The 72,089-nt window shown below is 37.0% G+C and overlaps 2 protein-coding genes across 4 annotated transcripts; both read left to right on the top strand.

Moving 5' to 3' along the window:
• Positions 1–23,185: 23,185 nt before the first annotated feature.
• LOC103963065 (protein mago nashi homolog) lies at positions 23,186–25,976 on the top strand. Its single transcript, XM_009375841.3, has 3 exons — positions 23,186–23,462; positions 24,872–25,048; positions 25,603–25,976. Exons 1-3 carry the CDS (start codon positions 23,244–23,246, stop codon positions 25,660–25,662), a joined length of 456 nt encoding a protein of 151 aa, XP_009374116.1. The 5' UTR covers positions 23,186–23,243; the 3' UTR covers positions 25,663–25,976.
• Positions 25,977–46,084: 20,108 nt separating this feature from the next.
• Positions 46,085–52,435, top strand: LOC103963066 (ELMO domain-containing protein A). Of its 3 annotated transcripts, none has more exons than XR_001954512.2 (10): positions 46,085–46,705; positions 47,496–47,605; positions 47,889–47,957; positions 48,096–48,211; positions 48,325–48,379; positions 49,011–49,131; positions 49,649–49,696; positions 49,771–49,865; positions 50,198–50,605; positions 51,999–52,435. XR_001954512.2 is itself a non-coding variant. In XM_009375842.3 (9 exons), the coding sequence occupies exons 1-9, from the start codon at positions 46,606–46,608 to the stop codon at positions 50,297–50,299; spliced, it is 816 nt and encodes a 271-aa protein (XP_009374117.1). In that variant the 5' UTR covers positions 46,085–46,605; the 3' UTR covers positions 50,300–50,680. The 3 variants fall into 3 exon arrangements, 1 of the variants encoding a protein (XP_009374117.1); XR_007261007.1 differs by lacking the exon at positions 51,999–52,435 and adding an exon at positions 50,749–51,310; XM_009375842.3 differs by lacking the exon at positions 51,999–52,435 and having other exon boundaries at positions 50,198–50,680.
• The last annotated feature ends 19,654 nt before the right edge of the window (positions 52,436–72,089 follow it).

Genomic DNA, 72,089 nt, shown 5'->3' with positions numbered 1-72,089 from the left:
AAACAGTAATGTAAAAGTACGAATAATTTAAAACTAGCAAAAGTAAGACGCTGAAATCAGAGCTTTAAGCCTACAGCAGTCCAAAAGAAACAATACAACAATAGTGCACCCGAAGGTGACCCTACGTAGGTGAGTGTCTGTCAGAATGCCGGGACGTCCTCCGGGAAACCACCAAACCCGCTAAGCTACTAGAACCTGGAGGGGCGCAAAACAAAAGCGTGAGTGGGCAAAAACAAATTCTTTAAAAACCAATTCATAAAATACATTCTAACCCCTCGCCGTAAAACCTGTATACTTCCCAGAAAATAAACACATATACGTAAATATGCCAAGTCATGCTCAAGGGTATGCCAATCATGCTCACAAGTATGCCATCACAAAACCTCATAATATCATGCATGTGCTCAGGTATAAGTCACATCAATAGCATAATAAACTGGCAGCCGGAGTCCCCTAAGTGACCTGTACGGCTGATCGAGAGCTCAAATCTCCACTAAATCACTAAACCTGCCCACGAGTCGGAACCACCTATAGTGGTCTGTACGACAGGCCTGAGTGTAATACATATGAACGCTCTAGTGCTACGATCACGTGAAGGCTGTGCGAATAATCGCGGGTCACCTACGAGTCGGAACCACCGATAGTGGTCTGTACGACAGGATTGTGCACCTAACTTGGATTCAAGCTGAGCGTGTGGTGCGGGAGGTGAACAACACGTGAAGGACTGTGCCCTACTCTGGGCGGGAGCACTAACACCGGGGGTGCAGGTTATGAGCTCTCTACGCACCTCTAACCACTATTTAATGCGAATATTAAATAACGCTTACCTGGCACTTACCTATGTCTCCACAGCACCAACAAATATACATATGACATATGCATAATCGAATATATAATTAAACGTATATGCCACTAATCATGCATAACCATCAATCATATAAAAAGAATGGCATAAAGCGAAGCATTTATACTAATTTCTGGGAAATAATATGTATATACGGAAAACAAAGCCCACTCACTGGTATGTGGAAGGGTCGTAGCCCCCCTGCCTCGAGTGTGCACGCTCGTCTTCGGGATACGTGTCACCTATATGCGAATTAACTATAAAAACGTTAACTTTAAAGCACATAACCGTCCATTCAAAATAACTTCTCATACATTGCTCAAAATGGATAAATGAATATACCAACGTGATCTACACAACCTCACGATCACACCCATATTTTTAAAATAATTTTTGGACTTCCCACGCGCCCTCACGCGCCAAGACAGGCACGGACCCACGCGCCCCCACACGCGGCCACATGCCAGGCACACTGACGGCGTCAAGTGACGCCGTCAGGAATATTCCGTTGAACTGACGGAATATTCCGTTAACCCTAAACTGACGCCGTCAACGTCCGTTAGGAATATTCTGTTAAACTCAACGGAATATTCCCCTTTCTTCTCCGGCCAGTCTCCCTCGCCAGCGCCGTCGCCGTCGCCGGAAAACCTGCAACTCACCATATCTCGCTCGTTTTTCCACCTTTTTTCACGTTTCTTGCACCAAAATCAACCTTAAAGCTAGTAGAACACGATCCTACAAGTTTTAAGGCCTAAAACTACAAGATTATACCTGTCCAAAACTCCAAAACTCAGCCAACTTCGAACCAAGCTTTCCCGACGTCCAAATTTGTCCAACGAAGCACTCCCAAGCTCCTGGGAACCTCACAAACACAATTATAAGCTTCAAATGTCCAAAAACTCATTAAATTACTCTTGCATGAACAGTGACCAAAACGGACCTTGTGAAATCGACGTGAAAACGTCGAGGTTCTTACCTGAAAATGGCACCACTGGACTCCTCTCAGCCTCAGGAACTTGATGGTGCACTTGGTTCCCTCGATCTGCACAGATTTGAAGGGTTTTGGGTTTGTCCGTACATTCGGAGGGAGAAGAAGAAAGAAGGAAGGGAGCTCAGGGGGAGAGAAAGAGAAATGTCAGAGGGAGAGGGAGAGTAAGTCAGTGTGGGTGTGTGTGTGTGGCCCAACACATGTCCACACCACACACAAAACAACCAAAAACATAACAAGACAAACTAGGGGTAAAACGGTCAAATCACATGTACGTTTCGATATTTCCGGGACGGGATGTCACATTATCCAACCTTATCTTATCCAAACCTTATCCTATCTTATCCTAACCTAATCTTGTTCCACCTTAATCCTAGCTACAAGGGGACCCAAAAACCTAATTTCTAGAAGGCCCAATTTTGGACGAAAATTCTTAAGCCTATTTCTGATTGGATTCTGATTTTATTTGGCCCTTTTTTTCTTGGATTTGGATTGTATAAGTCCATATCTGAGATTGATTGGGCTAGGACTTAATTCCCAAACCCATGCCGCAACTTAGGGGCCCAAAAACACTTGTATCAGCTAGGTTAACCCTAAATCTGATTGCTAGGGTTTCGGCCATGCTATATATATATATATATATATATATATATATATATCTATTAGTGTGCCGCACCCCCTTACACACACAACCTAGGCAACCATTCATCATTCACCACAGAAATTCGTCCATTCAGATCCTAGGCAGAAAAACACCCCAAAACACCATTCTAGAGCCCAGAAATACAAGCAGCCGCTCCACCTTCTTCCACCCTCTTTACCGAGTTCTCCACCACCTTCCAACCATCAAACACTCATCCACACTCAACCTACACCCCTTGCCGTGCCTCTACACAACCCAAAATCCATTCTACATCATCAATGAAGGAAAATTTGTGAAAAACATGTTCATTTAAGCAACATCAATAGCATGCAATTAACAATTAAAGGCGGAATCATGCTTGTATGCACTTAAAAACAAAACATTTACCCATGAAATTCAAAGCCTAGTAGATAGGTGAACCAAGACTCAACTCAAAACAAAGTGAGTTGAGAAATTAATACCTTTGTAGATTCCTCTTTGCATAAGCAAAGGCTAATCACCCAAAGAGAGGGCCTTCATTCCTTGCATCTTAGATCCATGGATTTGGATGGATGAAAAGGTTTCTCCAAGTTCCCAAAATTGAGAACCTCTAATGATTCATCACCAAGGCATAATGAAGAAGAAAATGAGTGACCTTGGAGGAGTTTGATTGCTAGATGATCCCTCCAAGGTGGCCTAAATTTTAGAGAGAAATGAGAGCTTGTGTTCTCATCTTTTCCCCAAAAATTACCATATGTAAATTTTTAGGCTATAAAGTCCTTTATATAGTCCCTTCAAATAAGTGACCTAATGGACCAAAAGCCCTATTCTTCTAACATGGCAAGCCTATAGGGTTTATTGGGCTTTCAAGCCCTTTGTTTATTCAAGTTGTCATACAACTTGAGTTAATGGGCTTGTGATGCGAGAATTATACGCGCACAAATTAAACCCTCTTTTCGTCAATTGTAGTAAGTATGTAAGTAGGGATCGTTCTGGACCGGGGATTAGGAGGGATTGTTAATCTCTTGGAAACTGACTCAAAAACGTAAAAACAAGATAAAACACTAAACTAGACTCAAGGAATGTGAAACTAAACGTTAAAACACTAAGACAAACCAAAAGACTCAAAATGCTTTAAAAACACAAACTAAATTGATTTCTAACTAAATTGAACAATTAAGTAAAGGGGGATTGGATTTGGACGAATTTAAACTAAAAATGGAAACTTGGAAATAAAACAAATTGTAAATATGGATTTGACGGAAATGAATGGATGGGAAGCTAGCTAAGGGGTTCATCTCCACATATGTTATACTTGCATACAAAACGATGTCTAATTGCTTTTCAATAAATTATGAATTCTCAACGCCCCGGGTTAATTAGGTCCGCTTAAATTAACCGTCAAGTTTTCCTTAAGTTAATGAATTGGATGATTGCATACGACAATCCAAAGCATTCCTCACAAGTTCCCTACATGAATTGCATAATAGAGATACAAGCAAGAATCATTAAGCATCATGAAAACTATAAGTGTTGACGAGGCATTCGTTACTATGATTGCATGAAACTTATGCCAAGAATATGTTTAACGCGATTGTTTATAAGCAACCTCCACTACTTGTGAATATAAGTTCATAACTATTACGTGAAACTCACTTATATTCTAGCGTCAAATTCATGCATGAAAATTAAGCGTTCATTCTTAATAAACATACATAAATAGGTTATCAATCAAACAGTTAAACAAATTGATTTCACAACTTATGAAACGTAATTAAAAGTAATCAAATCATATTACAAACATAAACATAGTTTCGAATCACCCCCTAGCTAAAGGGGGTTTATTTCCTCATACGTACAAAACAAAGAGAATTGAAATTAAACATTGAAATCAAAGAAACGCCTAAACATTCCAACAACTCAATCTTGAATTGTATGAACGTTTAGGCCCTCTTATCTTCCTCTTTATTGTAGCATAAGGTCTAGGGATAGTTGGTTGGGGGGATGGAAGTGTTGGGAAATTATGGAAATGGATGAGGAGTGGTGGAAATGGAAGATGGTTTTTGGATTCTAAGGGAGAGAAACTCACGGCTAGGGAAGTGTTTGTGGTGTGTTGTGTTGTGAATGAGATGAGATTTGAATGAATGAATGCAAGGGTATTTATAGGAGGAGTGGAGATGTATATGACTATTTGTTTAAGGTGTTTGTGGTTGCAATGATGAAGAATTGCATGTGGAAATAAAAGGGAAAATGTGGTGAAATGATGAAGTAGGAAGGTGGAAATGCATGTGAGATGTTGGAAAGGAAATGGGAATATGAGTAGGCCATGGCATGGGAGTTGTTTTGTTGGTGTAAATGTGCCATGGTTGCAATGATGAAGAATAAAGGGTGCATGTGGGGTGGAATTGAATGAATGCAAAGTGAATGAATAATGAAATGAGTTAAAGAGGGAGAATGTGGTGAAATGATGAAGTAGGAAGGTGGAAATGCATGTGACTTGTTTGTGGAATAAAGAATGAATGGTGGAATGATGAAGAGTTGCATAAAGAATGCATGTAGGGTTAGCTAGGTTGGCTTTGTTTGGGTGCATGTGTGTTAATGGTGGTTTTGCATGTGAATTGATGGATTGTTTTTGATGGAATGGATGGTTCTTTGCATGGCTTTTGAAGTGATTGTGGGCTTTGGAATTGGAAGGAAATGCATGGCCTTGGGGTTGGTTTAAGAGAGAATGGGCTAGGCCCTTTGTTTTATGTCCAAAATGAATACAAGGCCTTCAAATTCGTCCAACACTTTGGCTCCAATCATATGCTATCCATTCCAAGCCCAATTTTGCTCCAAAATGCTCCAAAATGCATCTTTTTGCTTCCTTAGCCATATGAACCTAAAAACACACGAAAATGGCTTAAACTACTAAAACAACTATGAATTAACAACATAGATGCACGAAAACAAGCTAAGTAAGTCGCCTAAATATGCTCCTATCAAACTCCCCCACACTTATCTTTTGCTAGTCCTCGAGCAAAACAGAATAAAAACAAATAAACAAAACGACACTAAACACGTAAAACACAACCTACACCTTCCAACAATCGTTTCAGGGATTTCCAATGCACATGACAAGTTAAAAATTATTATTCCCACAGAATTTAGCCATCTTTACCCTTAAGTACATTCTTAATCATAGTCACCACATACTAGTTCACAATTAAGCATTTAAAACCATGTTTTGAATGTAGTAACATGCCTTAGAGAATTTGCTCAATTCCTTACAAGATATGCACTCAATTTTCACTCAGATTTTCTAACTACACATCCTAATCTAGTCATATGTGAGAAGATTGATGTAAACATGAAAACGAACACTCACATATATGTATCACAAAGAACGTAATTTTTGGAGTTAATAAGCATGTTTAGATTATGATCTCATGAATGGAATGCTACTACTTAGACGCGAGAACCAGTGACACCATATGCTCATACCAAATTCAAACTCCACAATTGAAATACATAACACTCAAGATTGAAGTCACGGGTTGTAATGGGGCTTGGGGCGTGTGGATAACAAAGAAGGGATATGGAAAACAAAGGTTCTTAAAGAAATAGTGAGCAAGGCAATTGAATCAACTTAGAATTTTCTTTTGAATGAAAACTCAACTTTGGAACAAAAAGGGAGACAATTTAGGGCCAGAATTGGTGTTTTGAGCCCTTACTTCAATCACTCATTCTTTCATTTTTTTTCAAGCTCTTTTTTTCTTTCTTTCTTTCTTTTCTTTTCTGTTTTTCTTTTCTTTTGAAACTCAAAACATACTTAAGAACAAGCATTCCTTCTCCCACACTCATTTTCTTGCATAATGTAACTCAAAAAGAATTCATTTAAGTCATGCTCACTATCTTCTAAGAACAAAGGTGTGGATTAAGGTGTGGATTGTCCTAAACTAGGCTAGGTGAGGATAATGTGGGTTGACAAAGAATAAAGGCTAAACAAAGCTCAACGGGGGTAAAACTTACAACATATACGAAATATGGGAAGTGAGGCTATTTGGCTATGGTGGCAACTACACAACTTCATCTTGGTATATGTTATGCAAATCAATAACATGCTTTGAATGAAATGGGCATGAGTTCTAGCATTTGGAACTATATGATGAAACGCCTTCTAAGTAGTAACCAAGCAAAGAATAATGAGATCATGCAACGACTTTAGAAAACAAGAAATCACAGATTATACTCTCCAAAGAACGTTATAGGCTCAAGTCTCTCAGGGTTGTAGCGTTTGTTTGAGTTCCTTCCTTCAAGCATGTTACATAACTAATTTTTTCTTTTATAATTGCATGTGAAGTCATACATTATAACCATAACCAAGCATATACCAAGAGTAAATCAAACTTTTCTCCATGTTTATAACTCTTTTCAACAGTCATGCAATTAGAAACCAAATCCTTATCATTGTGTTGGAAGGTGACCTACGACACAAAAACGACTCAAAACACTCTTTTTAGGCTTTTCAAAACATGTTTTTCAAATTTTTAAGTGATTTTCAAATTTTTAAGTCAAAACACACTAAACACACTTAAAAACAGCAAGAAACAACATTTGAAGTTATGGTGGATAAAACCCTACGAATTTGCATCAAAACACTTTAGTAACTCCCCCACACTTAAAACAAACATTGTCCTCAATGTTAAAAACCACACTAAACACAAACAAACATATAAACAGCAATTAAACATACTAAACATGGCAGAATGTATCTAACAAAGAGAAGAGTTTAGAGATGCAAATCTGGTTATGGAGTTTTCGTTCCATCTTCTCCTTGGTGATTGCAGTGAGGCTTCATCTTGAGTTTCCATAGGCTTACTCTTGAACTGCGCTGCTCCCATCGTTGATTTTCCTTTGTGCTACTCTTGAACTGGGCAGCAGGCTTCCTTTGGTCTCCCCCGAAGGTCTGAGCTTCCTCCTCTTATCTGTTTCTTTGTTCAATCTCTCCAATTCGTATTGAAGAGGGTTAGAGGATAGCTCAGCAAAGCTAGGTAAGCAACCAGGGAATAGAGTCCATATAGACTCCAAGTGCCGGCTGATTGCTTCTTTCACTTTGCCATGCAAGTAATATCAAGGACAAAGGAAAAGACAGGGAAAGAGCATGATATGAGATACCTTTGCTTTCGCCCTTGATGATATGAGATACCTTTGCTTTCGAAGAGGCAGCGAATGAATCCACATGTTTCGATCCACCGTTTCCTCTTCCTCATTCGTACTGTAGGCATTTGGTATCTTTTTTGGGGGATACATCCATGTTTGAAAGTGTGATCTCAAGAGAAGGAGAAATCTGAGCATGTTTGAGAGGGTTGGTTGCAGCTTACATTTTCAGCTGAGAAGGAAAATTATGCATTTGTGGGTGTATGCCTTGCCATGAAGGTTGATGTATATAGGAATTGTAATGGCAAATGGCAGTGCGGATGCGGCAATGTCCTCCACGCGTCTTCTGAAAAGTTGGGAGCTTTTGACAAAGTGGCACGCGTCTTCTGAAAAGCCGGGAGCTTTTGACAAAGTTGCATTCGCTTTCTGGAAAGCCGGGAGCTTTCGGCTTTGTCACCCACATTTGTCGGCTAAAGTGTGCAGCTGATTTCTCGCCTTCCACGCGTCTTCTGAAAAGCTGGGAGCTTTTGACAAATTTGCACACGCTTTCTGAAAAGCCTGGATTGCGTCTGAAGAGCTGGCGATCTTTACGCCGGGAAATCCGGTTTTGAAGAGTGGTGTCTCTTCATTTCTAAATCGGTGAACGCATCTCCTTTAATAGAGGTGATCGATCACCTCTATCTGCACACTTTGAAGACTTCCCAAAAATCATCTTCGGCCCGTCGAGATTTTCCTCCATCCAACCCTTTTCTTTTAACTTCTGAACAATGGCTAGCTCATCCAACCCATCAAACATTTGCTTAGATTTGAGTCTAAGCAGTGACCCCGTCGCGCCTCGTCAGGGTAAGGTATGGTGCCCGTCTTTCTTATCTTCTCATGGCCCTTTTACAGATGAGGACTCTGTGATGACGGATCCCACAACGGCTACGATAGTGGCTCGGAACCTCCTCACTCCCAAAGACAGTCAGCTGCTTTCAGGACGGTCCGATGAGTTGGCCGTTCAAGAATCCCTGGCTCTGAGTGTTCAGTGCGCTGGCTCTGTGTCCAACATGGGCCAACGCCTTCTTGCTCGCTCCCGTCAGGTTGAATCCTTGATGGCGGAGGTGGAGAGTCTTAAGCAGGAGATCAAACAGCTTAAGTACGAGAACCGAAGTTTGCACGTGCTTGCCAACAATTATTCGACAAGCATGAAGAGGAAGCTTGATGAGCTTGATGACCGTCAACGGTTTGCAGCTTTCTTCCAGAGGCACCTTTTTCCTGGGTCATCCAGCGTTCCACCAAGGCTTGGGGCCTTGAATGATATATCTTCGGTGCTTCCCGCTCCTATGCCTCTCGCTCCGATACCTTCTGTTCCGATGCCTCCTGCTCTGATGCCTCTTGCTCCGAGAGTGTTGCCACGTAGTGGGGCCTCACGTACACAACCTTTGTACAGGGTCCATCTTTCTACCATGTTTTTTTTTTTTTTTTTTTTTGTAATCAATCGGAAATCAATGAACAAGCGTTATTCACTGTAATGGGTTGCCTCCCACGAAGCGCTTTGTTTTACGTCTTGCAGCCGGACGAAGAACCCAATCACTCCAGGATATGTTCACGAATCGGATGAGAACTCCGAGTCATGAACTAGTACCTAAAACAAGAAACAAAACAAATTTAAGAATCTGGAAAAATAAAGACAAACGAAAATAAAACAATCCAAGGGATTAGCAAAGTTGCTAATCCCCGGCAACGGCGCCAAAATTTGATGCGAGAATTATACGCGCACAAATTAAACCCTCTTTTCGTCAATTGTAGTAAGTATGTAAGTAGGGATCGTTCTGGACCGGGGATTAGGAGGGATTGTTAATCTCTTGGAAACTGACTCAAAAACGTAAAAACAAGATAAAACACTAAACTAGACTCAAGGAATGTGAAACTAAACGTTAAAACACTAAGACAAACCAAAAGACTCAAAATGCTTTAAAAACACAAACTAAATTGATTTCTAACTAAATTGAACAATTAAGTAAAGGGGGATTGGATTTGGACGAATTTAAACTAAAAATGGAAACTTGGAAATAAAACAAATTGTAAATATGGATTTGACGGAAATGAATGGATGGGAAGCTAGCTAAGGGGTTCATCTCCACATATGTTATACTTGCATACAAAACGATGTCTAATTGCTTTTCAATAAATTATGAATTCTCAACGCCCCGGGTTAATTAGGTCCGCTTAAATTAACCGTCAAGTTTTCCTTAAGTTAATGAATTGGATGATTGCATACGACAATCCAAAGCATTCCTCACAAGTTCCCTACATGAATTGCATAATAGAGATACAAGCAAGAATCATTAAGCATCATGAAAACTATAAGTGTTGACGAGGCATTCGTTACTATGATTGCATGAAACTTATGCCAAGAATATGTTTAACGCGATTGTTTATAAGCAACCTCCACTACTTGTGAATATAAGTTCATAACTATTACGTGAAACTCACTTATATTCTAGCGTCAAATTCATGCATGAAAATTAAGCGTTCATTCTTAATAAACATACATAAATAGGTTATCAATCAAACAGTTAAACAAATTGATTTCACAACTTATGAAACGTAATTAAAAGTAATCAAATCATATTACAAACATAAACATAGTTTCGAATCACCCCCTAGCTAAAGGGGGTTTATTTCCTCATACGTACAAAACAAAGAGAATTGAAATTAAACATTGAAATCAAAGAAACGCCTAAACATTCCAACAACTCAATCTTGAATTGTATGAACGTTTAGGCCCTCTTATCTTCCTCTTTATTGTAGCATAAGGTCTAGGGATAGTTGGTTGGGGGGATGGAAGTGTTGGGAAATTATGGAAATGGATGAGGAGTGGTGGAAATGGAAGATGGTTTTTGGATTCTAAGGGAGAGAAACTCACGGCTAGGGAAGTGTTTGTGGTGTGTTGTGTTGTGAATGAGATGAGATTTGAATGAATGAATGCAAGGGTATTTATAGGAGGAGTGGAGATGTATATGACTATTTGTTTAAGGTGTTTGTGGTTGCAATGATGAAGAATTGCATGTGGAAATAAAAGGGAAAATGTGGTGAAATGATGAAGTAGGAAGGTGGAAATGCATGTGAGATGTTGGAAAGGAAATGGGAATATGAGTAGGCCATGGCATGGGAGTTGTTTTGTTGGTGTAAATGTGCCATGGTTGCAATGATGAAGAATAAATGGTGCATGTGGGGTGGAATTGAATGAATGCAAAGTGAATGAATAATGAAATGAGTTAAAGAGGGAGAATGTGGTGAAATGATGAAGTAGGAAGGTGGAAATGCATGTGACTTGTTTGTGGAATAAAGAATGAATGGTGGAATGATGAAGAGTTGCATAAAGAATGCATGTAGGGTTAGCTAGGTTGGCTTTGTTTGGGTGCATGTGTGTTAATGGTGGTTTTGCATGTGAATTGATGGATTGTTTTTGATGGAATGGATGGTTCTTTGCATGGCTTTTGAAGTGATTGTGGGCTTTGGAATTGGAAGGAAATGCATGGCCTTGGGGTTGGTTTAAGAGATAATGGGCTAGGCCCTTTGTTTTATGTCCAAAATGAATACAAGGCCTTCAAATTCGTCCAACACTTTGGCATCAATCATATGCTATCCATTCCAAGCCCAATTTTGCTCCAAAATGCTCCAAAATGCATCTTTTTGCTTCCTTAGCCATATGAACCTAAAAACACACGAAAATGGCTTAAACTACTAAAACAACTATGAATTAACAACATAGATGCACGAAAACAAGCTAAGTAAGTCGCCTAAATATGCTCCTATCAGCTTGACATTCAAATCCCATTGGGCCTTGCGGCCCAAAACTAACCCGAGGTCTTTAACGAACTTATTCGTTTGATTAATTAACATATTAATTAATCCTAGCCTTAGATAAACAATTAAACCATTTAATTATTCTTACTCATCTCCGTTGTTTCTTCAAACTCTACCTTACTCGGTGAACGATCCATTAGGTTCCTTTTAGCGAGGCAGTGGGCGATTAAAACTCTTTCTAATCGATTGTGAATTGAAACTTACTTTCAATTCTCCCGTTAGTGATAATACACTTTTAGGGCTTCCACAAACCATGGTTGACGCCTAGCAGCATGTCATGGTTACCCAAGCTAATCAGAAGAGGTGGAGAACCTATTCAGTTTTAGGATTACAAATGCAATACGGTCTTTCTCTAATACAATACTCTTGACCACATTGTTTGGTTTGATAGTTTATTCATGTCTACTATCCAATGTGAGTCTTGTGCTTATATGATTACCTTGAATGTGATTTGGAACACATTCCTAAATCTCATTCATACTTTGGCCAAAGATTCTTAATCATATCATAGAGTATTCTCCCTCAAACAGTTTGAAGGTTAGAGATCCCTTGTTGCGCATTCACTTGCCTCCATGGCTAAGTGGCTTAACCCCAACGATGCCATGGACACCCTCCTGATGGAGTGACTTTGACATAATCAAAGATTAAGGACCTAACCACAAGACAACTGTGATGCCTCAGGTCAAAAGACTAATTTGCATTATCCCAACCATGAATTCTCATGTGACATGAATATGAGAACTCTTCGTTGATCGTGTTCAGTGAACTCATTCTCTATTGAGCACCTACGTACTTGTCTTGATGTCACACACACCAATGACTCGAGACTAGTCACTCTCCCTGAGAGAAGACATAGCACGTACTGATCTTAACGGACTGTCAATGCCCAATTGACAATCCTATGATCAGGAACGTTTAGGATGTGTCAACGAAAGAATGGTCTCATGAATCTAACTTCTTTAGATCGCATTCTTCCAATCACATATTCCTTGGACTTATCGTTTAAGCATATAACATTTATATGAGACGGCTCAAACAATAATGTTTGCCCTTAATATTAAACTAGATTAGTTTAACATGTGAAATGTCCATAAAGTATCATCATATGATTGATTTTAGGGCACATTTCCAACAATCTCCCACTTGCACTAGAGCCAATCAGCTTAGTCATCAGTGATGATACCTCTTCTGTAGTCATTTCATAAATGGCTGAGTAGTAGGCCTAAACAATGGATATCTATATGTTATCCATAGAAGCAACCTTGAGAATAACGACGTCACCATTATACATGATTCTCAATCATGTGGTTCAGTCTCTCATTTGAGTTCGGACCTTGATGAGACCTTGATTCCCTGGCTTGAGCTATCGCCCCATTAGTGTTATACACTTTCTGGTTGGAACCGAATGGAGAGTTCATGAATGAACTTTCCCATCCAAACAACAATGTTGTAAGCTTCTATATGGCAATATATTTTGCATACATGATGGAACACATTAAAGTCATTTACTTTTAACGTTTCCACCCAAATATCTCTTTAGTCATAATAAAGAGATATCTCATTATCACTTCATTCATAATGAAGAGATATTCTATGATGGATTAGATTCATAATCTAATACATTTACGCTTCCATTACGTTACTCTAATTCTTCCTCATTCTTGAGGAATCCATCCTTAGTATTTCTTAAATACCTAAGGATTCACTTGACAGTTGCCATGGTTCTGATCCTGGGCTTGCACTGATATCATCTTGTACCGTTCTAGGTACAACTTATATCAATGTTTTCATACAATATGAAATACATAAATCACCTTTCTGCGTATGCATAAAGGATTCTATTTACGCATTATTTCTTTGGGAGTCAAAGGGTACATTCCCTTTGAGAAGAACAACTTCCTAGTCTCACTAGAATTGTCATTCTAATTGAAGTTTATCATCATATGAGAAACTTCCTAGCATCTCATTGTCTATTTTAGGGATTGATATAATCCAATTATATCTTGAAATCTATCATTATAGATTTCCATCCCATGTATATAGACTATGTCTCCCATATACATTCTATCATTATAGAATGTTTAAAGTCATAACTTTAACGATGAAGAATTCCTTTCATTTTCAAAATTAATATATATCATGTATATATATTCAAATTTAGGAATATGATCAACTCCCACTAATCTTTTGTAAACCTAGTAAACAAAAGATTCATTTACATCTTTATGAGAAATCAAACAATTGATCTTTTCTCATAAGACGCTTATAGCTCCCACTAGCTTGCTAAGATCCATGATGGATGGATCTCTACAACTAACCTGTCTTGTGATTTATTGTTTTAGACATATATTATCAAGACTATCTTAATAATGGTTTCGGAAACCCATATTATGTCCAAACCATTCAACTGAGACGGTTTATAAACCTTGGAGCTTGTGGTATAGGAACTAGGTTGTCTTAGAAGTATATATCATATATATATGGGTAATTGATAATGTCCAACGAACTAAATCTTATTCATGTTCATTCTTCTCCTAATGGAGAAATTCATTATCTTACGATGCTACTTTCCTTGATATTTTTCAAGGAAATTAATCTAAAGTGTTACTTTTACCTTGGATCAAATCTAAGGAGGTAAATACTTTAGACGTCTTACTCATCTACTTACATTTCTTGAATTCTTTGAAACCTTTTGCAAAGTATTCGGACTTGTGTTTATTCAAAATAAACTATAGTCCAACCGAGAGTGATCTTCGGTGAATGTCATACAACATGAGTAGTATTATGTTGTGGATAAGTGCCACTAACATCTAAGTGAATTAACCTCAACAACTTTGTGATTCTTTCTTCTTTCCAAAAGAATAAAGATTCGAACATTTCGCCTCTATACAATTTTAACAAGAAGGTATTGGATCCGGATCTAACGATCCAAAGCATCCATCTATGACCAACTCGTAACTTATGTTTTAGAGGTGTCACAACTCAGTTGGGATTAGTCACTCCCTTGCAACCTTTTGGGTTTTAAACATCATCGTATTCTAAACAGTTAAACTACCACATCATCTCTACTATAGAGACAACCAATTAAATTACAATAATCTAATTATTGATTAATAAAGAACAATGCTTTGTCAAACAAAACATTCATCCATCTCTACTATAGTGACGGATTTAAGTTCCTTAAAATTGGAATGTAAAGACAATCTTTAGTATTTTCCAATTTCTTTGGTAGTTCATATGAGGAAGTAAGTGCAATCCGCTTTCGTAGAGATCTATATTCGATTCACGTTTGGATTGTGAAGTACTTTCTCTTCTCTCATTAATCTTCTACTTCTTATTAGCACACTTTTACAACAATTGTAAAACATAGTTACTAATACAGAATCATGCATTCAAGTAGAAGAACCAACTGTTATGAACTTTTCAAGAACATTTTACAATACCTTCGAAAGGTGTGTTCTTGACACTTGCAAGACATTTCTTGCAAATACCCCTTCCAATGTCCATCCTTTCATAAAGAAAGTTTGTTCCCTTGGAGTTATTTTGCCTTCTTCATTTGACTTCTCCTTTGACTACAATAGTCATGGTCCCCAAACTCCCACTATCTCTCTTGAAACTTATTTCAATTGTGTTATACACATCAAACAATTTGGAGAGTGTGCGGTTATTGTTCATTATATAGTTTACAATAAACTTAGTGAACCATTAGGATAGGGACACAAAGGTGAAGTCCTTGCCTAGTTTCCGTCTCGTTAAGTGGTTTAACACTTCAACACTCAATGATTCAAAATCATCATAGGTCCATATAAATGGACTATTTTTGTCAACCAACCATTATGTTCTAAACATAACAACAAACTCTCAAGAGTTGTTCAAGTCAACTCTCATTTCTTCATACAACAATTTGTAAGTGAAGAATCATGGCACATAAAGTGTCCATGCCCTTGTGCTTACTTCTCAAGTTCCTTGTTCGTGTAACAAAGAGACAAGCACTAAAGTTTGTGTTGATTAAGGGTTGTTCAAAGCAACTCTTATTTCTTCATACAACAATTTGTATTTGAAGAATTATGACATTAAAAGTGTTGTCCTTCTCATGTTAGACTTATCTAACATATTCTTCCAATGATACATTATCAATAGGAAGATTGTGAGGATGAGACTACTTAGTTACATTTACAAGCCATTAAAGACAATCTATGGGATTGTAGAACTAAGTCCGGAAATTAAAGCGTTTGGTTTTTCTTTGTCAAGTTTTGGATAGCGTTTGCAAATATATTGGTAAACAAATACATAACGAATATAAATTGATTGATTTTAAGCCATTTGATTCGGGTCTTTAAATCAAATAGCACCACCCACTATTTTTGGCAAATTCCATATCCCTCATCGGAATTCGAGAGTTTTGGAGGAAACTCTTAGTAGGGTATGGGAGGCTCACTATTACCAAGCCCACCTCACGATGATACGATATCGGCTAGCATTAATAATAATGAGAGAGTACGCTTACTCATTTGCATCTCTTGCAAGTACCCATCTTATTTGGCCTCTAGAGAATGTTGCCTCACAATGATATGATATCGGCGCCATTGCACTTAGTTAAGTTATTCCCACCATGCTTAGTTCATGAAGGGGTTCAAGAATAGCCTCACAATGATATGATATTGGCCATCCTCGTTGCCTACACTCACCTCATCATATGCGTATAGACTCCTCCTGAGTGTAAGCATGCACTTTGTACTCCCCCATGATAGGGTGAAGCCGGTGTACAAGTCACAAACGATTGGAGCTTACCACGGTGGAAGGCCACGAAGAGATATTCAAAGCATCTCTCGCTTATCAACTTAATATTGATTTGGTTGAGGGTTTTTAGGTCTCATCACATATAAACATACATTTTAATCCAATTAAAACATTTTGGTCCTATTACAACTATTGGTCCATATGATTGATTTAGTAGTATATAATACTCCCACTAAGCTTTTAAAACGGTTTTTAAAGCAAGAGTATATGATACTACTAACATAAGGTTTGCATTCATTGATGGACTATATAGTTGCCTTAGGGCCTTAGGATGACTATGAACCTTTGATTCGATTCAACACGAGCCTAGTGTTGAATCTCGGTCTAGGGATGGTGATTGATTTTAGTTACGCGTTTAATCACATTAAGGCGTGTTGTCTTATTGGGCGTTGGACCCAACTACTCCAATTTCATGCATATCGAATAAAACAAGAAAGGAGTACTTCAAAGTAAATAAGAGCTTATGCTCTTTTACAACAATTGATCAAATCAAATTACTTTAAAGTAAAGAAGAGCTTATACTCTTTTACAACAATTGATCATATCAAATTACAACCAAAATTTAATCTACACATTCCCATGGTTCAAACAAATTTGAAACGGCCTTTCACATAGCTCAATTATAGTAGGCTTAGGTCCATAATCACCCTTTCTTTAATTAATTAACGCTTTAACTAATTAAACTTGAATGCAACATTTTCATTTGGTTTTTGTATCCATAGAATTGATTTAAATGGAGCTAAATGAAATGAAAATCCAATTCTCATTTAAAGAGACAAAACAATTTTGTTCTCTACCTAATTTGGGCCAAAATGCTATGACCTCAACTTGTTTGGGCCATAGTGCAATTAACCTCAACTTTTTGGCTATTTTGCAAAAACTTAAACTTTTGGGGTCACTTTGTAAAAACACAAAAGTCCACTACTTCATGTAATTACAACTAGAACCCAAAAATTTCCACAAAAAATAAAACTTCATTAAAGGAGCAAAACAATTTGTCCTTTTAGTGATTTTGGACCTTTACGTAAAAACGTAAACTTTTGGGTCAAAATGCAAATACACAAAAGTATCAAAACTTTATATAATTGCACAAAAGCCCCACAAGGACCCTAATTGAGTAGGGTGGCTGATTTTGAAGCAAAGTAATAAAAAAAATTTCAAAGTTTTTTGTAAGTGGGGTGTGTGTAATGGAATAAATCATTACATACCTACCCACTAAAATTTCTTTAATTTTTCAAAACAAATATCTAATATATTTAAACATTAGAAATATTTCAAAACAAAAACTTTATGAAATAAATCAAAACTTTGAATCAAAACACCAAACCTTTTGTTCTTGGCAAGAACATATCAAGAACAATGAAGAACATCCATGAAAACCCATAAGAGCTCCATGAACATTCTTCACCCAAAAACATACCAAAACCACTCAAACTTAAGGGAAATAACATACAACCATACTAGGGTACATAGGGGTTCCAAAAGTCACTTTAAAACACTTTTAACAAGTCAAACAAGAACCCAAAAATCCACCCTTTGGATTTGGCCGAATTTCCCCAAAAACATGGCACCAAATTTTAGCTCCAAAATTCATGCTCATATGAACTACATCTACAACATTTGAGATGGCAAATTTTCTAACAAAATTTACATTCAAAGAAGCAAGAATAAAGCTTGTAACAATTACAACATTCAAATCACAAACTATGAACTACAAAACCCAAAAGGATTCACCAACTACTAGACTTAGGCTCTTGATACCACTTGAAGGAAAATTTGTGAAAAACATGTTCATTTAAGCAACATCAATAGCATGCAATTAACAATTAAAGGCGGAATCATGCTTGTATGCACTTAAAAACAAAACATTTACCCATGAAATTCAAAGCCTAGTAGATAGGTGAACTAAGACTCAACTCAAAACAAAGTGAGTTGAGAAATTAATACCTTTGTAGATTCCTCTTTGCATAAGCAAAGGCTAATCACCCAAAGATAGGGCCTTCATTCCTTGCATCTTAGATCCATGGATTTGGATGGATGAAAAGGTTTCTCCAAGTTCCCAAAATTGAGAACCTCTAATGATTCATCACCAAGGCATAATGAAGAAGAAAATGAGTGACCTTGGAGGAGTTTGATTGCTAGATGATCCCTCCAAGGTGGCCTAAATTTTAGAGAGAAATGAGAGCTTGTGTTCTCATCTTTTCCCCAAAAATTACCATATGTAAATTTTTAGGCTATAAAGTCCTCTATATAGTCCCTTCAAATAAGTGACCTAATGGACCAAAAGCCCTATTCTTCTAACATGGTAAGCCTATAGGGTTTATTGGGCTTTCAAGCCCTTTGTTTATTCAAGTTGTCATACAACTTGAGTTAATGGGCTTGACATTCAAATCCCATTGGGCCTTGCGGCCCAAAACTAACCCGAGGTCTTTAACGAACTTATTCGTTTGATTAATTAACATATTAATTAATCCTAGCCTTAGATAAACAATTAAACCATTTAATTATTCTTACTCATCTCCGTTGTTTCTTCAAACTCTACCTTACTCGGTGAACGATCCATTAGGTTCCTTTTAGCGAGGCAGTGGGCGATTAAAACTCTTTCTAATCGATTGTGAATTGAAACTTACTTTCAATTCTCCCGTTAGTGATAATACACTTTTAGGGCTTCCACAAACCATGGTTGACGCCTAGCAGCATGTCATGGTTACCCAAGCTAATCAGAAGAGGTGGAGAACCTATTCAGTTTTAGGATTACAAATGCAATACGGTCTTTCTCTAATACAATACTCTTGACCACATTGTTTGGTTTGATAGTTTATTCATGTCTACTATCCAATGTGAGTCTTGTGCTTATATGATTACCTTGAATGTGATTTGGAACACATTCCTAAATCTCATTCATACTTTGGCCAAAGATTCTTAATCATATCATAGAGTATTCTCCCTCAAACAGTTTGAAGGTTAGAGATCCCTTGTTGCGCATTCACTTGCCTCCATGGCTAAGTGGCTTAACCCCAACGATGCCATGGACACCCTCCTGATGGAGTGACTTTGACATAATCAAAGATTAAGGACCTAACCACAAGACAACTGTGATGCCTCAAGTCAAAAGACTAATTTGCATTATCCCAACCATGAGTTCTCATGTGACATGAATATGAGAACTCTTCGTTGATCGTGTTCAGTGAACTCATTCTCTATTGAGCACCTACGTACTTGTCTTGATGTCACACACACCAATGACTCGAGACTAGTCACTCTCCCTGAGAGAAGACATAGCACGTACTGATCTTAACGGACTGTCAATGCCCAATTGACAATCCTATGATCAGGAACGTTTAGGATGTGTCAACGAAAGAATGGTCTCATGAATCTAACTTCTTTAGATCGCATTCTTCCAATCACATATTCCTTGGACTTATCGTTTAAGCATATAACATTTATATGAGACGGCTCAAACAATAATGTTTGCCCTTAATATTAAACTAGATTAGTTTAACATGTGAAATGTCCATAAAGTATCATCATATGATTGGTTTTAGGGCACATTTCCAACAATCAAAGCAGCCCAGAAATCATCCCATCCAATATGCCGCAAGCAAGGGAAAGGAGACAGTTTCACGCAATTGTTTGGCTCTTCATTCTGAGTTGTTGAACAATTTTAGGTGTATTCTATCTTATATTTCAATGTCTAATTCATGTAATCTTTGTTTTGCTTTGAGTATGATTGGCTAAATTTGTTTTGGCTAAGGGTGTATTCAAAACCATGATTATATATGTGAAATAAGTTGATTACTTCCAGTTATCGTTGCATAAGTCATGAATACAATTTGCTTAACCGTTTGATTTAGAACTTATTCTTGTATGCTGATTGAGAGTGCACGCTTAATTTGCATGCTTGAATTTGGTGCGAGGATATAAGTTTGTTTCACCTAATCGTTATGAATTTATATTCACAAGTAGTGAAGGTCACTAGTCACGATCGCGTTAAGTAGATTCCTAGCAGGAATATCATGCTTTTCATAGTTACAAATGCCTTATTGATGCTTATGATCTCCAAAGAACGTAATGATTCTAACTTGTGTCTTTATCATGCTGTTCATATAGAGAACTTGTTAGGAATAATTTGTTTGTGATGCATATTCATCCAATTCAATGATTCTAGGGAAATCTAAAGGTTAATTTAAGCAGACCTAATTAACTTGGAGTGTCGAGATTCGTAACTTATTGAATTGATAACTGGAAATTGATTTACGTTGCATATATTTCATGTGTGGAGAAGAACCCCTTAGCTATCCCCTCATCCATTGATTCATCACAAATTTGTCTTACAATCTGTTTTCTTTACAATCTGCCCATTAAGTTTAATTTCGTCCAAACACAATCCCCCCATATTTTGTTGAGTCTTAGTCATTCAAATCTGTCTTATTTTGTGCTTTTAAGTATTTGGAGTCACAAACACTTCCAAATTCATCCAATAAGTATTTGGAGTCACAAACACTTCCAAATTCGTCCAATTCAAGTTTTAGTTTCTGTTTGAGTCAATTTGATTGTTTTAGGCAGTTTTGAGTGTTTCAAATCTGTTTTGAGTCATAGTAGTCTTGTTAGAGTCTTCAAGTTTAGTTTTTGTGTTTTTAAGTCAATTTATATTAGATTAGCACCCCTAGTTAATCCCCGGTTAGAACAATTCCTACTTACATCATTACTACAATTGTCACAAATAAGGTTTAATTTGTGTGTCACATTAGTAACGCATCAGAGTTTGAAATTGGTATGAGCATATGGAATCCCTGGTTCTCGCTCCTAAGTAGTGGCATTTTGTTCATAAGATCATATACATCTTTGTATTAATAATTCCAGAAAGTGTCTTCTTTGTTATAACATATGTGAGTGCTAGTCTACATGCTTACATCAATCTTCTCACATATACTTAGTATAGGGAGTGTATTTTAATCTGTGTGAAAATAGAGAGTACACCCGGTGAGGAATTGAGTGAATTCTCTAAGCCATGTTACTACTTTCAAATGTTGTGTTAATTGATTAAATGGGAGCTAGTGAGTGGTTACTGTGGTTAAGTATAAGCACGAGAGTAAGGATGGCTAAAATCTATGTGAGTAGTAATTTTTAACATGTCATGTTTCATTAGAAATCCCTGAGGCAATTGTTGGAAGGTTTAGGTTTTGTTTTGTTTTCTTTATTTTGCTCGGGGACTAGCAAAAGCTAAGTGTGGGGGAATTGGATAGGAGCATATTTATGTGACTTTGTATTCTTATTTCTTTGCATTTATTTAGTTAATTTCTATTTATTGTAGTAATTTAACTATTTTCGTATTATTGTAGGTCTAATTTGGTAAAGACGACAATAAATGGCAAAATGGAGCAATTTGGAGCAATTTTGGACTTGGATTGGATAGCAGGCGTAGATAACATATAGGCTGGATGGTTTTTTGTGTTTAAATGGTGCTAGATATGTGATAAAATCTAGAGAAATTAAAGTTGAGGCTTGGAAGGCAAGGAATTAAACAAGAAAGAGGAATCCTAGTTGGAGAGAAACATTATCTTATCTTATCTTATCTTATCCAACTTTATTTTATCTTATCCAATCTTATCTTATCTTATCTCCAGTTGCAAGGAGGAATCCTAATCACATTCCAAGACTCTCTACCTGATTTTTAGAGTCCTAAAATAATTCAAAATGTCAAAACCTTTTCCTTCTTGGATTCAGCCATTCCCCACCTATATATATGAAATTCCTGCAGAGATTTAGAGTGTGTCGCGCCTACCATTCATCCATTGAAGTTGCTGGAATTTTAAGAGTTCTTTCTATCTTTGTTTTAAGTTTCAATGTTTATTTTAGATTGCTTTTCAGTTATGATGAACATGTGTAACTAAGTTTCTTTTTACCTTGAGATGAATTCGAAGCCATAATCATATGTTTTATATAAATTGGTTACATCCAGTTATTGTTTCATAAAACATGAATGCGATTTACTTATCTGCTTTATAGAGAACTTATTCTTGTATGTTTATTAAGGGTGCACACTTAGTTTGCATGCATGGATTTGATGCTAGAATTTAAGCGAATTTCACCTAATCGTTATGAACTTATATTTGCAAGTAGTAAAAGTCACTAGTCATGATTGAGTTAAGTAAATTCTTGGCAGGAGTATCATGCTTTTCATAGTTACGAATGCTTTGTCAATGTTTATGATTTTCACAGAACTTAATGATTTTTGAGATGTATCTCTATCATACTTTTCATAGTTAGGGAACTTGAGAAGAATAATTTAGTTGCGTTGCTGAGTCCAATTCAATGAACTTAGGAAAATCTGAGAGTTAATTAGTATTGTTCACAATTAATTTGGGATATTGTCATACATGGTATATAGGAAGAATAACTGGACATCGATTTGTATGCATATGTTTCATGTGTGGAGAAAAATCCTTTAGCTATCATTTCATCCATATTTCATTCACAACTTAATTTACTTATTGCCGTTTAATTTTGTTTTAGTTAAATTCTTCCAAAATCTCCCCCCTCATTGTTTTGTTGTTAGTTTAACTTAGTTTTTAGTTTTATATGTTTAATTTGTGTTGATTAGCATCCCTTCTGATCCTTGAAATAAAACGATCCCTACTTACTCGTACTACGATTACATAATATACATGGTTTAATTTGTGTGTTAGTTTCCAACACATCAAAGCACCAACACATGCCCACTCCACATGCCCACTCCGTGGAATATTACTTGTGATATGATATAACAAATAAAAAATTCCGTTCAAATATTATCAAATTTATCTCAATTAAAATTTGGTGCCCCACCCAGCCTCTCATGCCCATAGAACCAGCCCAACAAAGCATAAAAAAATTGTTGGCCCGGCCCAATGAAACATTAATTCACAGTTAAATCCAGCTCGACCCCCAAGTCTATACCCTCCTTTCTTTCTGATTCCAAAACAAGAGAGAAAAAGCAAGCGACAGAGACGGAGATGGCCGGAGAGGAAGAGACCAGCGAGTTCTACCTGAGGTACTACGTCGGCCACAAGGGCAAGTTCGGCCACGAGTTCCTGGAGTTCGAGTTTCGACCAGACGGCAAGCTCCGGTACGCCAACAATTCCAACTACAAGAACGACACCATCATTCGTAAGGAGGTCTACGTCACGCCCGCCGTCGTTAGGGAGTGCCGTCGTATCATCTCAGAGAGCGAGGTCTGTCATCAGTTCTGAACCCTTTTGTTTCTGTCACTTGTAATCTCTTTATTGGGATTTAGGTCTCTGGTATTTTATTGATTGGTTTGGTGATTGGGGTTTAGGGTTCATCTTTTATTGGGGAGGTTTGTTGGGGTTGTGTAACGTCTCAAATTTCCTGCATTGCAAAAAGAGCTGCGAGATTTTAGTGTAGGGTAGGAGTTTTGAGGCTCTGTATTATTTGTATATTTTGGAACTAGATTATGTAGGTTTGGGTTTGTTTTTAGAATTTTGAGGGGTTTTTGTGCTTTTTATTTATTTAAGGGAGTTTGGTTATGTGGGTTTTTCTTGATTTTGAAAATTTGATGGGTTTTGGAGGTGGAATTTGTTAGGAATCCCCTACTAAATGACTAGATGCAATACCATTGACAGAACATTCTAATGACACCTTTGAAGGTTCTATTTTGAAAGTCCTTTGTTTAATGTATTTGTAGTGCTTGAGTGGTTCACTGCTGATATCCTTCTAGTGCATTTATAACAATTAAGTGTAATGTTCCATGTACTTCGAAAGCCCCTCATCCAAAACATGTGCATTTATAACAATTAAGTGTAATGTTCCATTTACTTCGAAAGCCCCTCATCCAAAACATAGGTTTCCAAAACATAGGTTTATAGTCATCTGATTGATGGTTTACGCTTTTCTATCTCATCCTTGAGGAGTCAGGGGATTGAAATATAAAGTTATATATGTGTTTAGTTCTCGTAGGATCCAAGTAAAAGAGTGGTTGTTTATAGATGTGATTTAATGTATGGTTTCAATACTATCTTTTGGTTAAATTTGTTAAGTTTCCTGCTTGGAGGCTGAGAGAGTATAAAATTTGAGATTGGGGAAACGGCAAGGAAATTGTGCATGTCCAAGGGAGGCAAATATAAGATAAAATAAGGGTATTAAGTTTGAAACTGCAAGCCTTTGGTTTCCTATAGTCATTGGTGACAGGTAGTGGCATTTAATAGTAACGTTACTGGAGTGATTTTTGGATTCTCAGGTTTTGACAGCAATCTGAATTTTCTTCTAATATTTCAGTTAGAGTTAAGTTCACACTATTGGAATTGGGGAATCAAGAGCAAGGAAATTACTTCCAAAACATGAAGTTCTATCTTTCCATTGATTAATAACACTTGTTTCAGATGGCCATCTAATAAGGTTAAAGGAAACATTGGTATTGGGTGGAATTAGCTATGTCTTATTAAAGGACGGAAAATGAATGTATGTTCGTTTATCTTAACTGAACAGTGAAACTAACTCAATTCTTACGTTGATTATTCATTCAAATTGATTGATCTTGGAAACTGTATTCTTCCCAGAATTTGATTATTGAAATTTTGTTGTCCTGGTTTCCTTAATTGGTTGCATGCTTGCTTTAATGTAGATCATGAAGGAAGATGATGTGAACTGGCCAGAACCTGACCGTGTTGGGCGGCAGGAGCTTGAAATTGTAATGGGGAATGAGCATATCTCCTTCACTACTTCAAAGATCGGATCACTTGTAGATGTCCAGAGTAGTAAGGATCCTGAAGGTCTTCGCATCTTTTATTATCTCGTTCAGGTTAGTTGATTTGCATTTTCGTTTAGTATTATGATATGCTTTTCCTTTTTCTGGATTGTAATTGCATAAGGCTGTTAGCTCATACATGTCACTGCTGGAATTATGTTCTCAAATAAGGTGAGATTTCACTGTGTATAATTGCATCATGGTGTGTGCTTGTTTTGTAGAATACGTTTCTAGTATTCAATGCATTCTTGTATGTTATGTCGTAGAAGGAGAGAACATGCTATTCTGTTCATTTGTGAGTTTTTGAGAATCAGGTGCTTAACAGCCTGATGCTTTTTCCGTGGAAATTCAAAACCTTTTGGTATTGAATAAGTATCTATGCAAGAATGATACGAGGGTAGCTCTTGCCCCATTTTGCATGGGTGATGGGTCTATGCTGGATCATCTATTTATGCAATGAAGTGCCTTGGTTCCCTCACCTGTTATATATTTTGTCACTTTTAGCCTTGTATACGAGTTCTTTCATGAAGTCTTTCTTGTGTCCGGGTGACGCAGGATGAGTCTTCTGCCCAAAACTGTTTCTTGATGACGTTTTTATTTGACCGCAGGATCTGAAGTGCTTTGTGTTCTCTCTCATCTCGCTTCACTTCAAGATCAAGCCGATATAAGATGTATCAGTGTGTGCCCGACAAATTGCACTCCTTGGTTGTGTATGCCTTTCGATAGAGTTGACCTTTTTAATATGTAGGCCTTATCATTTGACAATCTTTCTGTAATTTCTGCTATTTGGATGGTTACGAGTGGATTTCGGAATGTATGCCAAAATGGAATGCCAGTTTTTCAGTTTCTGCGTCTCTGCACCTCCCTCTGTGTTCGGGACTGCAGCGGTTCAATGTATCGTGTGCGCTTTCTTATGTGCAACTGCCAAAGAAAACAGAAAGTCTGCAAAGTGATTTAGGTGGAATTTATGATATTCACATGAGCATTGTTGTTTCGCAGCTCAATGTATTGCTTCAAATGCATTGCGGTTCATTCCTTCAATATTCTTACTAACTTCCCGAAGGTCATCTTGAGTTCTCCGGAGATATCCCATACAGTCGGGATGTTAAATTGAATTCAATTTCCGAAAGGATATGTTATTAAATAAACTTGGTCGAGAAGGGGATCCTGGTCTCTACGACTAAGGTCTGATTTGGTACTTTGATGTTAAATTGAATTCAATTTGCGAAAGGATATCGTTGTATAAAGAAATGTTATCCAAATTGATGGTAAATGATAAATTGGTTAGTAAGGAAACTTAAACCTCTCAATATTGGTTTTTGTTTCTTATTTTTTATTTTTATTTTTTTAGTATAAGCGATATTCTACACTAATTCACGTTAGCAACCATAATGATTCCATTTAAAACATTTGCAAGCACATTTAACTAACAAAAATGATATTCTTATCACAAATTTATACCATTATTTGTACCATCAGATGAGACCTACCTGTATTGGCAAGTTCTATCTCTATTAGAAAAATGGTAGAAATGATGGTACAACTAGATGATAAGTGTAGTATTCCTCTTTGGCTAATGAAAAAATTGTAGAAAAGGTGATGCCGAAAAGAGAGCTTTTCTGTTTAACTTATTCGTTTCAATTTTGGTAAAACCCTTACAGAGTTACCCTAAGGCTAGAACCCTCACTAAACCCCATTTATCCCCTAAACTTAGATTATATGATAGGAGGTTAAATACAATCATTTACAATGTATATAAGCACTAATTACAAAAGTTTTTTTTTTTTTTTTTTTTGTCCTTCATACAACGATATATTTCTACAAAGAGTGGATGAAAGTGAGGCTTCACAATGTTTCTGTCCATTTGCAGGTAGTCCACATCTTCACTAACATATGTCTATTTCACCGGCCATTTATTCGAGACAATTTCTATATCATTACACTTCAGAACTTACTCGATAAGAAATTTCGCTACTTTAGAATGACCACTTTAAAAGATGACTTGATGTAATTGAAAATAACTAAATTTTGGGTTGTTCGAGAAAATTGAAGCTTTTATAAATACAATAAAAGGATTTAATTTGAGTGACGTGTTTCTTTGATAATAAACGTGGTAATAAAATCAGTAGGTACACAAACATTTTTATAGTACAACTGATACATGTATAAGCCAGAACGTATACAAATGGGAAATTAATAATTAGAGTAAATATTTTTCATTCATAAGACTTGCCCGAGTTAGTTGTGCAATCCAAGTTTGTCTTAACCATTGCTTTGTTCAATTCAAGTTCATTGTCTTTGACCCCTTCTTGTCTTTAAGAAATATGGATATGATGTGATAAAAGATAGCACACAAATTAAACCCTCTTTTTGATAATTGTAGTATAGATATAAGTAGGGATCGTTCTAGGCCGGGGATTAGGAGGGATTGCTAACCTAATGAAAATCGAATCAAAGATATGAAAATAAGCTTTTAAAACACTTAAAATAAACTCAAAAGACTCTTAACTAACTTATATGACTCAAACAGATTTTAAAGACTCAAAACAACTTAAAACAACCAAAAAGACTCAATTTAGACCTTAGGACTCAATTTGGACGAAAATACAATTAGTTTTGACTCAAAAGACTCTAAAACACACTTTTGGACAGATTTGGAACAAGTAAGAAGAGGGGATTTGTTTTTGGACGAATTTAAAAGAAAACAAGTAATTTAAAACTTAGAATAGATTTTTGGACGAATTTGAGTGAAACCAATGGATGATGGACTAGCCAAGGGATACTTCTCCACACATGATACATTCAAACATAAGTTGATTTCCAGTTGCTTTTCCGATAAACCATGAACCTCAACACCCCAGATTAACCGTGACATCACTAATTAACCCTCAGATTTCCCTTAAGTTAGTGGATTGGATGACATCATACGACAACCCAAAGCATTCTTCAAAAGTCCCCTACATGACATCATAATAGAGATACGGTCAAAGATCATTACGTTCAATAGAAATCATAAGTATTGACAAAGCACTTGTAACTATGACATCATGATACTCATGCTAGGAATTTACTTAACATGATTGTGAAAACAACCTTAACTACTTGTGAACATAAGTTTGTGACGATTATGTGAAACACCCTTATATTCTAGCACCAAATTCAAGCATGCAAATTAAGTAGGCCTCCCTAATCAACATACAAGAATAAGTTATCCATCAAACGGTTAAGTAAATTGCATTCACAATTTATGAAATCACAACTGGAATTTATCAACTCATATTATAAACGTAATCATGGTTTCAAAGCATCCCTAGGCTAAAACGAGTTTAGCCTCTCATGTTCATGACAAAACTAAGGAAAATAAAATTAAACATTGAAAATAAAAGATAGATTACACCTAAAAACGTTCCAACACTCCAACTTGAATGCACAAACGCCCAAGGCTGCGTCTTTCTTGTCCTCTTCCTTGCTAAGTCACGGCACAAGGTCTAGGGTGGTTTTATGGATGATTTTCTGGGTTTTGGATGGATTTAGGAAGGTATGGTGGTGCGGCAAGGTTTGATGGTGGTGTATGGAGGTTGGGATGGAGGTTTGGAAGTAGGGGAATGATGGAAGGTTGGTTGCAAGGTTGCGGCAAAGGATGGATTTCTGAATGAATGAATGAATGTTGTGTGAAAGGGTGGTGATTAAATGGTGCGGCAAGGGCTGTTTATATAGGCTAATTTGGCACACTTAGTGAAGGAGAAGGATTGCACAATCCCATTGAAAAAGGGTTAATTCAAGGCAGAAATCAAATGGGAAATGGAATAGGTAGTGCGGCTAGGATTTAGGGAATTCTAGAAGGTTAGGTGCGGCACACATGTAGGGAGAGGATAAGGTGTTCTAGAAGGAGTGTTTAAGGCAGATTCCTAAACCTAAAGGGACATGAACATGTGATATAAGAGTAGGAGAAGGATTGCAATTCCTAAACCTACAAGGAAGGGTGTTCATGCGGCATACACTTGGATAAGGCTTCTAGAAACTGAAATAGGTGTTCAAATATGTAATTAATCCCCTCTACTTAGCTAGGTTTAAGTCCTAACTTGATTTGGATAGGATAGGATAGGATAATGTTAGAGTTAGGAAAGGATAAGGTTGGATAGGATGGGATAAGATAAGGTTGGATAAGGTTCCTTGTTTCTTGCTATTTCCTTATCTTCTTTGCTTTAGGACTTCCTCCACCAGATTTGTAGCCTTTCCTAGTCCTTCTTGAGTTCAATTTCGTCCATCATCTTTACTCCATGGTTAAGCTATCCAATCCATGCCCAAAAATGCTCCAAATAGCCTTAAAATGCACTTTCTTGCTGCTTTTGCCATTAGGACCTAAAAACATACGAAAATAACTTAAAAGACTGAAATACATAGTAATTAACTCACTAAATGCAAGGAAACAATATAATTAAGTAGCATAAATATGCTCCTATCAAGATACTTCCAATACATTAAAACTCATTGCCCTTAAGTAGAAAAACCGTTTCAATATAAAAAACAACAAAAACTAGAGCAAACATATAATAACGGATTCTAAAATGTAATTATATATCTATTATAGGTCAACGTAAAGACATTGAACATATTGATTAAAATCTGCATTATTACATTTCTATGGCAATTACCTTATCTTTCAATTTCTTTTCTAGTTTCTATTATTCTTTTGGTTGCTTTCTGTTTTGTAATATCTAATTATAATTTGTTTTCCCTTCTTCATGGATCTACCTTATCATACAATATATACATGAATACATTCCTTTCTACTTTTAAGAATCTTTATGGAGCTCGGAAAAAAGAATGATTTATATAGGAAAGGATATAAATCAAAGGCCAAAATTTCATAACAAGAAAAGAAAAAAACGAACAAATATAGAGAGCTGTTATTTCCACCCTAATATATTATCTTCCCATCCACATTTTTATGAATTTTTTAATTACAAATTTGTCAGTATGTAAAATGATTAATAAGGACCTTAGTTACCCCCTTTTGCATTACTTTTTTTTAATAAAAAATAAAAAAGAAAAGTTTGGGCGGGATAACTCTCACGCTATGTTTAGACGATTTGTATCCCTTAAATCCTAACTCATCCTTCCCATCTCCTTTCATTCAGAGAAAGCAAAAAGAATGAACTTAGAAGATAATGTTTCTATGAAAGAAGTAGATGATTATATTTCCGTCAAAGAGGTAAAAGATAATTTTATGTGGGTCATCTTGATTTGTCGACATCGTATAATTGAAGCGTCGCTCTGTGACTTTTTATCTCTAATTATATATATATATATATATATATATATATATTAAGGGTTATTTTAGGAATAATAGTGGGTGGGAAAATAACATTTTAATTTTTTAACTTTTTATAGTGGGTGTAAATATAACATGGGTGAGAAAATAAGACAACGGGGTGGGTCTAGCAACTCTCTAAATATATTACCATTCGACATTTGACTTTCTTTTATGGAGATTTTTAACTATTCCGTCTCATATTTTTCTAGAATTATAGTATAGCAAACCTTCATACCATTTCATTTCTGCACAAAAATTCGAAGATGTCAAATATTCTTCAGTGGTGTGTTGCTCTAATCTTGCTAGAGTTTGGATTATTAGGGCAAGCAAACGGCCAAAAGTACAGAGTAGTTGGCAATAAGAAGTTGGCTTCACTGTCGTCGTTGATAAATCTGGCCATGGAGACTTCACCTCTATACAATCAGCCATTGATGCTGTCTGTTAGAGATATTCCATCATATCCACATATCATTCCATCATCTCCACATATCTCTCCCCAATCTTCTTGATTGAGTTAAATTTAGAATGTTGTATAGCGTTGACTTGGTGATTTCAATTGTAATTAATTACAATATCAATTCTGTTCTATATATCATGTAACTATAGGAATGAATAAAATACAGAAAATCATTTTCTACATGGTATCACCCAGGTCTAGGCTCATTCTTCTCAAAAAACCCTAGCCGATCCTTCCTTCTTCTCCCATGGCTACCTCCATTACTTCCTTTGGCCCTAGTACTGCTAGCTTTTTGAAATTAGATAAAGACAATTATCCTGAATGGCTTCGCCAGATGAAACATTTCCTTGTTGGCCAAGGACTCTACAAGTTCGTTGATGGCTCTCACCCCAAAACCTCCAGCCACCATGTTTGCCGTGCCTCCCACCACTCCTCAACCCACCGATGCTCCTGCTTCTGGTCATCTCCCTAATCCCGCTTTGCTCACATGGATTCAACAAGATCAACTTGTGGTCAGTTACATCACCACTACTCTCACCAAACCAATCATTTCTCTAACTATTGGTTGTGAGACTGCTCAGGCCATCTAGGAATGCCTTCAACCCCATTTTCCCCAAACTTCCATTGCAAGCTCTACATCACTCTAGTTTCAACTTCTCGACATCACGAAATGGACCAAATCCCTTAATGAGTACTTGCACCAAGTTAAGCACATTGGTGACTCCTTAGCTACAATCAACAAACTCGTGGATCCCAAGTATTTAGTCACTCTCACCCTTCGAGGCCTTGGTCTAGGATATCTCATGCTTCGAACTACCATTCTTCAAAATTCTTCCCTCCCCACCTTCACTGAACTTCGCTCTCGCATTCTCACATTTGAAGCTCAAGACCCTAACCTTACCACATCCTCTCAATCCTCCCATGCTCTCTTCAATAATCACCCCCCCACCACCAGCCCCTTCCAACCAAGCCCCACCTCAACAATTCCCTGGAAATAAGCCTCATAATCCTAAGGGTTTCCATCGCAACAATCCTAGTCGTGGTGGTCATTACCACAGTATTAACCGGAACCCCAACCACCGGTACAACAACCATCAGTATCATGGTCTTCATCCACACCAACAGCAAGGTCAGTGACCATGGCTTCCACGCCCACATTCATGGTCTGCTTCGAATCAAGGCTTGATGTGCCCTCCTCCAACATGGTGTCCCAATCGCAGCACTAATCAACATAGTCATCCCCACTGCCCGCACTGGTACACTGGCCCTACCCAATTTCCTCCATTCACCGGCGCACATATGGTCCACTCCCACGTTGGTCCTACGGCCCAACCTGCCCCTGCGGCTGATCCTGTTTGGTATCCCGATACTGGCGCCATTCACCACATGACGGGTCCCGGCACATACCTTCAGAGCCCGTATCCCTACAATGGTAATCACAATGAATTTATGGGTAATGGGGATTCAAAGAATATTACCTACACCTGTAATTTTCCTTATCCTTTGGGATCTTCTAAATTCACCTTTCGTGATGTTTTTCGCATTCCCGCCATTCGCAGAAATTTACATTCCGTTGCTTGTTTCACCAAAGATAATCATGTCTTTTTCCTTTTTGCCCTAGATTTTTATCAAATAAATGATTTGCTTACCGATGCACTATTATTTCAAGGCCCCTGTGAAGATGGCCTATATCCTCTCAAGTTTTCCTCCATCCGTCAAGCCCTTGCTCCTCATGCTCTTGCCACTCTCCACTTCTCGACCTGGCATCGTCGTCTCGGCCACTCATCGTCCACTACTACAAAAGAGCCTTATAGTGTTAGTTGTTGCGTCGTTTTAATATAATATAGTGGTGAAAAAGAGACTTGCGACACCCATTGAAGATGACGTCGGATTTACTATCGCTTATAAGCGTCATAAAATGTCTATGTCGCTTTTAAACCGACGTAAAAATTTAATGTCACTTATAACCGACACATATTTTAATATTTTTAAGTACTGGCGACATATATTTTAAAGCCTGCGTCGGTTCTGAGCAACATATATTTTAGTTTTTTTAAATATTTTGAAACCCGATGTCGGTTGTAAGCGACAGATTGATGGTCTTTATATACTCTCCCTCGTGTTTTCTTTTTCTTCTCTTGCACTTTTCTTATTCATTCTTCCAATTTACAAAGTCTCCCCGTGTTCTCTCTCTTTCACCTTTCTTATTTGGTCTTCCAACTTCATTTGTTCCTTCTTCACAATAGTAAGTTTTTCTTGCTTGTAATATTTTTATTTTCTCCTCTTATGTTTAATTTTTAGTTACAATTTATTTTTGTAGGGAATTTATTTGAGTTGGTTGAGTACATAAAGAATTGTTGACATCGGAATTCTTCAACAAATCAGGTTTGTATCACTAACTTCTTTAATTTTTAAATTGTATAATACACAAGTTTATTTATTTAAAAATTTTAATTTAAGTACTTAGATAAATTTCTACTATTTTTGTTAAATTAATAAAAATTTAGTCGAATTAATTAATTTTGTCACTGCACTTCCATTGTCGACTATAGCATAGGCTAATTGGACAGATACTACTAATGCGTCGTCATGTGGAAAATCAACGCCTTTTGCATCCTACTCGGTGAAGCTAATGATGGGTCCAGATTGGATGTTGGCTGCTTGGACCTATGAGACTAGTAGAGCCTGTTGGATCTTCCTTTTTTTGGAATTGCTGATGGCCCCCAAGTGCTTGAATTTGGCGAAGATGCCATTAATTCGAATCATCTTGGTTGGCGGTTCCTCGTTGTTGTCTGCGATCCTTTTAGGCTGCGCGGCTGGCTTGTCTGAGTATTTATCAACCTTACCTTCATTCCTTCACGAGTTTCTCTAGGTAGTTCTTCCAAGTGTAGCAGTCGTCAGTTGTGTGACCGGGACCTCGGTGGAATGTGCAATACATGGTGTGATCTAACTTGGAAGTATCCCCATTTGATTATTTCGGCAGTTTGAACCATGGCTCGTTCTTGATGTCGTGAAGGATTTGGTGGATCGAAATTGAGAACTTAAAATAGCTCTTGGTCGCTAGGCTTTCTTTGTTCGTAGGTAGTTCCCTACACTTGCCATCCTACCTGCTTTTGCTGGAATGTTTCTCGTCTTTCTTCATTAAAGCCACTACTGACTCTTTTTGAGGCTGCTCGGGTGCCATCTCTGCTCGCTGAGCCTCGTCCCAAAGTGCATGCTTCTCTGCTAGAGTAAATGAGTCTGCTAGAGTTAGATCTTCTTTCATGATCATTTCTCCAAACAGTGGGTGGTCTGTTTGGAGTCCTTTTTGGAAGGCTGCACTTGCTATCGAGTCGTCGTACCCGCCGATCTTCACCTTCTCCGCTTTGAACCTCTTCACGTAGTCACAGAGCGACTTTTTTATGTTTTTCTTCACGTTGAACAAGTGGTTAGACTTCTTCTTAATTGAGCAGTAGGATAAGTATTCTTTGGTGAAAACCAAGGAAAGATCATCAAAACTTTGAATGAATCGTGGTGGCAAGGTGTGAAACCAATCTTGTGCGTCGCCTTGTAAAGTTGTGGCGAAGATTTTTCAAATAAGGGCATCATTGCTCTGATAAAGGATCATTGTGCTTCGGTATTGCTTTAAGTGCCTCTCTGGATCTCCATCTCCTTTGAAAGATGTAACGTGTGCCATACTAAACTTACGTGGAAGCTCTGCCGGCTCGATCTCATCCGTGAAGGGTGACCTACTTATGTTGGTCATATCCAGCAGTAATGCTTCATCGGCCACTTCATTGCGTTGGAAATCACGCAACCGTTTGTTGAGGAGTCTCTCTACTTCTTCTTAGATTTGCTTTTGTTGGGGTAGTAGAGCTCTTGACTGCCCCTGGTCTTGACCAGCTAGTCTAGGCTATTTTTCTATATTCTCGACTTGTTTTCGCCCTAGTAACAGGGCATGTGGTCCACTCTTGACCGACAAAGGGATTCTTTGCAGACTACCAGTTGAACTTGAGCTAGATTCAGTAACTGCTTCTCTCTGTCCATTGTGCTACTTACTCCAATGTGATGTGGATGATACTTTTTGCGGGCCTAGCCACGAATGAACGCTTTGCCTAGAAGGCAACTCCTGTTAATTATCGAAGTGTGGCCTTAACCGCGAGTGTATGCTAATCCGTGGGCCTAATTAAGAGTGCACGCTCCTCCGTGCGCTTAGACGTGGAATATACGATACCAGAACGCTCATTTCGTGGTTGGTCGAGTGGCTGCTTGCCAGGGCGTTGTTGTAGAGGCTCTTCGTCTGCCCTTGTCCTAGTGTGGGACACCTCGTCTGGGGCATGTTGGATCTCAATGAGCTATAGGAGCTAATTCACCAAGGTCATTTGCTATTCAAGAGCACTTGTCAACACTATGATTTGTTAGGACAAGTGTTGTTCACCGTTTGGATTGGAAGTGCTTGGAAGGATTGTGCCTCCTAAGTAATGGAAGGGTGGTAGACTCTAGGCACGAGATTTGAGTTGGGAAATGTCAAATTCGTGGAGAAATATGGTGAAAATGCCCCTGGCTCGATGGTAGGTTCGGATGGTTAAGATAGTCTTGGGCCGACTTGGGCTGCTTGGGAAGCCACATGAGTAGGCTGGGCTGCGGAAGTAGGCTTGGTCGTGGAAGCAAGCTACTCAGTGTGTGATGCATGCGAGTGCAAAGCTTGGGTCATGGCTTTGGTGCCATAGGCCTTAGACGACACAGCTTAGGCTTGGGCCCGTGCAAGCTTGGATAGCAAGGCTCGAGCCGTGGTAGTGATGCCATAAACCTCGCCACGGGTAGTGGTGACCGTAATGGCCATTGTGATGGTTGACATGGTGGAGCCCCGTAGTGATGGTGCCGCTCCTATGATCACATTTAGCCTCATGGATCGCCGTGGTCTCATTTCTTTAATATTTAAATTTTCACTTGTGGAATTTTCTAAATTTCTAGCCATTATATTTTTCTTTTACGTTTTATCAAAGAATATTTGCAAATAAAAAATTCTAATAATAAGAACGTACAAAAAATCTACAAATGGACAAGAAAATAGAAAAACCTTTTGATGCGAGAGTCTTCTACGAGTGTGTGACTATTCTCTCAATGAAAGCACCAATTTATGGATGCAAATTTCTTCCTCCTTGATCTTAGACAAAATTGCACCTACAAAACAATTAATACCTTTGGTCAAGGCCAAGAGCCTCATGCACCTACGATAAATTTGGGGCAGGGTGCTTTGGCTGAAGAACCTCCAATGCCAAAGTTAGAATTTAGAGAGAAAGTGTTTGAGAATTTTAGAGAATTTTAGCAAGAGAATTCGAAGTGAAATTTGAGGAGAATGATGAGGTTTAAATAGGAAAGTGGCTAGCCTCCTTGGGTGAGAGAGGACGGGCCACCTAGCTCCCTTTGTGGGCTAGGTTCTTGATTTGTATTAATTTGGGAGTTATGGAAATAATTAGCTAATTAATTATCAAATAGAGTAATTGCTTAATTAACTAGCTAATTAATATGATAAAAGGGGAAAATGTGGTAGAATATATAAGGTATGGCCAATCCCTTTGGGAGAGAAGGTGACCAGCCTTTTGTGCATTTTTTGGTTGTTATGGATAGTTTAATTGACAATTAAAGGATTAATTAGGCAATAAACCCATTAATTAGCCAATTAACATAATTCAAAAGGAATGTTTTTGGGAATTACCTTGTAGGAAGGATTGATTTGGATGGATGAAATAGGTTATGAATTGTTACCTATTTTGGGCACTTTTGACTTGATTGAGTGATGATTGCCCGCTGCTCGCGCGTAGGAATCCCGGTATGCCTCAAGGGTATTTTTGTCCTCTTCCATCCAAAAATCCGTGTGTCTTCTTGTGATTATTTTTGGCTCCACAACCATGATCCTATAGCCACCTCTTTCTGCTATAAGACATTTTAGTCAACTTTGGGTACATGTCTACTTTACTGCAATTTGTATTATTTTGAAGCCAGGTAGATTGTTCAGAAGAATTGCTTGAATATTAAAATCTAGTTGTGATTATTAATTCTTTAATCACCAGACAAATACTCCGCCAAATGGATCGTTATCGTTGGTGATTGAATATTCTGGAAGTTGCTTTTGTAGTGTGATGGCATGCAATCAACCTAGATATCTTGAACTATAAATTTGATGGACTTGTTCTGACCCTCAAATTCTTAAGTGTTCTTTTAGCCATCTCGACATAGTTTTCACTAAAATTTGAGAGAATTTGTTTATGAATCTACTCGCCAAGTTATTTGTGAACTATGATGTTAGGCTACATGGTGTGTATGTCACTATTGTATCTCCCTGTGACAATCATTTTATTTCCAAGTCTTGGGAAGTCTTTTTGAAGGTTATGAGTACTAGGTTTTGTTCAGTACCAGATTTTCACCTTTAGATTAATGATTAGCCTAAAACAAGCTACTCAGACCTTAATGGACGTGTTGCATTTTGTTCATCCTACAATTAGCATGGTTGCAACATACCATTATTTTTATTTTTAGTTGTGTGTAACTATGGTTACAATTTTGGTTTAAGTATGACACCGTTGAGACGTAGTTTGGAGATTTTATGAATAGCACCTAATTAACAGAGGAGTATTACAAACATATATTTGAACAATTGAGATTACAATGGTGCTAGTTGTGTTGTCGCCTGATAGGGTAGTATGTGAGCGTAGTTGAGGCGCTAATCAAACTAATTATACGTACTTCCGAACGTGGGACAAAATGGTAATATTGCACCCTCGAGAATTTGTTGCTTGCTTATCATGACAACAGTGAGTGATCAGTATTGCGGGCTGCAGACTGTAATATCGATAACTTATTTGTTGAATTCAAGAAGCAAGTGGACATTTAGGTCCATCTACATTAGTATTTGTTTATTTATTTATACGTCTAGTTATTTATTTATCGTTTGGGCTTAACTCAGTGATACTACATGCTTATTCTCAGAGTACGTTATGCTACGAGTGCATAGGTGAAACCTTTCTATGTTCGGTTTTTTATTTCAATACAATTATTTTAACTTTACTTCACTACATACGTATTTTGACGTTATGTTTTTATATATCTATTTTGACCTTATATTTTCATAAAAGTATAATATTTTGGTATTGTATCGAAGGAGAATGAAGTTTGAGTTTGGAGGCATGAAAGAGGAGTCATTGCAATCCGATCGCGACGGAATGACACTCTCTTTTATGCAACCGCTCTAACTTGATTTCCTCCTTATATATACTTTCTTCCTATCTTCTGGAGTATATTATGTTTAGTAAATGATTCCAAATTTCAAGGACGAATTTTTTTTTTTTAGGTAGGTAGATTGTGACGACCCGTCCTTAATTTTACATTTTTATAAATTTTTAAAAGCGTGAAGTGACGAAAATGCCCTAGAGGAGAGATTTTTGACTTTTGTTGACTGTCCTTTGGCAACATGTACAAGTTACTATTTTAGTGTATTCTCGAAGTACCCAATGATACACACATGTATGCGCAAGCGGGAATCGAATTCGGAGCTATGATGAAAATTTTACGGACTTATGAAGAACATTTTAACAATTTCATTATCCTAAACATTTGGCTCTCTATTATTTTAATATTTTCCCCTGAATTTCTGTTTAGTGGGACCCACCCACGTGGGACTCCCCACTCTTTTTACAATCCCATGTTTACTCATTCCCATACTCCCAGACAACTCTCTCTCTCATTCTTTTTTTTTTAAACTCTCATATTTCACCTATGTCTTCTCTCTGTAGAAACCATGCAGCCGAGCTCCCTCTCTTCACTCACCCTCTTGTGATGCCACCTCACTTTCTTCATCTAACACTCTCAACTCTCATCTTCATCCCTCTCAGACTCCCTCTTTCTCTGCACGCGCAGAGAGGCCAAAAAGATTTGTCCAAAAACCAAACCCTGATGATGATGTTTCACCAGACCACCACCATATCCTTGTTCCTCATAAGCCTTTCTCCAAACTCTCAGTCTCATGCTCGTCTCTTCTACCTCCACTAGTATGGAGAAGAATTACAGTTCAATCACCTAAGTTAACTCCGACTAGTTTCGGTTTTCCGACCATGGATAAGCCTGAGGAGCCCTCAACCTCAAATCTTATTGTATTTGAACTCCTAATAAGGTCTTTAACCTTCAAAATGCAATTTGTTAGTGTTTAGGTGCAGATGAATCTCAAGGGAGATTCCCTAGAAATTTGGAAGCTTGGACCTATGACCATTTAGCCCATTTCGAAAGATGTTTCCAGGCATCTTGGTGATATTTACCCCTCAAAACTAGTATAGCCTTGTTCACTACATTTCTAGCTTCAAGTTAGTTTTTGAATCATCGAATTTGGTTAAGTATCGAGTTAGATACTAGCTTTGAAAGTTGGGAACAAATTCCCAGATTTCTGGAAACCGTGGCTATTTGGCCACTTTCAGACCAAATTCCTGGACAACATGGACCACAATTAAACTTTCAGTGGGTTTAGATTGATTCTTTACTTTCCTAGCTTTAAATTGGTCTTTGTAGCATTGAATTTGGTTGAGAATCGAGCTCGATATGAGCTTTGGAAGTTGGACCAAAAACATGTAAAATTGTAGGTTCTCGCGAGGAAGGCGAGTACTGTGGTACTCGCAAGCATGTGGGTGTGTGGGCTCACTATTGGTGGTCAGCGAGTGCGAAGTGTGGCTGTCTGTGCAATCACCTTGTGGCAGCGTGTGCGGCGACGCTGGAGGAACTCAAGGTCCCTATTTAGTTTCTCAATGTACCGGACCCAAATTCGCCATCCGTTTTCTAAAATTCGATCGTTTTAAAGTACTTTCTTTATTAGCCGTACTTTGTACAAAAGTGTGTGATTATACTAGTATGTTTTATTTACCTAAATGGTTTCATTTCTAGGCGAAACGCATCGCAAGTACTCTTGATGCCAGGAGGTAGGATCGACTCAACAACATGATCTGTGAGTGGGTCTTTTCCTTTTTGTGGTATACATATATATAAGATTGATAGTTTCCATTTATACATTTGAAAAAGAATCCTCTACATATGCCTGGATCAAAATAAAGTTTACAAGAATTAACGAAACGATGGAACTTATGAAATATGCTACATCCTACGAGATGCATAGGCATGGTATGATTATTGATGTCATAATTATGTTTACGGCTATGAATGATAGTATGTTGATTAGAACTATCGAATCACTATGGCATCACTATATTTATGTTTTATGCTCATCATTGCTGCACCCCGGTGTTAATGCTCACCCAAGGCCAGGGCTAGTCTTTCACGTGTATGTTCACTTCCGCACTGCACGCTCACCTTGGATTCAAGTAGGTACCAGTCTTGTGGTATAGGTTGCATTAGGCAACTCCGACTCGTAGGTGACTGCAAATAGCGCCAGTCTTTACGTGATTGTAGCACTAGAGCATATATTATGATTACACCCAATCTTATAGTACAGGTTGCATTAGGCAACTTTGACTTGTGTGCTAGCAGAGATTGATAAGCATCAATTCAGTCGTACAAGTCGCATTATGCAACTCCGACTTGTGTGCTAGTATAGATTGATTAAACACCTGATTTTACTTATATTACTGGTGAGATATTGTGATGTGGCATACTTTTAGATTTACTGTTGATTTGCATTTGATTTTCATTTAATTTCATACCTATACGTAGTATGATTTTCTAGAAACTATACTTGTTTTAAGGTGAGGGGTTATAACGTTTTCAAAAGGTTTTTATTAAAGCTTTATTTTCAGGTGCACTCACCCTTATTTTTTGCCCTTCTAGGTTTTAGTTGCTGAACTTTTGTATTGATGAGAATTCTTGGCAAATCTTAGTATAGGTGGCTACCTTTGATGGTATAACTCTTACTTTACCTGCCTGTACTTTACTTATGCTCTGTCATCACGTGTGAAATGGGTTCATTCCCGCTCATAAGCGCACTCTTATACTTAGGCACTTTTAGGTTTAAATTTAATCATATTTTTCACATCACTACACTTTATGGCTTCCTCACCTTCCAGTGTCGACTAGCGTAGCTCGATTTGGAGTCTTAGTGAACATTTCAGGTCGGGGTGTTACACACACACACACACACACACACACACACATATATATATATACGTATATAGAGGAAGCCTTTAAGGAAAGAGATTCTCATTTTCTTTTTTATAAAAATAGGGATAGTTGTGGGCCACACCACATCGAACTTTAGCAATCTGAACCATTTATTTTTCAAGTTCCACCTCATAGATCATTATTGCAAAATATTAGCTAAATCAAAAATATTAGAAGCATCTAATTGAGTTCAAAGAAATGAACGAACACTTTATTCTTAGAAAAACATTGAAATTTCATTGTGATAATTGAACAGACAAATGATTTCGGACTGAATTGAATTTTTGCAAGGATGATCTATGAATCGAGACTTACAAAATAAACGTTGGAATAGATAAAGTTCGATGCGGAGTGGGCCTCAATCAATTCCCTTTTTACAAAAAAAATAAGAATTCCATTCTTTAAAGGCTTCCTATATATATAATTGTGTTTGGCAAATGGATGAAACATGAATATCTCATTGTCGATCAAATTTGAGAGGTTTACAAGCCCTAAAAAGTTTCAACCCTAAATTCCCATATATGCCACTACCCTTCCCTTTTGGCCGACAAAGATAAAACCCTAACAGTCCCTTAATTCAAAATCTACTTTTCCCTACAAACGTATGATACGAGGACTGATGAATAAATGAAAGCTCCATGCATGCATGCCTTTGTTAATTCAAAACTGAATGTCGATTTCCATCGGAAATCATCATATCCATTCGACAGAGCTCTCTCGACCGATCGGTTGGCAAATTTCATAGATTCTTGTTTTCAGGAAAGCGATGTGGATTGTGGGGAGAGTCCAGCCTTGCACTGCACTGCACTACTACGCTTACCATCTTTGTGCGACAAATGTCATGCAATCTAACGATTGAATGCAATGTTTCAACACTACTATATATATAGAGGAGAGAGAGAGAGAGAGAGAGAGAGAGAGAGAGAGAGAGAGAGAGTTTACTTGTACTCCAAGTATCCAAAGGAACAACGTGGACAAAAATAAAAGGCTTAAAACTTTTTCATACCTTTTTTTCTTCTATCTTTATTCTCACCAAGAAGAAAAGCAGAAAAGGTTCCGTTGTTAGCTAGGGCATTAAGATGATTAATTGGAATAATATATAGAAAAGCAACCCACGATGATATTGCATATTATCGGAACATGAATACTTGAAAATATTTTTTCAGTGATTAGATCGTCATGTAATATTATAACTTATGTGTTCTAGTATTTGTGGATGGTGAATTTATATTTTAGAGTATAATATCTAAAAAAACTTGCGTGTGCAGTGTTCAGGGCAGTGTTTTTCTATTACAAGAGATATTACTACTCTAATTTTAAAAGGAGGAGAAAAGTTCGAATTCAGAGTGGAATAAGTAGAAGAGAAAGCCCTACTCACCAGGCAATGCACCACTTGTGTGTTGAGGGCAATGTTAAATTTTACTGAACAACCGTAGTAGTTAGGACTTTGCTCTTTAATCCACTACCTCCTGAATTCAAACCCTCAGCCTTCTCCCTAGTTTAATTAAAAATAGTAATATCTCTTTTTGTATTTAAACAAAAAATTCACTCTAATGCTTTTCATTTTCCAAATTTATGTAGACAAATCCAATCTATTGTTATTTTCTAGTAATAATAATATTATTATTATTATAGTCTTTTTTCTTTTTTTTTTCACAAACGATATTATCTACACTAATGGATAGAGGAGTGGCTAAGCCCCACAATGAGCTAGCAATAATGTGGTTCAATTACGTCTTTGGCGATAATCGCACTTAAGACCCCTCACTTACAGGTGAAGAGGAATACAACTAGACCGTAGTACTAAATAACTATTATTATTATTATAGCCTTGATTGAGAGATGACAATGAATTCATATATATGATATGGTTCGTTTTTATATGCATTCGACTGATTAGTTATGGGCTAGTTGCATGATATAAAGCGAGCATCTAAACTTTGTTGGAGACCCGCATGCCGTGGACCATTAGACTTTGGTAATAAGGAACCAAAAGTACCAAATGATGTTTGAGTGGTAGTGGTAGGGACTCTTCATAAATGAACTTGTTCCATTCCATCATGCCATGGTTCCATCATCGGCTACACCCCCATGTGAAATTTGAAATGGGATACAAGATTTCCTCACTTTTTTCTATATTCCTACTCATTATAAAGTTGATTAATTAGTTATTAGATTACGTCACATATTACTAATTGGTTTTTCTGTGGAACCTCATCTTCTCTCATGATATCAAAGTTGGGTTGTCATGCAAGTGAAGCCCTATGATTATACATGCTCCAATTTATCCAATTTATATTATCTATATGTTAAGCTTGAAATTTCACTACAAGTGAGGATTTGAAAAAGCTAGATAACAAGCCTAAATTACAGAAAGCGAAGACCATAGGAAAAGGGATAAAAACTAAAATAATTCAAACATAGGCACAATAATAAACTCGAAGAAAGCTTATTAAAATGAAAACTGAATGACAAGCCAAAACTGTGAATTTGTTGTGTATGTTGGCTCGATACGAGTCAATAATGATTTGAAGAGTAGTCTAGTCTAACATTGGAAGACAATATAAGGTTTAAATTTAGGTGGTCAATTTTGATTGCATTGAGGCCTTATCCCAGAAGGAGAGAATGACTATAATCGCAAATGTTCTACTAAAAAAAGCAAGACAACGATATTTTTTTGATATACTTTATCGATGGTATTTTATTTTTTGACACACACATATATACAAGAGCACTCAAGCGCATATATATTTTGTAGATTTTTATTCATAGATCTCTCACTTACAAATGAAGAGGAACACCACTAGACTGTAGTACTAAATGGTAGTTAGATTGAGTTTTAGATTACTTGTTATTCTAGCAATTCTTTCCTATTAGATTTTGTATTTACTTGGACGACAATCACAATCCCTAAGCATTCTACAATTTCTCTACACTTATCTTTGTCCTCTCTCTCTCTCTCTCTCTCTCTCTCTCTTCCCTTTAGGAAAGATTGGGCAATCGCGCTGTTGGCCCTTGCGAAGGCTTGGGCTGGTGGCATCCTCTCCTTTCCCCCTCCTAGCCTTTTCCCCCTTCCTCCTACGCCTTCAACAGCTGCCTCCCCTCTCCTTCCTGTTTCCTTTTCTTTTTTCCTATTTCTCCTTCCTTTTTTCCCTTCTTCACTCTTCTCATTTCCTCCGAGTTATTCTCAGATTTCTTTGGCTTGGTCCCAATTTTTCCTGAGCTCGTCTCAGATTTGGGTTTCATGCCCGTTCCTCAACTTCCTTGGGATTTTTCGTTGTTTTTCCATTTCTGTCCCACCCAATTTTCTTCCCAATGCTTTCCCCAATCCCATTTCGCATCCAATGATAAGCTTGCTCTTGAAGTGCTTGACTTGATTAATTTCTTGGATCCACACCTCACAATCCCTTACCTTATCGCCCTGCCAAAAAATTTGGGTGAAGTGTAAAAAGATTTACGTCGTAACAAGGGTGTTTTACACAGCCCATTCAACCCTCCCCTTTTTCTTTTTTTGTTTGGTTCTTTGGGTCTCTTTGCATGTGTTGTTGTCAGCATTTTGGATCTTGGGGTTTCAATTTGGTTTGGTGTTTCAAGATAAATCTTATGGTTCATGTGTGGTTTTGGATTTGGTACAAGCATTGGAGTGGGTATGCACGGGCTGCTCTCTAGTGTTGGAGATTAAGGTTTTCTTTTATTGCTTTGTTTTTGTTGTTCGGCTTATGCATGTTTTGGGTTGCTGCTCACCATTTGGTTTGGCCCTTTGTTCTTGTACTTCTTTTATTAATTAATGAATGTCATCTTTTCGAAAAAAAATTAATAATATTGGCCACAATCAATTGATTAATTTTTAAGCGGTCCAATATATAATTAGATACTAACATTTGACTACACACTTTGTGTGTATGAACAAATTTCTTTTTAGAAAATGAGAAGAGAGAGAGAATGTGGGGGGGGGGGGGGAGTGGGAGGTTTTTTTTTTTTTTTCAATATTGGACATTTTTTAACATCACCTATAGGTAAGACTTCAATAAAAAAGAGTAAAATTTAGACATGTGAAATTACATTATTACCCATCATTTTTTTTGCGTGATAGAAGACTAATTTATCTTTTTACCCTCTTTTGGTTGATAAAGAGGGTTTCATTAATTAGTAAAGATTTGCCCTTTTTTGTTGAAAAAAATATTTACTACTGGTAAAAAAAAGGAGCGCATTGTATTTCACTTTTCCCGCTCTGTCACCATCAAATATCATCCTGCATTTATGATTTCGTTACTTCCGAAATTAAACCCCCAAAAGATTTCGAGAATTTAAGACGGAGACTTGGACAAGGAGATACAGTCTTCGGAGAGCCCGCTTTACCTAATTAATTAATGATAATTGTTTTTTTAAATCAAAAAAATATTAATTAATGTTTCCAATAGAATACTCTTTTTGTGACCTCCGACTTCCCTTCTCATCCCTTCCTATTTGAACGGTTACGGTTAAGCTACTTTAACATTTGATATTCATATTGTTCTTTGCCTTATTATCTCTATAAAAAGATCAATATAAAATGTTGTCGTAACTTAACCGTGACCGCTCAAATAGGAGGGGATGTGAAGGGAGTCGGAGGCACAAAAAGAGCATAGTATTGGAAACATTAATTAATATTTTTTTGATTTGAAAAAAATTATCATTAATTAATTAGGTAAAGCGACTGGCTCTTTAAGACTGTATCACATTGTCTAAGTCTCCATCTTAAATTCTCGAAATCTTTTGGGGGTTTAATTTCAGAAGTAACGAAATCATAAACACGGGATGATATTTGATGGTGATAGAGCGGGAAAAGTGAAATATAGTGCGCTCATTTTCTTTACCAGTGGTAAATATCTTTTCCAACAAAAAAGGACAAATCTCTACTAATTAATGAAACCCTCTTTATCAACCAAAAGATAGTTAAAAGATAAATTAGTCTTCTTTCACGCAAAAAAAAAAAATGATGGGCAATAATGTAATTTTATAGATCTAAATTTTACTTTTTTTTATATCTCCTCCTATTTGAATGATCACGGTTCAGTTACGTTAATATTTTATATTCATATTTTTTTTTATCTTTTTATCTTTAAAAAAAATCAATATAAAATATTGATGTGATTTCATCGTGAAAGGGAACGGTAAGGGGAGGACGGACAATCCCCAAGGGGAGGACGGACAATCCCCATCCCTTCAGTCCCCTTCACTCCCCCTCTCTTTAAGCAAACAAAACGACGCCAACGCCTACAGGAGGGAGGGGGAGAGAGAGAGAAAGAGAGAGAGAGCAGGAGAGAGAGCTTCGTAACTGACTCTGCGATGGAATCAGACTCCCAGATCTTCGAGAAACCCTAGCTTTCCCTTCAAGATTCTCTCCCATTCCTCCAAGAACCACTTCTTACACTCTCTCTCTCTCCCTCCCTCCCTCCTCTCGCCGCCTCCATCTCCGTCCCTCTTTCGCTCGTCTTCTTTTTCAATTCTGCTTCCGATCGAGCTCATTCATCTTCGCCGGCAGAGAACCAGAAGCTCCGGTCCTTATTCTTCAAGTTTAGCACAATTTCGGCGGCTCAGTGCCGGTTCGCGCTGCATTTCCGGTTCGCTCAATGTTCCGGCGAGACCGAGAGAGAGAAAATACCTAGGACCTCTGGTGATTGATCTAATTGCGGATTTTGGATTGAGGTTATGGTGTACTAGATGAGTACCATGGACGATAGAGGAGGAGGCTCATTCGTCGCCGTTCGGAGGATTTCTCAAGGTCTCGACCGCGGCGGCAACACCTGCCCTTCAACTTCTGGTAGTCCACTTCTTTTCTCTCTTCTATTTTTCTTCACTTTTTGTTTTTCTATTTATTTTTGCTTTCCTACTCTCTCTATATCTCTCTCTAGAACTTTATCTCCTTCGGCATTTCTCCGTTTTTATAAATATTTTTGGCAGCTTAGATCTGCTATTTGAGATTGATTGAGCTCCTCGTAGTATTGTTGAATTTGTCACTGATTTGATTTTCTTCAGAATCATAGATTGCTTTGGTGCCTGGGTCAAATGGATTTTTATTATGTGCAAATTTTGTTTCGATCCGAAACTTTGATTCGTCACATTCTGAGTTCCGAATGTGTGGTTTATTTGATTTCACTGTAATTTTCAACAATTGGTGTAATTGGAGCTTTCTAGCTGACATGATGGGAAAATGTATGCAAAAGTTGAAGAAAGGAGCTACATGTTCATGTTATTATGTAACTTTAATTCTTTAAGCTTCCTTTACTCTGAAGTGTGGGGGCTCCAATTATATTTCACATTATTTATTATCTTAGTAGTACTATCTTGAATTTTAACAACATTGCCTAGTTTATCGTCATTGCAGCAGTTTAGCTGCTCCATTATGCACAATCTATGGTGGTGGCTTGAATGAAACACTTATAGATATTAACATCCATCATCTTCTAGAAACCGTACAAACAATTGTCGGTTGCTGCACGCTGTTCTTATAGTACATGCAGCTTTTATGTAATCATTTTGCAGTACATACAGCTTCTCTTTGAGGGTTCGGAAACTCTCTTCTTAATTGTTTGGTGTTTGGTTTTGTACAGCTGAAGTTGTAGCAGGATCAGCAGCATGGCTCGGCCGTGGTCTTTCTTGTGTGTGTGCACAGAGAAGAGAGAGTGATGCTCGGCCCTCCTTTGATTTAACCCCTGTCCAGGTAATATGCTTGCAATTGAATGAACTCTGTCTATCCATTATATGTGCCAGTATTGGATTAAGTCCTTACTTCTCGCTTTCAGTTTTCTCCAGTGTTTTAGTTAATTACTGAAATATTCTGAGTGAAATATTTCCAGTTTCCCATTTTTTTGGATCCTTTCATACATTAATCGCACATGGACTTGTTATGCATAGAGCTGAATTATAAATTTAACACCTCTAGATTTCTGTGTTTATTTTTCTTGGGAGGAATGTATTGATTATGTTTGCCTTGATTTTTTCAGGAGGAATGCCTGATTAGGCTACAGAGCCGTATAGATGTTTCCTACGACAGTTCAGTTCCTGAGCATCAGGTATATATTAATTCACAGAGTCCATTATACTACAGTAAGCCTAATTATATTTGGGGAGGATTTGCATGATTTTTTCATTTTTTATTTGTGCGCATGGTTCATCAACATACTTAGATCTACTTCTCTGGTTTACTCTAGGAAGCTTTGAGGGCCTTGTGGAATGCTTCCTTTCCTGAAGAAGAACTTCGTGGTTTAATATCTGAGCAATGGAAGGAAATGGGTTGGCAAGGGAAAGATCCATCTACAGATTTCAGGTAATTCTAATATCTTCATTGTCATTTGGACACCTCATTTGTTGCTAGCTCTTTTGTTTCTCTTTCTACTACTTTATTTCGTTACTAATTGTTGACAGTTGAATTTTCTGCAGGGGTGGTGGTTTTATTTCATTGGAGAATTTGTTGTACTTTGCTAGGACTTTCCCGGTATGATCTCTTGCTCCTCTCGCTCTCCCTTTCTCTCTTTGGCATACACATTTATGTACACAATACAGTTTTCACCTGTCAGATGTGGGTGGTTAACCTATTGGTCACACTGACCATTTGGTGAAGTAATGTGATCAACAGCATTGAAAACTGCCACATCGCAGACTTGACATATGTGAAAGCATATATGTATGTTATCTTGAAATCACAAAAGACAGAAGTCAAAATACTTGAATACAAGTTCTGGTCATAGGTTGTATTTTTGCTCCCAGATTTAAAGCCTCTGATTTTTCCAACCATGCAAGTTAGTATTTTCACATACCATGGCATGGACAATACATGCAGTGGCTGGTAAATTGTGAAGTGTTGCTATAAGTTAATGTGCGTCTTTATTTCCCTTGAGTTTTCTTATGTACTTCTCTGTTTATTTCTGTTGTGACAAAAAATGTTCTTGTCATTTATATGCTACCACACCTTTTGCTTCGTGTATCCAGCATCATTCCTCTGTGTGTGAGTGTAATATGCATCTCTATTTGGCTATTCTTGCATGTGTGGTGCCCAATAGGGAACTGCAGTAGGTCTATCTTATAAGCTACTCGTGTCTCATTGAAAGTAAATACTTTCATTGTAGAAATCTTTCCAGGATCTTCTTCGAAAGCAAGAAGGTGATAGGTCTGTGTGGGAATACCCATTTGCTGTTGCTGGTGTGAATATCACATTCATGCTCATTCAGATGCTCGATCTTGAAGCCGGTTGGTATTTGTTCTTTCTTGTTCATTCACTCATAGTTTTCACGAATATTTCCATTTTCCAACAATAGAAATCTTTTGTAATATTGGATCTAGCTGTGCTTTTCGAGTTGTAAAATCTGCTGCAATGCACCATGCTCACTCGAATATTGATTTCTTGTTCTTTTGCGTGCATTGTAGATTTGAGTTGACTTATCAATTAAAGTTTTGAGCATTCATATGTATTTCCTGGTACTGGTTTGTACATAGTCACTGTAAGGTCTTCCTAGAATGCTAGCAATACCTATTTTGAAAGTAAAGCATTAACCATATATTTTGCTCATTGAAAATGTTTTTCGTTAAATGCCACTATAAATGTGTGAAGTTTGCCCTATCTATTAGTGATAGATATAATTGTAAATTCGATAACGCAAAACCTTTGAGGAATAGAAAGTATAGTGGTAGTGAATTTTGTTGTAGATAATAGCTTTTGTGTTTTTTTTATGTTTTTTTGTCTGTTGACAGTGTTGTTTATGTGCAGTCAAACCACGAACACTGGTGGGAGCTACTTTCTTGAAGTTTCTAGCAGGTAATTTCAGCTTGAATGTGCTGTTTCATGTATTTTGTTCAATGTAATAATGTTTTTTTCTTTTCATTTGACAGAAAATGAATCCGCGTTCGATCTTATCTATTGCATCACATTCAAGCTAATGGATCATCAATGGCTTTCTATGCGTGCATCCTATATGGATTTTAATGTACGTATTTTTCAAGAAGCCCTCCCTTTATCTGCATTTGTGGCTAATCTTATGATACATTTTATAACCTTCTAGTCAACTTCAGTTTCCCAAATGCTGTGAGAATAGTGACATTAACGTGTGGGTAACGAAAAACCTCACCAGTCATCGTGTCCTGAGTCTGGGGGTGAATTTTATATATAAAAGTGGTGTTTGGGTTACAAACTGGATCTTGTAGAAGTTTCACACTTGTATGTGGAGGTTTGGATCGGGGCAACGTTTATTATGCTTCACACGTTTGGGGTTTGATCGTTTGTTGTGCTGACATTTTGTCCTTCTTGATTTGTTAACAGACAGTGATGAAGTCCACACGCAGGCAGTTGGAAAAAGAACTAGTGCTTGAAGACGTAACATGGCTGGAAGACTTGCCTTCATATAGCCTTCTTTCCCGATAGTGTAGAAGCTTGTCGTAGAGTCTATGTAATCGTTGGTCACAACTAGTTACATGGTCATCGGCAGCACTGTTATTTCTAACTAGATGATGTTTGTACTCGTGAAATTTTCTTGCAGCGAGTCGGCATGTTGTCAAAGATTCTTGGAAAGGGTTTTGGTTTTAGTTTGTCGAGTTAAGAGGCTGGAACAAGTCTGATGGTGATTGAGGTTTGAAATACAGAATATAGATTCGGGGTGAGTGGAGAAGCATCCTTGTCAGTTGTCCCACGGTCTAGGGGATGTTGAAGAATACATGGATAGATCGAGAGGTATGTTTGTTACCTGCAGTTACCTGATATTCGGAATGTGGAATGTAGAATGAGATTTTTCTGTTTTGATTTCAACTTTTGAGTGGCGTTCTTTCTGGAATATTATTATTGTTTGATGACTGATAAATGATCATCGGTGGCAGGCGGAGCACTTGAAAACCCCCCGCCCTGCCCCGCCACACCCCACCGACCCCATCCCACCCCACCGAGGCTGGAAAAAGAGAATATTTGCAATTGTGATGCATCAACACAAAATCGATATCCCTTGTGTATTTTCGATACCTTGTGACAAAAGAAATGACTACCAAATATTAATACGGCAAGACTCAACTCCTTGGTCACAAACTATTTGGATCTGGAAGTAAGCATTTGGGTTTGACGACCTAAATATGTTACCAGGTTTCGCCAAGGTGGCGGTGGTGGTGATGACCGTGGCTAGGTTGTAGGGATGAAGGTAATGAAGTTGAGGTTGGTGGTACGGGTGGAATGGTGGCTTGACAATGGTGGTAGTGGTGGTTTTGAAAGACAAGTAATTTTTGTTGGACCATTATTCGTTTTTGTTTTTTTAGGTTCATTAGGGTTTTTAATGGTTGGAACGTCCAATTATTTTGATAGGAATTTTATATCTTTATTTCCTTAGCAAATATTTATTTTTCCCCACAAGGTATCGTGAGTCTTTCTATGGAATTGCAGGTCTTTTTATTACCTCCTATTTGTGGTGCACAATTTCATGGAATGTAGGGAGTGGTTATGATCAATTTGATATAAAAGAAGGCATAGTGTGTATTTTTTGTTGGGAATTTCTTGGAAAAAATCGTCGCATATTCTTCCGACACCTTATGAAAGACATTCAATCAATGATAACGAGTAGAGGTGGTGGCAACGGTGATAGTGGGGGCAGATAAATTGGCAATGGGGGTTGTCATTCAAAGTAATTTTTATTTCCACAAATTCTCAGATTATAAAGCCCTCCATCCAAATAAGTTAATGAAACACTCAATCTGAAGCTTGTTTTGAAAGGGCAGAAAGCAAGCCCAGCACTTCTTAACAAAACTAAGGTTCCGAGGAAATAGGCACTGCATTGCCACACTCATACAAGTCAAAATATGACGAAGGGCAATCGGACAAGTCCTCATAGTGCTTCTCAGCAAAAGCACGATCCACATTGATGAACTTCAAACCTGAACATGTATAAGCAATGAACTTATTGAAAAGGAAGTCGTCTGATAATTGTTCAAAATTGCATGCCTAATGCGCTTTGATTATACTCATTACATATTTTTTTTCTAGTAATTTATTAAATTTGTGCTTTATCATGTATATCTGGTCAAATAGGTTTTATATCTAATTTGTTTAAATTTTGACTTGTGTTATATTAATTTTATTTTGCAAGACCATGAGAATGATGCAAGGCAATTAAACGATGAGGCACAAGATAATAGATGGTGATTAAGTCTTTGTCGGTTACTGAAAGGAAATGAAACAGAAGGGAGAAGAACAGAAAGAAAAAGGGAACGGCTGAGTTATGCTTGGCATTAAGGCTTATCATTGATCATTATTCAAGGAGGATTTGAGAAGATTGGCTGGGCTGCAGCTCAACCGTTTCCCATTTTCCCATTGACTTTTTCTTTCATATTTTTTATTTTTATTTTTTTAGAGTTTTTCTTTTTCTATTTTGTTATATGGGGAAACCCTAAACCCTAAACCCTAGTTAGGGCTAGGGAGGAAACCTGTACTACGATTGTGTAGTTTTATTATTTTGATTCTATTTTGGAGTTTCATTTTCAATTTTATGTTGGGGATGTTCAATGACATTTATGATTTATTCTATTTTCGGATTGATGAATGTTGGTTATGATTCATAGGTTTAATCATGTTTTTCCTATAGTTTTGATTCTCATTCATGCTTTTAGAGAATTGAATAAATTAGTAGATTGGTACAATTTCGACGGAGTAATTTCTTAATATTTTGTTGCCGTAGGTACAAATTATATTTGGGATTATTCCTATAAGGAATTGAATGGGCGTTTTGTTTTGAATATCTACAATGAAAATCACTTTTCAAGTAGTTTTATATGAGGAAAACTTAATTGCTATATTTTCCGGTTCAATGCACTCGTTGTTGGTACCTTAATTGAGCTATAAAAAGGAATCGAATAGTGAAATTGCATAGTTGTATCCAGGTGGAACCCTGATGCTTTAGTGTTTTTAATTGTTGAATCCTTCTTCTATAAGTTACATCTCATTCTATATTGTTCTTTATTTCAGTCTCGATAAAATTCTGCATTCTTTCTCAATGCCCTATGAGGAATACGACACTCGGACTTCAAGTTTATATTGCTACGCGACACCTGCACTTGGGTTTATGATGTGAAAATTAACTTGACGCACAAATTAAACCCTATTTGTGACAATTGTAGTATATATGTAAGTAGGGATCGTTCTAGACCGGGGATTAACTAGGGATGCCAATCAACACAAATAAGACTCAAAAACACTAAACTAGACTCTATAGACTCAAAACTAACTTTAAACACTCAAAACAGCAACAAACAATCAAAAAGACCCAATTTTAGACCTAACAAGTGATTTTGACAAAAATAAAACTTAACTTGACTCAAAAGACTAAAAGAAAACAGATTTTGACTCAAATAACAAGACTAAATGAAAGGGGGATTGTTTTTGACGAATTATAAACTTTAAACAGAAACTCTGCATAAAACACTTTGTAAAAACAATTTTGGGTGAATTAAATGGGTGAAAGGCTAGTTAGAGGGTCCTTCTCCACACATGACATATGCATATAAACCAATTTCCAGTTACTATTCCTTTAGACTATGAATGACAAAGCCCTAAGTTAATTGCATCGCACAATCAACCATCAGATTTTCCTTATTACATTGAATTAGATGGAATACGCATCACAACCAAATTATCTTTCTCAAGTTCCCTATATGAAACGCATGATAGAGATACATATCAAAAGTCATTAAGTTCTATGAAAATCATGAGCGTTGACAAGGCATTCATCACTATGAAACACATGAGACTCATACCAAGGATTTACTTAACACGATTGACACTAGCAACCTCCACTACTTGTGAATATAAGTGAATAACTATTACGTGAAACTCCCTTATACTCTAGCATCAAATTCATGCATGCAAATTAAGTGTCGACCGTCAACTAACATACATAAACAAGTTTTGATAACTTAGATAAGCAAATCACATTCAAGACTTCAGAAACAATAACTGGATATAATCAATTCATATAAAACATATAATCATGGCTTCGAATTCACCTCTAACTAAAAAGAAATTAGTTCCTCATGTTCATCATAATTGAAAACCAAATTAATATAAACATTGAACTAAAACTAAGCATAGAATACACTAGAAACACTCCACACTCCAATGGCAGATTTCGAACCCTCTTTGGATGGCAGATTGCAAAAGTCTTCTTCTCCTTCCTTCCTTGCTTGCGGCACTAGGGTGATGCGGTGTGAATTATGGTGTTTGATGGCTGAATGTATGAATGAATGAATGAGTGAATGGATGGTTTGAATGGTGCGGCAAAAGCTTGAATTTATAGGCTAGGTTTTGCATAATTTCTGAAGGAAAAGGTGCTGTGATAAAAGATAGCATTCAAATTAAACCCTCTTTTTGACAATTGTAGTAAAGATATAAGTAGGAATCATTCTAGGCCGGGGATTAGGAGGGATTGCTAATCTAATGAAAACTGACTCAAAGATACAAAAATATGCTTAAAAACACTTAACAAACTCAAAAACTCTTAGCTAAACTTATATGACTCAAAACAAACTTAAAAGAGTCAAAACAGCACAAAACAATCAAAAAGACTCAAACTAGACTCTAGGACTCAATTTGGACGAAAATAGAATTGGTTTTGACTCAAAATACTCAAAAACACACTTTAGGACAAATTTGAAACAAGTAAGTAAAGGGGATTGGGTTTTTGACGAAATTAGAATAAAAACAAGCAACTAAAAGACTTAATTAAACTTTGGACGAATTTGAGAAAATTGATGGATGATTAGATAGCTAGAGGATTCTTTTCCACACATGATACATTCAAACACAAATTGACTTCCAGTTGCTTTTTCAATAAACCATGAACCTCAACACCCTAGATTAACCATGACATCACTACTTAACCCTCAGATTCTCCTTTAGTTATTGGATTGGATGACATCATACGACAACCCAAATCATTCTTCAAAAGTTCCCTACATGACATCATAATAGAGATACAATCAAAGATCATTATGTTCTATGAAAATCATAAGTATTGACAAAGCATTCGTAACTATGACATCATGATACTTATTCTAGAAATTTACTTAACATGATTGTGAAAACAACCTTAACTACTTGTGAATATAAGTTTGTGACGATTATGTGAAACTCTCTTATATTCTAGCACCAAATTCAAGCATGCAAATTAAGTAGGCCTCCCTAATCAACATACAAGAATAAGTTATCCATCAAACGGGTAAGTAAATTGCATTCACAACTTATGAAATCACAACTGGAATTAATCAATTCATATCATAAACATAATCATGGTTTCAAAGTCTCCCCTAGCTAAAACGAGTTTAGCCTCTCATGTTTACAACAAAACAAAGAAAACTTAAATTAAACATTGAAAACAAAAGATAGATTACACCTAGAAACGTTCCAACACTCCAACTGGAACGCACAAACGTCCAAGGCTTCTTCTTCTCTTCTTCTTCCTTGCAAAGCTGCAACACAAGAGTCTAGGGGTGATTTTGCATGGATTTCTGGGTTAAGGATGGATTTGGGTTGGAAGGGGGGTGCAGCAAAGGTTAGGGATGATGTATGGGTGTTTGGGTAAAGGTATGGAAGTATGGGAATGGTGGAATCAAGGATGAAGGCTGCGGCAAAGGCTTAAGTGTTTTTTTTTTTTTTTTTGTGAATGATGGCTGATTGTGTGGGTGAATGATTAGGGTCGAATAAGGGTGCGGCTTTGGGTATTTATTTGAAGGAAAGAATCCTAACTTTTATTACATAATTTAGGAAAGGATTAGACCCCAAATACATAAGGAAAAAGAGACATAAAGTCAGAAATTAAAGGGAAAAGGGGAAGGAAACTTGCGGCATTTAAGAATAAGAAAGGGAATGTGTTTTAAAGCTGAAATTAGGCAAGGATTTAGGATATAAAAGGTATGTAAGGTGCGGCTGAGAATGGAGTGAAATAGGAATGTGATCTTTGTTGGAAATGTGCCCTAAAACCAATCATATGATGATACTTTATGGACATTTCACATGTTAAACTAATCTAGTTTAATATTAAGGGCAAACATTATTGTTTGAGCCGTCTCATATAAATGTTATATGCTTAAACGATAAGTCCAAGGAATATGTGATTGGGAGAATGCGATCTAAAGAAGTTAGATTCATGAGACCATTCTTTCGTAGACACATCCTAAACGTTCCTGATCATAGGATTGCCAATTGGGCATTGACAGTCTGTTAAGATCAGTACGTGCTGTGTCTTCTCTCAGGGAGAGTGACTAGTCTCGAGTCATTGGTGTGAGTGACACCAAGACAAGCATGTAGGTGCTCAATAGAGAATGAGTTCACTGAACACGATCAACGAGGAGTTCTCATATTCATGTCACATGAGAACTCATGGTTGGGATAATGCAAAGTAGTCCTTTGACCTGAGGCATCACAGCTGTCTTGTGGTTAGGTACTTGATCTTTGATTATGTCAAAAGTCACTCTATCAGGGTATCCACGGCATCGTTGGGGTTAAGCCACTTAGCCATGGAGGCAAGTGAATGCGCAACAAGGGATCTCTAACCTTAAAACTGTTTGAGGGAGAATACTCTATGATATGATTTAGAATCTCTGGCCAGAGTATGAATGAGATGTTGGAATGCGTTCCAGATCACATTCAAGGTAATCATATAAGTACAAGATTCACATTGGATAGTAGACATGAATAAACTATCAAACCAAACAATGTGGTCAAGAGTATTGTATTAGAGAAAGACCGTATTGCATTTGTAATCCTAAACTGAATAGGTTCTCCACCTCTTCTGATTAGCTTGGGTAACCATGATATGCTGCTAGGTGTCACTCATGGTTTGTGGATGCCCTAAACGTGTATAAACACTAAAGGGAGAATTGAAAGTAAGTTTCAATTCACAATCGATTTGAAAGAGTTTGAATCGCCCACTGCCTCGCTAAAAGGAACCTAATGGATCATACACCGTGTAAGGTAGAGATTGAAGATTCAACGGAGATGAGTAAGAATAATTAAATGGTTTAATTATTTATGGCAAGGATTAATTAATATGTTAATTAATCAAACGAATAAGTTCGTTAAAGACCTCGGGATAGTTTTGGGCCTTAAGGCCCAATGGGCTTAGAACGTCAAGTTCATTGACTTAAGTTGTATGACAACTTAATGAATGATGATTCACAAAGGCCCAAATAGCCCAATAAATCCCCTTAGGCCGGCCATTTAGAGGAGGGTAGTGAACTTGGCTTAATTGCAAGTTTGCCACTCCATTGTGAGGTGGTATAAAGATATCTTTATAGCCATTTCATCCTTAGGGTTTTCTTGGGAGTAAACATGAGAACACAAACCTCCCTTTGCTCTCAAAGAGGCCGGCCAATCTAGAGGGGAAAATCTAGCAATCTTACTTCCTCTAGGTCACTCATTTCTTCTTCAATATGCCTTGGTGTGGAGACTTAGAGGTTCTCAATTTTGGGAACTTGGAGAAACCTTTTCATCCATCCAAATCCATGGATCTAAGATGCAAGGAATGAAGGCCCTCTCTTTGGGTGATTAGCCTTTGCTTATGCAAAGAGGAATCTACAAAGGTATTGATTTCTCAACTCACTTTGTTTTGAGTTGAGTCTTGGTTCACCTATCTACTAGGCTTTGAAGTTCATGGGTTAAGTTTTGTTTTTGAGTGCATATAAACATGATTCCGCCTTTTAATTGTTAATTGCATGTTGTTGATGTTGCTCAAATGAACTTGTTTTTCACAAATCTTCCTTCAATCTTGTGACACAAAATAGGAAATATGCATTTCCCTTGCACGGCAATGATAGAAGCATATTTAGGTGACTTAATTAGCTTGTTTTCTTACATTTATGTTGTTAGTTCATAGTTATTTTAGTATTTTAAGCTATTTTCGTGTGTTTATAGGTTCATTTGGCTAAGGTAGCAAGAAGATGCATTTTGGAGCCTTTCGGAGCAAAATTGGACTTGGAATGGATAGCATATGCTTGGAGCAAAAGGAATGGACGAAATTGAAAACCTAATGATGTTAGGATTCCTAATCAAAGATGGATTCCTAGTCAAAGAAGGTTTCCTACTTGAAGTAGGATAGTTAAGCCAAGGTTTCCTATTTTGGTTTGACCTTTCCTAATCCTAAAAGTCCTTTGTTCTAGCAACATTGAAGGACTCTTATGCATTTTAGGACACAAATTAAGCCTTCCTTGCAACCTAGTTGCTCTTGCCGTGCCTTCCATAAACCTTCCCTTCCTTGCCGTGCAAGGGAAATGCATATTTCCTATTTTGTGTCACAAGATCACATTCCTATTGCACCTTACATACTTATTCTATCCAAAATCCTTACCTTATTTCAGCCTTAAATCACATTCCCTTTCCTACACTATTTGGCCTCAAGTTTCCTTCCCTTTTCCCTTTGATTTCTGATTTTATATCTCTTTTTCCTTATGGATTTGGGGTCTAATCCTTTCCTAAATTATGTAATAAAAGTTAGGATTCTTTTCTTCAAATAAATACCCAAAGCCGCACCCTTATTCAACCCTAATCATTCACCCACACAACCTGCCATCATTTACACAGAAACAAGCTTTTGCCGCAACCTTCAACCATTCTTCCACCATTCACACACTTCCATACCTTCACCCAAACACCCATACATCATCCCTAACCTTTGCCGCACCCCCCTACTAACCTAAATCCATTCATAACCCAAAAATCCATCCAAAATCACCGTTAGACTCTTGTGCCGCAGCTTTGCAAGTAAGAAGAAGAGAAGAAGAAGCCTTGGATGTTTGTGCATTCAAGTTGGAGTGTTGGAACGTTTTTAAGTGTAATCTATCTTTTGTTTTCAATGTTTAATTCAATTTTCCTTTGTTTTGTTGGGAACATGAGAAGCTAAACTCAATTTAATTAGGGGAGGCTTTGAAACCATGATTATGTTTATGATATGAATTGATTAATTCCAGTTGTGATTTCATAAATTGGGAATGCAATTTACTTAACCGTTTGATGGATAACTTATTCTTGTATGTTGATTAGGGAGGCCTACTTAATTTGCATGCTTGAATTTGGTGCTAGAATATAAGGGAGAATTGATTAATTGTCACAAACTTATATTCACAAGTAGTTAAGGTTGTTTTCACAATCATGTTAAGTAAATTCCTAGCATGAGTATCATGATGTCATAGTTACAAGTGCTTTGTCAATACTTATGATTTTCATTGAACATAATGTATCTCTATTATGATGTCATGTAGGGAACTTTTGAAGAATGCTTTGGGTTGTCGTATTATGTCATCCAATCCAATAACTAAAGGAAAATCTGAGGGTTAATTAGTGATGTCACGGTTAATATGTGGTGTTAAGGTTCATGGTTTATCGGAAAAGCAATTGGAAATCAATTTGTGTTTGAATGTATCATGTGTGGAAAAGTATCCTCTAGCTATCTAATTATCCATTGTTTTTCTCAAATTCGTCCAAATTGCATACAAATCTTTTAGTTACTTGTTTTTACATTAATTTCGTCCAAAACTCAATCCTCTTTACTTACTTGTTTCAAATCTGTCCTAAAGTGTGTTTTTGAGTATTTTGAGTCAAAACCAATTCTATTTTGGTCCAAATTAAGTCCTAGAGTCTAGATTGAGTCTTTTTTATTGTTTTGTGTTGTTTTGAGTCTTTTAAGTTTGTTTTGAGTCATATAAGTTTAGTTAAGAGTCTTTGAGTTTGTTTAAGTATTTTTAAGCATATTTTTGTATCTTTGAGTCAATTTTCATTAGATTAGCAATCCCTCCTAATCCCCGGCCTAGAACGATCTCTACTTATATCTATACTACAATTGTCAAAAAGAGGGTTTAATTTGAGTGCTATTATTTATCACATCAGGCAAGGAAGGGGAAGTCCATGGAATGCATGGAAAGGAACATAAGGATGCAAGGAAGGTTCACTTTGTGTCCTAAAATGTATAAAAGTCCTTCAAGGTTGCTGGAACATAGGGCTTTTAGGATTAGGAGGTCAAACCAAAATAGGAAACCTTGGCTTAACTTTCCTACTTCAAGTAGGAAACCTTCTTTGACTAGGAATCCATCTTTGATTAGGAATCCATCTTTGATTAGGAATCCTTCTTTGATTAGGAATCCTAACATCTTTAGGTCTTCAATTTCATCCATTCCTTTTGCTCCAAGCATATGCTATCCATTCCAAGTCCAATTTTGCTCCAAAAGGCTCCAAAATGCACTTTCTTGCTACCTTAACCATATGAACCTATAAACATACGAAAATAGCTTAAAAATACTAAAATAACTATGAACTAACAACATAAATGTAAGAAAACAAGCTAACTAAGTTGCCTAAATATGCTCCTATCAAAAGGATTGCACAATCCAATGGGAAAAGGGTTAAGGCTTGGCAGAAACCAAAGGGGAATGGGATAGGGAATACACGGCATAGACTTGGGGTTTCTAGAAGGATAGGTGAGGCACCTTTTTAGGAGGAAGATAGGGCTTCTAGAAAGGATGTTTGAGATACATTTTTGGACCTAAATGGACAAGGACTCACGGCATAGGTATAGAAGAGGGAGTACAACTCCTAAACCTCCAAGGAATTGCCTATATGCGGCACACAAAGGGATTAGGCTTCTAGAATCTGAATTAGGTGTTTAAATGTATAACTAATCCCTTCTAAATAGCTAGAATTAAGGCCCAAACTGATTTGGATAAGATAAGATAGGATAATATTTGATTTAGGAAAGGATAAGGTTGGTTAGGATAGGATAAGATAAAGTTGGATAATTTTTCTTATTTCTTGCTTTTTCCTTATCTTCTTTGTATTTGAACTTCCTTCTCTAGATTTGTAGCATTTCCTAGCCCCTCTTGACTTCAATTTGGTCCATCCATTTTGCTCCATAGTTAAGCTATCCAATCCATGCCCAAAACTGCTCCAAATGGCTCCAAAATGCACTTTCTTGTTCCTTTTGCCATTAGGACCTACAAACATACGAAAATAGCTTAAAAGACTATAATAAGTACTAATTAACTAACTAAATGCAAGGAAACAACATAGCTAAGTAGCATAAATATACTCCTATCAGTTTAGCAAGCAATTTTTGGCGCCGTTGCAAAAGGAGCGACTTGGCGAGGAGCGCATAATTTTTCTCCACTCGATACACTCTTTCCATTTATTTGTATTTTTTTTTTGTTGTTTGTGTTGGTTTTAGTTTTTTTATTTGTATTTGTGTTGTATTTTTATTTTTTTTTCCTTTTTTCTTAAATTTTCATGCGATATCGTGATCACCGAGGCATATTTGCTAAGCATCTAGAATCTGAAATTGAAACTTTGTTTGGAGATCTTTTTGATAGTGATAGTGAGTCTGTCAACATGGATGATCATGCAGTTATTGGAGGCGAGGAAAACCCTCCCCCAGAACATTGAAAGACTATTTGCATCCAACTCGTGTTTCATCCCTTTCATGAATTGTTTTTCCTACTAATATGCCAAATTATGAATTCAAATATGGAATGGTTCATCTTTTTCCTATTTTTCATGATTTGGAAAATAAAGATCCTTATGTGCATGTAAACATGAATATTCCTGTGATGAATGAAACAAGAACAGGTGTACAAAATAATATTTTGTATTAATTTTAGGGTTACAATCTCTTTTACAATTTGATCCTTTGATTCTATTTTCGTAAGGTGTAGATTTGTGAATGAGCTGTTGATCCAAAGGGCCGTTGGGGCTCGGTCTAGGGATGAATAGTGGTGCAGATTTGTTGATGTTGTTGATCCAAAGGGTCGTCGGGGCTTGATCTTTTGGATGAACAGGGATGAACGGATCTTCGAGGGCCTTCAGGGCTTGATCTTGATGAACGGTTGTGTGGATTTCTTCAAGGATTTGACGAAGAACGAAGAGAGCTTTCTTGATCCTTCGGGATTCTTGGGAATTTGGGAGGTTGGATGCTTGAAAGCTTTAGAGTTTCATAGCTTCGAGGGTTTGGGGAATTCTCTTCCAATTTAGGAGTAGAGAAATGAATATGTCAATTCCCATTTGATCCCTTGGTGAAGTAAGTAGATGATGTAGGTGAAATGAGTGGAGGTTGTAGGTGAAGTAAGTGTATGATGTAGGTGAAATGAATGGAGGTTGTAATTTTAATGCATTGGTCAACATTTATTTCACCGAAATTTCGATGTCTACAAATGCCCCCACTTCAAGACGTGTCATATACATGTGCTTGTCACATGTAGGAGATGCACTTTGAAGTCCCTTAATGTAGATGTCGATCCAAGGGCCTTCAAGGCTTGATCTTGAAATGGACTGAAAATTTCTTCAAGGGCCATTGAGGCTTGATCTTGAATTGGGCTGAAAGTTTTCTTCAAGTGCCGTTGAGGCTTGTTCTTGAATTTTGTTTGAAAATTTCTTCAAGGGCTGTCGAGGCTTGATCTTGAATGAAATTGGACCACAAGGAGCTTCACGTGGTATATGATCTTTGGCTTTGGTAGTGGATGAATCGGCATGTATTTTGTTGCGTTTGTTGACTTTCCACAACTTTGATCTTGAGCTTGGTTGGAGGATTTTCTGGTTTCCTCCAATTGTTGACTTTCCACAGGCTTATTCTTGAACTAGGCTAGGGGGTTTCTTCTGCCAGACTTGCACCAAATGTTTGAATGTACTCCTTTTACATGGAGCTGAATTTGGTTCAAGGATGGTGGACACTTGATCTTGATTCAAACTTGTGATTCCTTCAAGGGTCGTCAAGGCTTTGCTCTTCGGCAACGGTGCCAGCGAAAGGCTGTTGAAGCTTCTCGAGCTCTTTGATTATAGTAGCGATGGCGGGCTTGGATTTGACTTAGACTCTGTCGTCTGGATTATGCAGTTTTGCCGGGAAGGGTGTCCTGCTATAATGATTTATTCCAGCTCATCGTGCTGCACTCTTCTCTGCTTGTCTCGTTTGCATAGTAAAAGTAATGCGCAACTGATGTGAAACTTAATTTGACACACAAATTAAACCCTATTGTTGACAATTGTAGTATATATGCAAGTAGGGATCATTCTAGACCGGGGATTAACTAGGGATGCTAATCAACACAAATAAGACTCAAAAACACTAAACTAGACTCTATAGACTCAAAACTAACTTAAAACACTCAAAACAGCAACAAACAATGAAAAAGACTCAATTTTAGACCTAACAAGTGATTTTGACGAAAATAAAACTTAAGTTGACTCAAAAGACTAAAAGAAAACAGATTTTGACTCAAATAACAAGACTAAATGAAAGGGGGATTGTTTTTGACGAATTTAAAACTTAAAACAGAAACTTTGCATAAAACACTTAATAAGAACGAATTTGGTGAATTAAAAGGGTGAAAGGCCAGTTAGAGGATCCTTCTCCACACATGACATATGCATATAAACCAATTTCCAGTTATTATTCCTTTAGACTATGAATGACAACGCCCCAAGTTAATTGCATCGCACAACCAACCATCAGATTTTCCTTATTTTATTGAATTGAATGAATACGCATTACAACCAAATTATCTTTCTCAAATTCCCTATATGAAACGCATGATAGAGATACATATCAAAAGTCATTAAGTTCTATGAAAATCATAAGCATTGACAAGGCATTCATCACTATGAAATGCATGAGACTCATGCCAAGGATTCACTTAACACGATTGTGACTAGCAACCTCCACTACTTGTGAATATAAGTGAATAACTATTACGTAAAACTCCCTTATACTTGATGCGAGAATTATACGCACACAAATTAAACCCTCTTTTTGTCAAACTGTAGTAAGGATGCAAGTAGGGATCGTTCTAGACCGGGGATTAGGAGGGCTTGCTAAAACCTCTAAATTGACTCAAAAACATAAAAACAAAGTTAAAAACGTTCACAAAGACTCAAAGGACTCAAAACAGGTTCAAAAGACTCAAAACTGCCTAAAAACACTAACTAGGCAGTTTCTGACCTTAAACACAAATTTGGATGAATTTAAGATTAAAGGTTGATTCAAAACACTTTAAAACACAAATTAAGACACTTTAACACTAAACTAGACTCAAAGAATGCAAAACTAAAAGTTAAAATACTTAAACAAACCTAAAACCCAAAACAGCAACTAGAAGACTCAAAACTGCCTAAAAACCACTTTCTGGGCAGTTTTGAGCACCTACACTAATTTGGACGAAATTGGATGAAAACTTGAATCAAAATACTTAGAAACAAAAATCAAAACACTTTCTAACTAATCTAAGACTTCAAATTAAAGGGGGATTTGTTTTGGAGGAAAATTGAAATAACGAAACAAGTTAATAAACTAGACAGAATGTAAATATGAAATTGATGAAATGGAATGAATGGATGCTAGCCAAGGGGTTCATCTCCACACATGTTACACTTGCATAATAAAAAGATTTCCAATTGCATTTCAATAAATTATGAAACTCATCACCCCGGGTTAATTAGGTCCGCTTAAATTAACCTTCAAATCTTCCTAATGTTATTGAATTGGATGATTGCATACGACAACCCAAAACATTTCCCACAAGTCCCCTACATGATTGCATAATAGAGATACAAGCAAGAATCATTACGCTCTATGAAAATTATAAGTGTTGACGAGGCATTCGTTACTATGATTGCATGAAACTTATGCCAAGAATTCGTTTAACGCGATTGTTTATAAGCAACCTCCACTACTTGTGAATATAAGTTCGTAACTATTAGGTGAAACTCACTTATATTCTAGCGTCATATTCATGCATGAAAATTAAGCGTGCACTCTCAATAAACATACATAAATAAGTTATCAATCAAACAGTTAAACAAATTGAATCCACGACTTATGAAATGCAATTAGAAGTAATCAAATCAAAACGCAAGCATAAACATATATTTCGAATCCCCCCCTAGCCAAGGGGGGGTTTAGTTCCTCATGATACAAAACAAAGAGAATCAAAGAAACACCTAAACATTCCAACAACTCAAACTTGAATTGTATGAACGTTTAGGCCCTCTTCTCTTCCATTCCTCATTCGTACAAAACAAAGAGTATTGAAATTAAACATTGAAATCAAAGAAACACCTAAACATTCCAACAACTCAAACTTGAATTGTATGAACGTTTAGGCCCTCTTATCTTCCTCTTCGTTGTAGCACAAGGTCTAATGGATAGTTTGATGGTGTGAATGGTTTGGGGAGTGGTGAAAATGGAAGGAGGAGGCCACGACAATGGGATGATTTCTGGTGTGGTGTTTGGATTATTAGGGAGAGAGCATGGCACAAGGGAATGGTTGGTGTTTGTGACTGAAATGTGTATGGAAGAATGAATGAATTGAATGAATGCAATGCATGGTTTTATAGGGAGAGAAGGGATGGGAGAACATGTGAATGGCAGCTAGGAATGATTAAAGAAGGGAATGCATGTGTAATGACAACTAGATTGGTTGGTGGAAATCTGAAAATGGATGGGAGAGGGAACATGACAGCTAGGTAAAGTGAATGTGGCTGCATGTTTGAATGATTAAATGATGCATGTGGGTTGGAAATGCATGTGCAATGATTCTTTGGTGCTGAAAATGCATGTGTAAGCATGTGTTGGCTGAATTAAAGAATGTGAGGGAATGATGAAAGGGGAAACATGACAGCTAGGTTGAATTATGAAGAGTGAATGCATGTGGCTGATTTATGTGAATGATTATGGGTGATTATGATAAGTGATAAGTGGTGATGATAAGTGTATGGTATGTGATTATGATAAGTGATAAGTGGTGATGATAAGTAATGATTTATGATAAGTGATAAGTGGTGATGATAAGTAATGATATGTGATTATGATAAGTGATAAGTGGTGATGATAAGTAATGATATGTGGGAGTGTGGCTGAAATGAAGGAGTGGAATGTTGGAATGTTATGCACGGCTAAGGATATAGGAAAGGTTTAAATGTCCTAAAACTAAAGGGAACAAGGTTCCAACACTTTGGTCTTCAATTAAGTCTTCAATTTCGTCCAACACTTTGGCTCCAAGCATAGGCTATCCATCCTTAGCCCAAAAGTGCTCCAAAAGTCTCCAAAATGCATCTTTTTGCTCCTTTAGCCCTTTGGACCTACAAACACACGAAAATAGCTTAAAGTACTAAAATAACTAAAGAAACATAACGTAAATGCACGAGAACAAGCCATTTAAGTCGCATGAATATGCTCCTATCAATACTCTAGCACCAAATTCATGCATGCAAATTAAGTGTCGACCCTTAACCAACATACAAAAACAAATTTTAATTACTTCGATAAGCAAATCCCATTCAAGACTCAAGAAACAATAACTGGATGTACTCAATTCATATAAGTCATATAATCATGGCTTCGAATTCACCTCTAACTAAAAAGAAATTAGTTCCACATGTTCATCATAATTGAAAACCAAATTAAAATAAACATTAAACTAAAACTAAGGATAGAAAGAACCAAGAACGTCCCTCTCCAATGGCATGCACGACACTCCCTTGGATGGCACATTGCACAAGTCTTCTTCTCCTTCCTTCCTTGTTTGCGGCACTGGGGTGATGTGGTGTGAATTATGGTATTTGATGGCTAAATGTATGAATGAATGAATGAGTGAATGGATGGTTTGAATGGTGCGGCAAACACTTATATTTATAGGGCTAGGGAATGCACAATTTCTGAAGGGAAAAGGATTGCACAATCCTTGGAGGAAAGGGTTAATGCTTTCAGAAAGCAAGGGGGAAAGGGATAGGGAAATTCACCAGAAATTAGGACTTCTAGACACTAGGTATTTTGTGGCAGAAATTGGACTTCTAGAAGGGAATACAGGGTGCGGCACCTATTTAAGAATAGATAGGGCCTTCTAGAACCATATATCTAGGTGTTCTAATGTGAAATTAAGTTTTCTTTGCAGCTTGAGTTAAGGTAGCAAAAGATTAGGATAGAACAAGATAAGACAAGGTTGGATAAGATAAGATTGGATAGGATAAGGTTGGATAATGTTCATTATTTCTTGCTCTTTCCTTATCTTCTTTGTCTTTGAACTTGTTTCTCCAGATTTGTAGCATGTTCTTAGCCTCTCTTGACTTCAATTTCATCCATCCACCTTACTGCATATGCAAGCTATCCATTCCATGCCCAAAACTGCTCCAATGGCTCCAAAATGCACTTTCTTGCCAACTTTACCATTAGGACCTACAAAGACACGAAAATAGATTAAAACACTATAATAAGTAGTAATTAGCTCACTAAATGCAAGGAAACAACATAGCTAATGATAGGAGCATATTGATGCTACTTAGCTATGTTGTTTCCTTGCATTTAGTTAGTTAACTACTACTTATTATAGTGTTTTAAGCTATTTTCGTATGTTTTTAGGTCCTAATGGCAAAAGGAGCAAGAAAGTGCATTTTGGAGCTATTTGGAGTGGTTTTGGGCATGGATTGGGTAGCTTAACTATGGAGCAAAGTGGATGGACGAAATTGAAGTCAAGAGAGGCTAGGAAAGGCTACAAATCTGGAGAAAGAAGTTCAAATGCAAAGAAGATAAGGAAAGAGCAAGAAATAAGGAACCTTATCCAACCTTATCTTATCCTATCCTAACCAACCTTATCCTTTCCTAAATCTAACATTATCCTATCTTATCCTATCCAAATCAGATTATGCCTTAAATCTAGCAATTTTGAAGGGATTAGATATACATTTAAACACACAACTTAGATTCTAGAAGCCTAATCCTTGTGCATGCCGCATATAGGCCATTCCTTGGAGGTTTAGGAGTTGTAATCCCTTTCCTACACCTATGCTGTGAGTCCTTATCAATTTAGGTCCAGAAATCTGCCCTTTATCCCTTCTAGAAGTCTAAATTCTGCCACAAAATACCTAGTTTCTAGAAGCCCTTAATTTCTGGCGAAAATTCCTTATCCCTTTCCCTTTTGGTTTCTGCAAAGCCTTAACCCTTTTCCCATTGGATTGTGCAATCCTTTTCCTTCAGAAATTGTGCATAAATTAGCCTATAAATACAACCCTATGCCATACCATTCAAACCATCCATTCACTCATTCATTCATTCAAACTTTCTGCCATCAAACACCATAATTCACACCACATCACCCTAGTGCCGCAAGCAAGGGAGGAAAGAGAAGAAGACTTATGCAATCTGCCATCCAAGGAGGGTTTGAAATCTGCCATTGGAGTGTGGAGTGTTTCTAGGTGTATTCTATCCTTAGTTTTAGTTCAATGTTTGTATTAATTTGGTTTTCAATTATGATGAACATGTGGAAGTAATTTCATTTTAGTTAGAGGTGAATTCAAAGCCATGATTATATGTTTTATATGAATTGATTACGTCCAATTATTGTTTCTTAAGGCATGAATGTGATTTTCTTATCTGAGTTATTAAAACTTGTTTAAGTATGTGGGTTGGGGGTCGACACTTAATTTGCATGCATGGATTTGATGCTAGAGTATAAGGGGGTTTCACGTAATAGTTATTCACTTATATTCACAAGTAGTGGAGGTTGCTAGTCACAATCGTGTTAAGTAAATCCTTGGTATGAGTCTCATGCGTTTCATAGTGATGAATACCTTGTCAATGCTTATGATTTTCATAGAACTTAATGGCTTTTGGCATGTATCTCTATCATGCGTTTCATATAGGGAACTTGAGAAAGATAATTTGGTTTAGATGCGTATTCCATCTAATTCAATGAAATAAAGAAAATCTGATGGTTAGTTGTGCGATGCAACTAACTTGGGGCGTTGTCATTCATAGTCTAAAGGAAAAATAACTGGAAATTGGTTTACATGCATATATCATGTGTGGAGAAGGACCCTCTAACTAGCCTTTCACCCATTTAATTCACCTAATTTCGTTTTTCCGAAGTGTTTTCTACAAAGTTTTTGTTTTAAGTTTTAAATTTGTCAAAAAAATCCTCCTTTCATTTAGTCTTGTTATTTGAGTCAAAATCTGTTTTCTTTGAGTCTTTTGAGTCACGTTAAGTTTTATTTTCGCCAAAATCACTTGTTAGGTCTAGAATTGAGTCTTTTTGATTGCTTGTTGCTGTTTTAAATGTCTTGAGTTAGTTTTGAGTCTAGAGTCTAGTTTAGTGTTTTTTATTCTTATTTGTATTGATTAGCATCCCTAGTTAATCCCTAGTCTAGAACGATCCCTACTTACATATCTACTACAATTGTCACAAATAGAGTTTAATTTGTGTGTCAAGTTAATTTTCACATTGGCTAAGTAGCATAAATATGCTTCTATCAAATTCCCCCACACTTAGCTTTTGCTAGTCCTCGAGCAAAACAAAACAAAACAGCAAAACATAACATAAACCTTCCAATAATTGCCTCAGGGATTTCCAATGCAACGTGACATATTAAAGATCACCACTCACATAGATTTTAGTTATCCCTTCCCTCGAGCATATACTTAACCATAGTCACCACCCACTAGCTCGCATTTAATCAATTAAAATGTGATTTTGAATGTAGTAACATGCCTTAGAGAATTCCCTCAATTCCTCACTGGATACACTCTATTTTCACACAGATTTTCTGACTACACTCCCTACACTAGGTATATGTGAGAGGATTGATGTAAACATGTAGACTAATACTCACATATGTATAATCAAAGAAGGCACTTTTTGGAATTATTAACATGTATATGATATGATCTCATGAATGGAATGCCATTATTTAGACGCAAGAACCAGGGATACCATATGCTCGTACCAATTTTAAACTTCACATATTGAAACACATAACAATCAAGATAGAAGTCTAAGGGTTGTAACGGGGCTAAGGTATTGGCTAACAAAGAAAGGTAAGGATAAACAAAAGTTCTTAAAGCAATAGTAAGCAAACTAATGAAATAAGCACTTAGAATTCACTTTTGAATGTAGAAATCAACTTTGAACACCAAGGGAAACTTCACACAACACTTAGGGCCAGATTCAAACTTTTGGACCTTTTCTTCAACAATCAACACTTGTGAGTTCATTCTCACTTATTTTCAACTCCTTTTCTTTCTTTTCTTCAACTTTTTCTTCTTTTTTTCTTTCTTTTTCACGTTTTTTTTTTCCCGTGCCCAATTCTTTCTTTGGCACACAAATCATACATCCTGCTAGATTCCCACTGAAAATCCTTCCCCCACACTTGTTTTTCTGCAAATTGTAGATCAAAAGGAATTCCCTCTAAGTCATGCTTCACTATACTTTAAGAACAAGGGTATGGATAGTCCTATTCTAGGCTAGGTAAGGATAGTGTGGCTAACAAAGAAAATAGACTAACTAAGGCTTAAAGGGGTTAAACCTACAATACATATGCATAGGGTAAGGCTTTTTGGCTCTGGTTTAACAAAACAACTTCATCTTATTGTATGTTATGCACTCAATTTTTATGCTTTGAATGAAATGGGCATGAGTTCTAGTATTTGGAACTATAGTGATGAAATGCATTCTAAGTAGCAACCAAGCAAAGAATAATGAGATTGTGCAACGACTTTAGAAAAAAAAAACGTCAAGATTAATAACTCTCCAAATAAAGTTTAGGCTCAAGTCTCTCAGGGTTGTAGTGTTAGTTTGAGTTTCTTCCTTCAAGCATGTTACAAAAACTGATTGTTTTTTTCTTTTTGATTACATGTGAATTCGTAAACGACAACTACAACTAAGCATAAACCAAAGAGCATATCAAACTTCCATCCGTGTTTGTAACTTTCTTTAACAGTCATGCAATTAAAAACCAAATCCTCATCATTGTGTTGGAAGGTATCCTAAGACACAAACAAACACAAAAACAAAAACAACTCTTTTTGGGTTTTTTAAACACTCTTTTTCAATTTTTTTTCTTTCAATTTTTCGGATTTTCTGTTTAAGACACATTAAAACACTCCAAAACACACTCAAAACACTTAAAAACAGTGAATAGCAACATTAGAAGTGATGGGTGATAAAATCCCACGAAAATCTTTTTGGGTTTTTTAAACACTCTTTTTCGATTTGTTTTTTTTTTTCAATTTTTTGGATTTTCTGTTTAAGACACATTAAAACACTCCAAAACACACTCAAAATACTTAAAAATAGTGAATAACAACATTAGAAGTGATAGGTGATAAAATCCCATGAAAATCATGCAAAAACAGCTTGTTTACACCCCCCCAACACTTAAACCAAACATTGTCCTCAATGTTTTAAACATAAACTCACAAACAAACGAACAAACAACACAACTAACAAACATGACAATCATGGCAAAGTAAAAGCAATAAAGAGTAGGGTTTAGGAACGCAAATCTGGTTGTGGGGTGTTGGAGATTCCTAGGTCTTCTTTATTTGAATGCATGGGTTGCCTCCCAAGAAGCGCTTGCTTTAACGTCTTCCAGTCGGACAATACTTCCACTTAAGCTTCATTGGAGCCCACGACATGGAAGGTTGCACCCTCCATGACATGCTCCTCAAAGTTCTCATAGTATGGCTCAATGAATGGGAGGGGATAGTGATCCTCCCTGATTGTGGTGTTTTGGTTCCTAAAGCCCATGTAAATGCTCCCACCACCTTGAAATCGATTGGGTACCTGCATCAAAGAAGGTAACAACCTATTAGTTGAAATGGGAATTGGAATTAGGATTGGAGACTTACAATCATATTGTGATGGAGGCTCAAAAGTGGCAGCAATGTCAACAATTTCACTATGGCTGCTTTCCGCCAGATTGGGTGTTTTTAGGGTAGCCATTCCAATTCCCTCTTCGGTGATGGTTCTTGATGCATCCTTCTTGATAGGTGTGGATTGTTCCTGCCCTATATCTTTAATTACACCAATGGCAAAACAAGAACGAACATCATTAGGATTCTCAATAGATTCAAAAACTTTAAAGTTAATCATATCGCCACCAAACTCCCTAGTTAAGGCTCCCTTGGCCACGTCAATCTTGGTGTGGGCTGTTTTCATGAAAGGTCGTCCAAGTAAGATTGGTGATTGTGGAGAGTAAGCTGAATCTTCCATGTCAAGCATGTAGAAATCTGCAGGAAAAATCAAGTGGTCTACCTGTACCAAAACATCTTCCAAAACTCCTTTCGGGTATGCATTAGATCGATCGGCTAATTGAATAATAACACCATCATTTTTAAGTTGTCCTAGATTGATAGATGCATAAATAGAATATGGCATGACATTAATTG

This window comes from the organism of the source record quoted next, unplaced genomic scaffold (assembly GCF_019419815.1).
Source record: "Pyrus x bretschneideri cultivar Hongxiangsu unplaced genomic scaffold, Pyrus_bretschneideri_v1 Contig35, whole genome shotgun sequence".
Lineage (NCBI taxonomy): Eukaryota > Viridiplantae > Streptophyta > Magnoliopsida > Rosales > Rosaceae > Pyrus > Pyrus x bretschneideri.
The sequence above is the reverse complement of the archived record's forward strand: the minus strand, read 5'-3'. Positions and strand labels throughout refer to the sequence as shown.

Bases quoted from the DNA above. Each gene is read 5' to 3' on its own strand.
- LOC103963066 (XM_009375842.3), top strand. From the start codon at position 46,606: ATGAGTACCATGGACGATAGAGGAGGAGGCTCATTCGTCGCCGTTCGG. The intron at 47,606-47,888 runs GTAATATGCTTG...TGATTTTTTCAG, and splicing joins TTGATTTAACCCCTGTCCAG to GAGGAATGCCTGATTAGGCT. The intron at 48,380-49,010 runs GTATGATCTCTT...CTTTCATTGTAG, and splicing joins ACTTTGCTAGGACTTTCCCG to AAATCTTTCCAGGATCTTCT.
- LOC103963065 (XM_009375841.3), top strand. From the start codon at position 23,244: ATGGCCGGAGAGGAAGAGACCAGCGAGTTCTACCTGAGGTACTACGTC. The intron at 23,463-24,871 runs GTCTGTCATCAG...GCTTTAATGTAG, and splicing joins GTATCATCTCAGAGAGCGAG to ATCATGAAGGAAGATGATGT. The intron at 25,049-25,602 runs GTTAGTTGATTT...ATTTGACCGCAG, and splicing joins TCTTTTATTATCTCGTTCAG to GATCTGAAGTGCTTTGTGTT.